The sequence below is a fragment of the Arachis hypogaea genome, chromosome 4 (assembly GCF_003086295.3).
Source record: "Arachis hypogaea cultivar Tifrunner chromosome 4, arahy.Tifrunner.gnm2.J5K5, whole genome shotgun sequence".
Classification (NCBI taxonomy): domain Eukaryota; kingdom Viridiplantae; phylum Streptophyta; class Magnoliopsida; order Fabales; family Fabaceae; genus Arachis; species Arachis hypogaea.
The window spans coordinates 119,753,328-119,825,416 of record NC_092039.1 but is presented as its reverse complement, the minus strand read 5'-3'; the positions used below and the strand labels follow the sequence as shown (position 1 = coordinate 119,825,416).

Genomic DNA, 72,089 nt, shown 5'->3' with positions numbered 1-72,089 from the left:
ACCGATGGAAGAAGAAGCTCGCATGTACCGGTTAAATGGCGTCGCGCATGTGGCTGGATTTATCGACCAAGAGATTGGTTAAACAACCTTTTTATTATTATCTTTTGTTTAATGTTGTTATTATTAATGCTAGATGATATATTATTATTTTAACAGTTATTATGAAAATTTTTCCTATTATCATCAATGTGAGTTTTTTATATTTATTAAATTTCTAATTTTTGTTATTGTTAGAATTATTTTTTTAGTTTGAGGTGTTAGTATTATTGTTAGTGTTATTTTCGATGTTCTTGTTATGGTTATTATTATTATTATTATTATTATTATTATTATTATTATTATTATTATTATTATTATTATTGATATTAGTGGAAGTTGTTAGTATTGTTGTGTGTTGAGATTTCGTTATCCATCTTTTTGCAGCCTACTAGGGTTATTAGCGGTGTGAGGAGACAACAGAATATGTCTTTACACGACCGTATCATACCGTATCTGGAGACCGCGGGCTTGTATCACTTGGCTAGGCTGAACAGTCAGTGGTTCTGCGTTGATGAGCCTCTACTTAGCGCATTCATTGAGAGGTGGCGTCCTGAGACCCACACCTTTCACATGCCCTTTGGGGAGTGTACGGTCACCTTGGAAGACGTGGCCTATCAGCTGGGTTTACTGATTGATGGTGAGCCTATGAGTGGGTGCCTTAGTGAGTTTGAGAATCTGATGGAAAACGGAAGACCAGCATGGATGTGGTTCCGCGAGTTGTTTGGGGAGTTACCTCCGCAGAATAAAGTGAAGCAGATGACAGTATGCTACACATGGTTTCATGAGCGGTTTCGGGTTTTGCCAGCAGATGCTACTGACGATGAAAGTACACTGTTGACTCATCAATCTGATCCACAACTCGAACAGGAGAGGTCTGCAACACAGTAACTGTCCCGGGCATCGTCAACTGCACCCCTAGCATCCAACGTGGCAACTCGGCATAAGACTCTTCCCAGTCTCCATATATTTGTGCAACTGCCTTCTATTTTGCCTTCCAAACCTTCCGGTAACTGGGCTTGAATCCGTAATCAGCTTCAGTTGCTTGTTGCAACACCTTGATCGGTACTGCAGCATCCACACTAACCAAGGGAAATATCCTTGCATAGATAACGTGGTAATCAAGCTGATGGTGATCACTGGAAATAGATGTGGCTAAGCAAGTGTGGGGACCGTTGTACCTCCTAACCTCTCAAGTGCCCTTTCGTGCACGGAGCGAAATCCGAATCAGCCAACTATAACTTTTGCCGAAATCCTTGCACTTTCCATGATACTTCAGATGGTCCGATTTCAACACTCAGTACTCAACACCTCGATGGATGCTATAGTCCTTCACACTCAGAACAGCTTCATCTTTACTCTGGAAGGATTGCCCAATCTGAAATTCTATAGATGAACCCCCAACTGTAGCAACTTCTGCTGGGTGTTCACCCAGAGCCTCCAAGTTTAGAGTGGAGAAGTGTGGAGGGTACTGCTGTGTGCCAGAACTTGAAGGCGCTTGTTGTGCATGTGGATTAGCACCGGTGTCATCATCGCTGTCTCCAAAGATATTTACAGGCTCCTGGTCAGAGTCATCGTCCCGTATTGCATTCTCTACTCGATCAGGATCCCCAAAGCCTTGAACTTCATCAACTATGGCATGACCTGACTCCCCCTCAAATGCCTGCTGTCGGACCCCTTGATTAGGGAAAGGTACAGAACGAACTGCCTCCATTCGTACCAAATTAGCCACGAAGGAAGGTGATGCAACCTGCGAAACAGATGGCCAGATCGCAGGCACCGAATAATACGCACAGCCTACGGCAATCGAGCTATGAACAGGAGCCGATGCCCCAGAACTATCGACAGCAACCTCCAACTTCACATACAGCTCGTGTATTCTGACCTCCGGAAAACTCCTTACGCAATGAAACAGAACCCTAATATCTTCGTCAACCGCTAACACGAATGTATCATACTGAACACCGCTCGAGACTACAGCGATGGGAATCTTGTAGAAAATCTTCTTCACCAACTTGCTCCCAAATACCCCAAACTTCTGCAAGATGCTATTCTTCACATCCGACAAAGTGCTTGATGAACTAACAAATACACTCAACGGTTCTCTGTCAGTGAACTTCACACCATATTTTTTGCTTTTTTTTTTTTATTTTTCCAGAGCAATGCACTAAGACAAGAACACTCTCTTCCTCACTTGACATTGTGATAATGATCTCTTCACCAGCTTGAATCTCACTCACCTATATATAGATTTTCCATCTACATAAACCGTGCTAGGTTACAAGGGTTTATGACCATTGGAGGTCCTTCATAAACCGTTGCTGCCAGCCACGTTTCATGCATATCTTTTTTCATAAATCGTGGCTACTTTCAGCGGTTTCTATCTTTCATTCATAAAGTGTAAACCGTGGCTACCTACCACGGTTTACGTCGAGCTTTTCTTCCAAGTAAAACCTGCCTGTCAGCCACGATTTATGTGTAGCTAAAAACCGTAGTTGGCTCCCACAATTTATATAGATAATGAAACAAGACATTCAAGTATCAATTTTTCTATTGTTGTAATCTGATAAACGTTTCTGTTGTTTATTTTAATTTGGTCATTTGCCCTTATTATTATTTAGTTATGTTTATTTGGCCGAAGCCATTAAGAAAACATGGAGCCAAACGTGGTTTGTATTATATTATTACAATATTATATTATTACTTGGTTATAACATGACACATGCTCTCTTTATATATATAACCAAATGAAAGAATTAGAAACGTGGTTTATGTGCTCTTGTGCATATATATATATATATATATATATATATATATATATATATATATATATATATATATATATATATATATATATATATAATCATTATTATTTTATTCAAATTTTTGTTTCATTGTTAACAATAAATAAATTATCAATTTTTGAGTTTTATTTTACAATCTTAATTAAAGAGCGGAAACGACTCCTTTTATGGGTATCTCAATGTCGCAACTGTAACGTCAAATAAATTTAAAAAGAATAAAAATAACAAATAAACATGTAAATGCAAGGTGCCGGTGGCAAAGTAAATTGTAAAAATTGAAACAAACAGGAAATTAAAAAGAAGATGAAAGAAGAAACATGAACGTAAAAGAGAAGAAAACATAAGAGTAGAGAAATTTTATTAATAAAAACTGAGAAAAAGCAAAGTACAAGTGTTTGAGTTCAGAGGAATTACTTAAGATTCCCAATTTTACTCTGTGATGCCAAGGGGATGAGAGCGTTTTGGATTTCTAAGTGTTTTCCAAAAAGAACTGAATTGATTACAACATGTTCCTAAATCTCTATTTATAGACTAGTCTAATCTCAACGGGCAGTTACTCTTTGTACACCACTTGCAGAAAATTTGAATTTCTTGTAACTGTTCCCGCACTTCTTGCTTAATTTCAAAATTTAAATAAATAACCAACTATCAAATGATCTAACAATTTAAAATAGATATAATATTATATATAGGAACATTACCAAATAACTAATTATTTATTTTTATAATTTTCTTATAAAAATAATATTTTGTCTAACACTAAGTGATAATAATTTTTTGCCTAATAAGATGCCCCCAAGATTTCTCACTTGAAGATATGCAATGATTGAAAGTGAGATAACTTAGTTGCTTATTGACATTTTTCTTATTTTTGATATTGAAAGTCAATTGACATTTTAGACACATCCACTTGACAGATTAAATGCCTACTAGTAATAGACTTAACAGAATTTCTAAGTCTATAAAATTTTTACATTAATAATTGAACGGGGTCTATTCTTTTGTATGAAATTTTTAAGTGTGTCACATGATATCTGTTCTAATTTCGGCACATTAAATGTATATCAATTGACCTTTATTTTGACCTTTCATATTTCAGTTAAGAGTTTTTTTTTTTGACACACACTTTCATCGTTTTAATTGACACAATTTTTCTAACTTCAGAAGTAACAGAATCTTAACTTCGTGAAATCGTTTCTTTCATATGTTAAACTCTAGGTGTCAATTAAATTTGATAAAATTTCTAAATCTTAAAAAAAATCTCCACAATAACATTCCAATAGTCTTGACTCCAAGCGTTAATAGACTCAACAGAATTTCTAAGTCAATTAGACTCTTGTATTTATGAAGTACATATCCAAATGTCAATGAGAGATTATTTTTGTCCAAGATTTTAAACTTGATACTTTGGACACATATTTGTCTCATAATCTCAATGCTTTACACTGTCAGTAGAACTTGCAATTCAAAGAAATCACAAGGACATGTTAGCTTTTACGAACTAAATTGAGAATATTAATTATCTCTTTACTTTTTTCTTTGACACTTCAACTAGATATTTTTGTGTCCTTAAACGTGTGGAATGTTTATCTCATGTATGCTTGGCCTATATACTTTTAAATATTTTCCATTTATTGAAGGAATTCTTCTTCCTGATCCGATTTCAATAATCTTATAGGCATTTTCAGAGTAAACCTTGTCAACTACATAAGGTCCTTCTGAAGTTGGAGACCACTTACCATAAGTTTTTTACTTTTTATAGGCAAGATTGTTTTTCACACTAAATATCCAACTGCAAATGTCTTTGCTTTAACACGGCGGTTGTATGATTTTGACATAATCTCTTTTTGTCGAATCACCTGCTCTAAAGCTCTTAACCTTTCGTCATCTAGTTCATTAAGCTCATCATGCAAAGAATTCCAATAATCTACTACTGGTATCTCATCTTGTCTAGCCACCCTTATACCTTGCAGATTAATATCAATTGGCAACACTGCATCATGACCGTAAACTAACTTATATGGGGTGGTTCTAGTAGATCCTCTTGGAGAATTTCGGTAAGCCCAAAAAATTTGACTAAGAGTTTGGTGCCAATTTCTTGGCTGCCTTCCAATGTGTTTTTTAATTAGTGCAATTAGAATTTTATTTGCTGCCTCCACTTGTCCATTGGCTTGGGCATAATATGGTGTAGAAGAAAGCATTTTTATATCCCTAGATTTAGCATATTCCATGACCTTTTTCCCAATAAACATGGTTCCTTGATCAGTGGTAATAGACTAAGAAATTTCAAACCTATGCACAATATGCTCCTCAATAAAATCTATTATTTCATTGTAAGTCACCTCTCTTAGAGGGATAGCCTCTACCCATTTAGAGAAATAATCAACACCAACCAAAATGAACTTATGACCTTTAGAAGAAGGTGGGTGAATCTGTCCGATAAGATCTAGAGCCCAACCTCTAAATGGCCATGGCTTAATTATAACATGCAGTTCTGACGCTGGAATATGTTGAAGGCTTCCAAGTTTTTTGCATTCTTCACAGGACCTGGCATAGTTTATACAATCTCTTTAAATGGTTGGTGATGAGCGGATAATTTGTACGCTTTTTGGCATTGTTTTTAGTATGTTTTTAGTATGATCTAGTTAGTTTTTAGTATATTTTTATTAGTTTTTAGTTAAAATAAACTTTTCTGAACTTTACTATGAGTTTGTGTATTTTTTTGTGATTTCAGGTATTTTCTGGCTGAAATTGAGGGACCTGAGCAAAAATCTGATTCAGAGACTAAAAAGGACTGCAGATGCTGTTGGATTCTGACCTCCCTGCACTCGAAGTATATTTTCTGGAGCTATATAAGCCCAATTGGCGCGCTCTCAACGGCGTTGGAAAGTAGACATCCTGGGCTTTCCAGCAATATATGATAGTCCATACTTTGCCCAAGATTTGATGGTCCAAACCGGCGTTCAAAGTCACCCTCAGAATTTCCAGCGTTAAACGCCGGAACTGGCACAAGGATGGGAGTTAAACGCCCAAACTGGCACCAAAGCTGGCGTTTAACTCCAAGAAGAGTCTCTACACGAAATTGCTTCAATGCTCAGCCCAAGCACACACAAAGTGGGCTCGAAAGTAGATTTTTATGTCATTTACTCATCTCTGTAAACCCTAGGCTACTAGTTCTCTATATATAGGACCTTTTGCTATTGTATTTTCATCTGGGTAGCTACCTTTGTTCTTATGCTATCTTAGATCATTGGGAGGCTGGCCTCACGGCCATGCCTAGACCTTGTTCTTATGTATTTTCAACGGTGGAGTTTCTACACACCATAGATTAAGGTGTGGAGCTCTGCTGTACCTCGAGTATTAATGCAATTACTATTGTTCTTCTATTCAATTCCGCTTGTTCTTGTTCTAAGATATCACTTGTTCTTCAACTTGATGAATGTGATGATCCGTGACACTCATCATCATTCTCACCTATGAACGTGTGCCTGACAACCACCTCCGTTCTACCTTAGATTGGGTGGATATCTCTTGGATTCTTTAACCGGAATCTTCGTGGTATAAGCTAGAACTGATGGCGGCATTCAAGAGAATCCGGAAGGTCTAAACCTTGTCTGTGGTATTCTGAGTAGGATTCGATGATTGAATGACTGTGACGAGCTTCAAACTCCTGAGGGCGGGGCGTTAGTGACAGACGCAAAAGAATCACTGGATTCTATTCCGGCCTGATTGAGAACCGACAGATGGATAGCCGTGCCGTGACAGGGTGCGTTGAACATTTCCACTGAGAGGATGGGAGGTAGCCACTGACAACGGTGAAACCCTTGCATACAGCTTGCCATGGAAAGGAGTAAGAAGGATTGGATGAAGACAGTAGGAAAGCAGAGAAACAGAAGGGACAAGCATCTTCATACGCTTATCTGAAATTCCCACCAATGAATTACATAAGTATCTCTATCTTTATCTTTATGTTTTATTCATCATTCATAACCATTTGAGTTTGCCTGACTAAGATTTACAAGGTGACCATAGCTTGCTTCATACCAACAATCTCTGTGGGATCGACCCTTACTCACGTAAGGTTTATTACTTGGACGACCCAGTACACTTGCTGGTTAGTTGTGCGAAGTTGTGTTTATGCCATGGTATTGAACACCAAGTTTTTGGATTCATCACCGGGGATTATTTGAATTGTGAAAAGTATTGATCACAATTTTGTGCACCAAGTTTTTGGCGCCGTTGCCGGGGATTGTTCGAGTATGGACAACTGACGGTTCATCTTGTTGCTTAGATTAGGTATTTTTCTTCAGAGTTCTTAAGAATGAATTCTAGTGTTTCAAGGTGATGTTCTTATCATCACCAAGACTGATTGATTTTCATCAATTTAGCTCTTGAATGCAATGTCCTGCTGAAGCTTGGCTAGCCATGTCTAATTTCTTTAGACTGAAGCTTTAGACTAACATTGCATGATTCCTGGAATTCTCATTAAGAATTTTGATACCTTTATTTTCTTTTCTACTTAATGTTCGAAGAAAGCACAAAAAAATTACAAAATCATAAAATCCAAAAATATTTCTTGTTTGAGTCTAGAGTCTCATGTTAAGTTTGGTGTCAATTGCATGTTTCTGCTCCTTTTGCATTCATGCATGTGTCTTCATTAATCTTCAAGTTGTTCTTGATGATTTCATTGCTCTGATTTTTAAATTCTCTTGACTTGAGTGTTTATGTGTCTCATATGCATTCTCATTTTGTTAGTGTCAGCGGTATTCAAACTGCTAAGTTTGGTGTCTTGCATGCATTGTTATTTGATTTTAGTTGCATTTTGATTATTCCTTATTATTAAAAATCCAAAAATATTTTTAATTTGTGTCTTTTCAAGTCAATAATACAGAGAATTGAAGATTCAGAACATACTGCAGAGGAATTACACAGAAAAAGCTGGGCATTCAAAACACCCAGTGAGGAAGACAGACTGGCGTTTAAACGCCAACCAGGGTGCCTGGCTGGGCGTTTAACACCCAAAAGGGTAGTAGTTTGGGCGTTAAACGCCAGAATGTGCACCATTCTGGGCGTTTAACGCCAGGATGGCACAAGAGGGAAGATTTTGTTTTCAAATCAATTTTTTTTTTTAGTTTTCAAAATCTTTTCAAAATCAAATCTTTTTCAAATCATATCTTTTCAATCAAATCTTTTTCAAAATCAATTTCTTTCTATTTTCAAAAATACTTGCTATCAATTAATGATTTGATTCAACATTTCAAGTATGTTGCCTTTTCTGTTGAGAAAGGTTTAATGTTTGAATCATATCTTTTCTTGTTAGCCAAGTTATTAATTTTTAAAATCAAATCTTTGTAAAATGTTTTTCAAATCATATCTTCTCAATCACATCTTTTTAAAACCAATCATATCTTCTTAACCACATCTTTTTCAAAATAGTTTTCAATCAAATCTTTTTGATTTCTAATTTCAAAATCTTTTTCAAAAAATCACTTTACCTCTTTCTCAATCTTGGTTTTCGAAAATTCTTAAAGTTTTTCAAAATGTTTTTTTTAAAATCTCTTACTTAATTTTTGAAAATTCTTCCCCTCTTCTCACATTCTTCTTCTACCTCTTCCTTCTATTTTTCTATTCCTCTGACACCTCAAGGAATCTCTATACTGTGACATAGAGGATTCCATATTTCCTTGTTCTCTTCTCTTTCATATGAGTAGAAGCAAAGACAAAAGCATTCTTGTTAAGGCTGACCCTGAACCTGAAAGGACCTTGAAGCGAAAGCTAAGAGAAGCTAAGGCACAATTCTCTGTAGAGGACCTAATAGAAATCTTCAAAGAAGAAGAACACATGGCAGCCGAAAACAACAACAATGCCAACAATGCAAGGAAGGTGCTGGGTGACTTTACTGCACCTACTCCCGACTTCTATGGGAGAAGCATCTCTATCCCTGCCATTGGAGCAAACAACTTTGAGCTTAAGCCTCAATTGGTTTCTCTAATGCAACAGAATTGCAAGTTCCATGGACTTCCATTGGAAGATCCTCATCAGTTCTTAGCTGAGTTCTTGCAAATCTGTGACACTGTCAAGACTAATGGGGTTGACCCTGAGGTCTACAGACTTATGCTATTCCCTTTTGCTGTAAGAGACAGAGCTAGGACATGGTTGGATTCACAACCTAAAGAAAGCCTGAACTCTTGGGAAAAGCTAGTCAATGCCTTCTTGGCAAAGTTCTTTCCACCTCAAAAATTGAGTAAGCTTAGAGTGGAAGTCCAAACCTTCAGACAGAAGGAAGGAGAATCCCTCTATGAAGCTTGGGAAAGATACAAACAATTAATCAGAAAGTGTCCCTCTGATATGCTTTCTGAATGGAGCATCATAGGTATTTTTTATGATGGTCTGTCTGAACTGTCCAAGATGTCTTTGGATAGCTCTGCTGGAGGATCTCTTCATCTGAAGAAGACGCCTACAGAAGCTCAAGAACTAATTGAAATGGTTGCAAATAACCAATTCATGTACACTTCTGAAAGAAATCCCGTGAACAGTGGGACAAATCAGAAGAAAGGAGCTCTTGAGATTGATACTCTGAATGCCATATTGGCTCAGAACAAAATATTGACTCAGCAAGTCAATATGATTTCTCAAAGTCTGTCTGGAATGCAAAATGCACCAGGTAGTACTAAGGAAGCTTCCTCTGAAGAAGAAGCTTATGATCCTGAGAACCCTTCAATGGAAGAGGTGAATTACATGGGAGAACCCTATGGAAACACCTATAATCCTTCATGGAGAAATCATCCAAATCTCTCATGGAAGGATCAACAGAGACCTCAACAAGGTTTCAACAACAATAATGGTGGAAGAAACAGGTTTAGCAATAGCAAGCCTTTTCCATCATCTTCTTAGCAACAGACAGAGAGTTCTAAGCAGAACAACTCTGACTTAGCAACCATGGTCTCTGATCTAATCAAAACCACTCAAAGTTTCATGACTGAAACAAGGTCCTCCATTAGAAACTTGGAGGGACAAGTGGGTCAGCTGAGCAAGAAAATTACTGAACTCCCTCCTAGTACTCTTCCAAGCAATACAGAAGAAAATCCAAAAGGATAGTGCAAAGCCATCAACATAGCCGAATTTGGAGAGAAGGAAGAGGCAGTGAACGCCACTGAGGAAGACCTCAATGGACGTCTACTGGCCTCCAATGAGTTCCCCAAAGAGGAACCATGGGAATCTGAGGCTCAAAATGAGACCATAGAGATTCCATTGGACTTACTTCTGCCATTCATGAGCTCTGATGAGTATTCTTCCTCTGAAGAGGAGGAGTATGTCACTGAAGAGCAAGTTGCTAAATACCTTGGAGCAATCATGAAGCTAAATGACAAGTTATTTGGAAATGAGACTTGGGAGGATGAACCCCCTTTGCTCACCAAAGAACTGGATGACTTGTCTAGGCAGAAACTGCCTCAAAAGAGACAGGATCCTGGAAAGTTCTCAATACCTTGTACCATAGGCACCATGACCTTCAAGAAGGCCTTGTGTGACCTAGGGTCAAGTGTAAACCTCATGCCTCTCTCTGTAATGGAGAAGCTAGGGATCTTTGTGGTGCAAGCTGCAAAAATCTCACTAGAGATGGCAGACAACTCAAGAAAACAGGCTCATGGACTTGTAGAGGATGTTCTGGTAAAAGTTGAAGACCATTACATCCCTGCTGATTTCATAGTCCTAGAGACTGGGAAGTGCATGGATGAATCCATCATCCTTGGCAGACCCTTCCTAGCCACAGCATAGGCTGTGATTGATGTTGATAGAGGAGAATTGATCATTCAAGTGAATGAAGAATCCTTTGTGTTTAAGGCTCAAGGATATCCCTCTGTCACCATGGAGAAGAAGCATGAAGAGCTTCTCTCAAAACAGAGTCAAACAGAGCCCCCACAGTCAAACTCTAAGTTTGGTGTTGAGAGGCCACAACCAACTTCTGAGTTTGGTGTTGAACCCCCACATTCAAACTCTAAGTTTAGTGTAGGGAGGTTCCAACAGTGCTCTGAGCATCTGTGAGGCTCCATGAGAGCCCTCTGTCAAGCTACTGACATTAAAGAAGCGCTTGTTGGGAGGCAACCCAATGTTATATTTTGTCTATTTTTCCTTTGTTATTTTATGTTTTCTGTAGGTTGATGATCATGAGAAGTCACAAAATCAATTGAAAAAGCAAAAACAAAATGAAAAACAGAAAGAAAAACAGCAGACCCTGGAGGAAGAACCTGCTGGCGTTTAAACGCCAGTAAGGCTAGCAGATGGGCGTTTAATGCCCAGTCTGGCACCATTCTGGGCGTTTAACGCCAGAAAGGGGCACCAGACTGGCGTTAAACGCCAGTAAAGGGCAAGAACTTGGCGTTAAACGCCAGAAATGGGCACCAGCCCGGCGTTTAACGCCAGAATTGGCACAAAGGGCATTTTTGCTCGCCACTTGGTGCAGGGATGACTTTTCCTTGACACCTCAGGATCTGTGGACCCCACAGGATCCCTACCTACCCCACCACTCTCTCTCTTCTTCACCCATTCACCAATCACCTCAACACCTCTTCCCCAAAAACCCTTCACCTATCAAATCCCATCTTTCTCTTCACCACTCACATCCATCCTTCATAAAACCCCACCTACCCCACCATTCAAATTCAAACCACTTTCCCTACCAAACCCACCCATACATGACCGAACCATAACCCTCTCCCCACTCCTATATAAACCTATCTTCACTCCTTCATTTTCACACAACCTAAACACTACTTCTCCCCCCTTTGGCCGAACCACAAAACCATCTCCATCTCCTCATTTCTTCTTCTTCTACTCTCTTCTTTCTTCTTTTGCTCGAGGACGAGCAAACCTTTTAAGTTTGGTGTGGTAAAAGCATTGATTTTTATTTTTCCATAACCATTTATGGCATCCAAGGCCGGAGAAACCTCTAGAAAGAGGAAAGGGAAGACAAAAGCTTCCACCTCCGAGTCATGGAAGATGGAGAGATTCATCTCAAGGGTGCATCAAGACCACTTCTATGAAGTTGTGGCCTTGAAGAAGGTGATCCCCGAGGTCCCTTTCAAACTCAAAAAGAGTGAATATCCGGAGATCCGACATGAGATCCGAAGAAGAGGTTGGGAAGTTCTCACCAACCCCATTCAACAAGTCGGAATCTTAATGGTTCAAGAGTTCTATGCCAATGCATGGATCACCAAGAACCATGATCAAAGTGTGAACCCGGATCCAAAGAATTGGCTTACTATGGTTCGGGGGAAATACTTGGATTTTAGTCCGGAAAATGTAAGGTTGGCATTCAACTTGCCCATGATGCAAGGAGATGAACACCCTTACACTAGAAGGGTCAACTTTGATCAAAGGTTGGACCAAGTCCTCACAGTCATTTGTGAAGAGGGCGCCCAATGGAAGAGAGATTCAAGAGGAAAGTCGGTCAATTGAGAAGGCATGACCTCAAACCCGTGGCTAGGGGATGGTTGGAGTTTATCCAACGCTCAATCATTCCCACTAGCAACCGGTCCGAAGTTACTATAGACCGGGCTATCATGATTCATAGCATCATGATTGGAGAAGAAATAGAAGTTCATGAGGTGATATCCCAAGAACTTTATAAGGTGGCGGACAAGTCCTCTACCTTGGCAAGGTTAGCCTTTCCTCATCTCATTTGTCACCTCTGTTATTCAGTTGGAGTTGACATAGAGGGAGATATCCCCATTGATGAGGACAAGCCCATCACTAAGAAAAGGATGGAGCAAACAAGAGACCCCTCTCATCATCAAATCCCTGAGATGCCTCAAGGGATGCACTTTCCTCCACAAAACTATTGGGAGCAAATCAACACCTCCCTAAGAGAATTGAGTTCCAACATGGGACAACTAAGGGTGGAGCACCAAGAACATTCCATCCTCCTCCATGAAATTAGAGAAGATCAAAGAATCATGAGAGAGGAGCAGCAAAGACAAGGAAGAGACATTGAGGAGCACAAGCACTCCATAGGATCTTCAAGAGGAAGAACAAGCCGCCATCACTAAGGTGGACCCGTTCTTTAATTTCCTTGTTCTTTATTTTTCTGTTTTTCGAATTTTAGTGCTTATGTTTATCTATGTTTGTGTCTTGTGATCATTAGTGTCTTAATGTCTATGCCTTAAAGTTATGAATGTCCTATGAATCCATCACCTCTCTTAAATGAAAAATGTTCTTAATTTAAAAAGAGAAGAATTGCATGAATTTTGAATTTTATAACAGTTTAATTATTTTGATGTGGTGGCAATATTTTTGTTCTCTGAGTGTATGCTTAAACAGTGCATATGTCTTTTGAATTTGTGGTTCATGAATGTTGGCTCTTGAAAGAATGATGAAAAAAGGAGACATGTTACTGAGGATCTGAAAAATCATAAAAATGATTCTTGAAGCAAGAAAAAGCAGTGAATACAAAAAAATATATTCGAAAAAAAAAAGAAAAAAAGAAAAAAATTCGAAAAAAGAAAGAAAAAGAAAGAAATAAAGTTGTGATCCAAGGCAAAAAGAGTGTGCTTAAGAACCCTGGACACCTCTAATTGGGGACTCTAGCAAAGCTGAGTCACAATCTGAAAAGGTTCACCCAATTATGTGTCTGTGGCATGTATGTATCCGGTGGTAATACTGGAAGACAGAGTGCTTTGGGCCACGGCCAAGACTCAATAAGTAGCTGTGTTCAAGAATCATCATACTTAACTAGGAGAATCAATGACACTATCTGGATTCTGAGTTCCTAAAGAAGCCAATCATTCTGAATTTCAAAGGATAGAGTGAGATGCCAAAACTATTCAGAGGCAAAAAGCTAAAAGCCCCGCTCATCTAATTAATACTGATCTTCATAGATGTTTTTGGAATTCATTGCATATTCTCTTCTTTTTATCTTATTTGATTTTCAGTTGCTTGGGGACAAGCAACAATTTAAGTTTGGTGTTGTGATGAGCGGATAATTTGTACGCTTTTTGGCATTGTTTTTAGTATGTTTTTAGTATGATCTAGTTAGTTTTTAGTATATTTTTATTAGTTTTTAGTTAAAATTCACTTTTCTGGACTTTACTATGAGTTTGTGTGTTTTTCTGTGATTTCAGGTATTTTCTGGCTAAAATTGAGGGACCTGAGCAAAAATCTGATTCAGAGACTAAAAAGGACTGCAGATGCTATTGGATTCTGACCTCCCTGCACTCGAAGTAGATTTTCTGGAGCTACAGAAGCCCAATTGGCGCGCTCTCAACGGCGTTGGAAAGTAGACATTCTGGGCTTTCCAGCAATATATGATAGTCCATACTTTGCCCAAGATTTGATGGTCCAAACTGGCGTTCAAAGTCACCCTCAGAATTTCCAGCGTTAAACGCCGGAACTGGCACAAGGATGGGAGTTAAACGCCCAAACTGGCACCAAAGCTGGCGTTTAACTCCAAGAAGAGTCTTTTTATGTCATTTACTCATCTCTGTAAACCCTAGGCTACTAGTTCTCTATATATAGGACCTTTTACTATTGTATTTTTATCTGGGTAGCTACCTTTGTTCTTATGCTATCTTAGATCATTGGGAGGCTGGCCTCACGGCCATGCCTAGACCTTGTTCTTATGTATTTTCAACGGTGGAGTTTCTACACACCATAAATTAAGGTGTGGAGCTCTGCTGTACCTCGAGTATTAATGCAATTACTATTGTTCTTCTATTCAATTCCGCTTGTTCTTGTTCTAAGATATCACTTGTTCTTCAACTTGATGAATGTGATGATCCGTGACACTCATCATCATTCTCACCTATAAACGTGTGCCTGACAACCACCTCCGTTCTACCTTAGATTGGGTGGATATCTCTTGGATTCTTTAACCGGAATCTTCGTGGTATAAGCTAGAACTGATGGCGGCATTCAAGAGAATCTGGAAGGTCTAAACCTTGTCTGTGGTATTCTGAGTAGGATTCGATGATTGAATGACTGTGACGAGCTTCAAACTCCTGAGGGCGGGGCGTTAGTGACAGACGCAAAAGAATCACTGGATTCTATTCCGGCCTGATTGAGAACCGACAGATGGATAGTCGTGCCGTGACAGGGTGCGTTGAACATTTCCACTGAGAGGATGGGAGGTAGCCACTGACAACGGTGAAACCCTTGCATACAGCTTGCCATGGAAAGGAGTAAGAAGGATTGGATGAAGACAGTAGGAAAGCAGAGAGACGGAAGGGACAAGCATCTTCATACGCTTATCTGAAATTCCCACCAATGAATTACATAAGTATCTCTATCTTTATCTTTATGTTTTATTCATCATTCATAACCATTTGAGTTTGCCTGACTAAGATTTACAAGGTGACCATAGCTTGCTTCATACCAACAATCTCTGTGGGATCGACCCTTACTCGCGTAAGGTTTATTACTTGGACGACCCAGTACACTTGCTGGTTAGTTGTGCGAAGTTGTGTTTATGCCATGGTATTGAACACCAAGTTTTTGGATTCATCACCGGGGATTATTTGAATTGTGAAAAGTATTGATCACAATTTCGTGCACCAGTTGGCCAATACAATCTTCTCCTATTTATCACCCACTTCATTTTTTTCCCTGATTGATGGGCACCACAAATTCTCTCATGCACTTCAGCAAGAGCCAAGTACGCTTCTTTTTCTCCCAAACATGTCAAGAGGTTTCCATCAACAGATTTCTTAAACAAGACATTACTTATTAGAACATAACTTTGAGCCCTATATTTAAGTTTTCTATCGACACTAAGACTTGGATTTTTTAAATATTCTACAATTGGTACTCTCCAATCTTCTGGGTCTAGTTTTTCTAATGACAACACTTCTCTTTCTCTCAAAGGCATAAATATGTCATTTTATTCTTACCAATTTTTCTAGTGTTGAGGGCTTGATCTTATATCTTGAAGCAATTTGAGCTAATTCATTTGCTTCTTGATTTAACTCCCTTGGAACATGCCTTACAATGACACTATCAAATTTACTCAACAACTCTGTAGCCATATTGAAATACTTTCTTAAATTTTCACTAACACACCTATATTCAAGTGATACTTGACGGACTACAAGCTGTGAATCTCCAAAAATTTTCACATTTTTAACTCCTCTTTCTAATAATAATTCCAGTTCCATTATTAATGCTTCATACTCTGCCTCATTGTTGGAACACGAATAATTCAATTCAAAGAGGAATTTACTTGGCTCAACACTTGGAGAAATAATTAAAATTCCTATACCAACACCACTCTTATGGCATGAACCGTCAAAATATAATTTCCAAGGTACCAAATCAATGACACTCGGTAAATTCTCATCAATGTCAATTCAAGGGTGATCAACCAGAAAATCGGCTAGAACCTGACCCTTAACCGCTCTTGCAGGAACAAAATGTAAAAAAAATTCCGTTAAGGCCAGCATCCATTTTTCTAGTCTACCATGCAATATTGGAGAAGACAACATATATTTAAGAACATCAAATTTAGAAATTACATAAATATTTCTAGGAATTAGATAGTACTTAAGTTTTAAACAGGAAAAATATAAAGCTAAACAAAGTTTCTCAATTGTAGAATAACGGCTCTCAACATCATTTAGCACACGACTTAGATAATAAATCACTCTCTCGTTGCCATTCTCATCTTCTTGAGCCAGCATTCCACCAATTGTTACTTCAGAAGCTGACACGTAAAGTTTTAAAGGTGCTCCGTGCCTTGGAGGTGTCATAATAGGAGGATTAGTCAAATACTGCTTGATGTTGTCAAAAGCTTCTTGATGCTCTGTTTTTCATTGGAACTCTTCCTCTTTTTTCAACTTGATCAGAGGCACAAAAACCTTGGTTTTTCCTGACAAATTGAAAATGAACCTTCTGAGGTAATTGACCTTCCCTAAAAATGCTTGCAGTTGCTTTTTGTTAGCTGGAGGAGGAGCCTCTAAGATAGCCTTTGCCTTATTTTTGTCAATTTCAATCCTTTTTTTCTGCACCAAGAAACCAAGAAAATTTCCTGCACTCACACCAAAGGCACATTTTAAGGGATTCATTTTTAATTTATACTTTCTCATTCTTTCAAATGCTTTCTTTAAATTTTCTAGATGCTCTTTTTTAGCATTTGATTTGACAACCACATCATCAACATAAATTTTCATAAAATTTTCAATAAAGTCTTGGAAAAATTTATTCATCGCCCTTTGATAAGTTGCACCAGCATTTTTTAACTCAAATGGCATCACAACCCATTCAAAAGTTCCTAAAGCACCTGAACACCTAAATGCTGTTTTTGACACATCTTCTTCAGCTATGTATATTTGATTATAACCTGAATATCCATCCATAAAACTTAACATTTCATGACCAACAGTAGAATCTATCAACATATCAGCTATAGGTATTGGATATTCATCTTTTGGTGTTGCAGAATTTAAATCTCTAAAATCAATGCAAACCCTTAATTTTCCATTCTTTTTCATGACATGGACAATATTAGAAATCTAGTTGATATACCTTGCTATTCTTATAAACTTAGCCTTAAGAAGTCTTTCAATCTCTTCTTTAATCTTCTGCACGACTTCAGGAGCAAATCTCCTTGGTGGCTGCTTGACAGGTTTAACATTGGCTTTCAATGGCAATTGATGTTCTACCAATTCACGACTCAAGACTGGTATCTTTGCATAATCCCATGCAAAACAGTCGCAATATTCCCTCAAAATCTCCACCATTTCTTTTTTGAAATCATCAGGCAGCATCTTGCTCCCATATGTTGGTCTAGAATAATCACCGTTACCAATATCTACTTCCTCCAAAGGATCCTGCACTTCAACCTTTTTTACAGTGTCAGTGTTATTTTTTCAAAACCTAAAAGACCATCATCATATATACAATCATAAGGTACACTGTCAATGCACCCTTCTCTGTCTACCATATAGGCTGACAGCTGAGCCAGTTGGCTCGTCAAGCTCATCTAAGTTTCTTCTGAGGCCGTATCCGCCCCGGCCTTAGGGACCAAAATAAAACCATTCATATCTATTTTGCACATCTCAATACTTTCAGGATTAAATGCATTGGTGTCAACTGTCAGCGGCTTGACTCCAGTATTATACATCTTGAACTCCACATGCATCTCATCGTAGTAACAGGTACTATTGTCAGCAAGAACTTCTTCCACTCCTCCATCTTCATTCCAGAAAATCAATTTTTGATGTAAAGTGGATGGAATAGCACCCATTCCATGAATCCAATCACGTTCCAAAAGCAAGTTAAAACCAGCCTTTGAAGGAACCACAATAAATAGAGTTGGCCTATTGACAGAACCAACCTCAATTGACAGCAGAACCACACCTCTAACAGAAAAAAGTCTTTCTGTTAAAATCTGTCACCCCAGTGCTACTTTTAATCAGATCTTTTTCAGTCTTTCCAAGCCTTCCCATCATTCTTTCAGGCATGAGATTAACAGCAGCTCCTCCATCAACCAAAATCTTATTGACTATCCTTCCGTCAACACGAGTCTTGATATGTAGTGGACGCAAGTGTTCCTTATCATTTTCAGTAGGCTTCTCAAATAATCCTCTACCACACATATTGTCGTTTAGCAATAAGCATTCGCTTCCAGGAAAGACATCATAACAATCATCTTCTAATGACTCTACTTCCTGGACTTGACTATACTCCTCAGGTAGTATTGACACCATAGCTATAGGTTGCTTAACACCAAATATTGCTTCTAAGCTGTCATCAAAACCAGTATCAAAATTATCAGTAATTAAATCTTCATCCTTTTCTTCCTTGTTTTCAACCATCACCCTCTTCCCAGCAAGATTCTTCTTGACATTTTTATTGCACTTAGTGTTCCGAGGGTTACCTGAAACGGTAGGACGATCTTGGATGAGATCGTCTGTGTCGGTCGGAATCGACGTGTCCGGCAGGTGGGTGTCGGCCGGAGCTGGTTTGTCCGACTTGTTGGACTTGGTGACGCTGCTAATCCTTCGTCCCCGGAGGGTGGGGGTACATGCAAGAGACTCCGATGCTTAAGTTAGCAAGGGTATTAAGCAGGTATTGAGTAGAATCAGAGTATGAGTTATACGTGGGTGCTCCAGTGTATTTATAGTGGTGAGATGTGGCCTCCTGTGGATAAGATAAGTTAGTTATCTTATCTTATCTTTTATCTTTAAGTGAGGTCATCTTTAAGGGAACCGCCTTTATCCCTATGGGCTTTGGGCTGCCCTTGGATTTGGGACGTGTTCCTCTATTTGGACCCTTTGTTTGGGCTTTCCTGTGACTTTGGCCAAACTCTTTGAGAAGAGGTCGGTCGCTTTGTCTGTAGAACATTCCGGGTCAAACATTTCGACCCAGGGTATGAACACTTAGGGTGATTAGAAGAATTGCCTGTTTCTACTGACTTGGCCATGGTTGGCAAAGGAGGAAAATCTACTACGTGTCCCTTGTATGGATCCAAAGGAACATACTCAGGCATATTCTCTTTCTGCTCAAAAGTTGTAAAAAGAGAATATTTTGGAATATTTTGACAATTTGCCCAAGGAGAATAATTAAGAACCTGCTACATGTTAGGATTATAACAAGAATAAATTGGCTTTGAGGGAACAGGCACATTGTTTGGAATATATATACTACCTCCGTCTTGTGCATGATTCATGTTCCATAACTGAGACTCATAGTACCTAGGCTTAAAAGGTTTAGGCTTCACCCATTTGTTTTTTCCTCTTGCAAAAGCAGCAGGTTGATTCTGTACATTTCTCACATTTTGGACCCATTTATTGTTTGAGATTTTGGTAGGAGGAACTCTTGTCTTTTGAGAAAATCCATCAGGTCTTCCATCAATCATGACCACAGTCTTCATCTTCTGGTTGACAGGTTGTACTCCAGTGTTGTTGATGCACTTGTTCAAACGAGTTTGACCGCCCAACTTTTATTTTCCCTCGGCTATCTTCCGCTTTAGCTCGTTAGTTTCATTTTCTTTTTCAGCAATCTTCTTTCTCAACTCAGCCTTTTCTTTCTCTTCAACTTTGTACTTTTCAAACTCTTTTGCAGCTTCCTTGTCAAAAACAGCATTGCACTTTGGGCACATGGCGATGGTGCTGTCAGATTCTTTAATTCTCAACAAAAAATCTAACAGATCCTCACCAGGACGAGGATAAACTGGCTTCTTATCTTGCTCAAAGACTCTCAGGTCTTTATTTTAATCTTGAGCACTAACCATTGTGGCATCAACTTCTACCATGTTGACTGACAAATTGAATGGCTCAACATAATTTGAGTCAGCAGCAAATGGTTCAGTGTCCACCTTTATAGTAGTTTTATCCTCAAACTTCAATCTTCCCTCCTCAATTGCCTTTTGTATCAAATCCCTGAAACGGACGCAATTGTTAGTGGTATGCGAAAATACCTGATGAAACTTACAAAATTTCTTATTCTTTATTTCATCAGCTGTAGGCATTTTTTTCCTTCAGGTAAAATAAGCTGCTTATCTTTCAATAAAACCTCAAATATTTGATCTGCCTTAGAAATATCAAAAGAATAAGTCTTATTTTCAACTTTAGAATAAGAAGAAACTTTTTTCTTTTTCTTTAACAGGTTTCAAAGATTTGCATACATAAGGAGGACCCCCACGCAATTCAGCAATATAAGCCTCTTTCTCATCTGAATCACTACTATCGAAAAAACAATCAACATATGCAACTTTTTTAGAGCCTTTTTTAAAATTTTCTTTTTTTTTTAATTTGTTCTATTTGTCTTACTTTTTCAGCTAACTGGGAAAGATCTAAAGTATGTTGATTGACAAGTTTCTTCCTAACTCCAAATTCTAACCCATTAGTAGCCATTTTGACAATTTCAGATTCTGGAATTGGAGTAAAACATTTATTCCTCATGTTTCTAAACTGTGCCAAATAAGTGTCAATGAATTCTCCTTCTGCACGTTTGACAGAGAATAAATCTGTAAGATTAACTTTCAATTCACCTCGGAAAAATTGATCACGGCAGAAGTTCCCGGGATCAGTAGATCTTCAGCTCAGCTCATAAACTCGCCTTAAGGCACCGTGTTGAGTAGGGAATTGAATAGGGGATTTGGGCATTGGAATAGAATCCCCCCGCCGGGAAAGATCAGAGAAGATGAAGAAGGTCGGCTGCCTGATTTGATTAATAAAGCTATCCCGACGATTCCAGAAGATGATCTAGAATTGGGTCTATGCACCAGCACGGCATGTAGGTGAGCAGAATACTTGAAGCTGACGGTTTAGGTAACTACCCCATAAATCCGTGGTAAACCCAATCATTTCTATTATATTTTCGTAGATCCCAGGGAAAAAGTCCTTTTTCACATCTCTTGTTGGAATTCGCGGCCAAGGTGGAACAGAACAGAGGAAGAGAAAACACAGATCATAAAAATTTCTTTCTAACTGCACCCAAGAATGAATAGAATTTGGTCTCAAGTTGGAGAACCATGTAAATGCATTTTTTGTTAAAGAAGAAGGAAAGTATCTCATCTTGATATATTCATTAGAAGCTGCTTTTCCAATTTCAACAGTATATCGAGCAATATGCTCTACTGTAGACTCATTTTTTTCTCCAAAAAATTTTGTAAGAGATTTTGGAATTTTTTAACCCCTTGGGAGCTCTGCTTGTTGGACACATTCAGGAAAAGCAGACACAAAATATGGCATATTTAAGCAACCAACATTAAATCCCAAACGGTTTAAAACTTGTTCAACATTTCTTGCTAGATTATAATGTCCCCTAAGTTGTTTTGCCTAAGTCTTTCTAACATATCATCAGCATTTTGACCATGTCTAGGCATATGGACATCATAATTAGGAATTACTCCACCGTTTTGATTGACATTATCAAATCTTAAACCTGGTTATCATTTTCTTCTAAATTTACCACAGTAGCAATCATATTGACTTGCCTATTTAATTGTTCAATTCTAGTATTTGTATTTCCTAAAAGAGGATTTAAAACTGTCACCATTTGATGAGTTAACATGTTTACTAGATAATGGTGGCTTTCATCCATCTGTTGCCTAATATTTGCTAAAGATCCCACAGTTTGACTAGGTTGATTAACAGGCATTGCTCTCGACATGTCAGGAAATATAGGTCTGGAATTTTCTACCCTAGTGACAGTGGACGTAGTAGAATTAGATGCACTGTTATTTCCTGTATTAATAGCATGTGAAAAATTTTATTGTGATACATGTGAACCTGACACCCCAAAAACAGGTACATTTGACATGCCATATGGATTTTGATAGAGTATTTTGAAAAGTTGAGTAGAGAGGCACAGGCAATCCTTGTGTCACCATGGGGGGACATACCCTGGTGGCAAGCCATATGGTGGCCACCCCCACAGTATTTATATGAGTTGCATTTAACCCTGTATGGGCATGGCCAACGCCATCATGCTTCACTAACATCAAGGTAGGCTCTGCATTTGAAATCACAGGAGAATTCTCGAATTCATTTTCTCTAATTTTATCACTAGAAGTAGAAGAAGATGCTGCAGAAGTATTTGACATGTCAACTGACGCTGATTTTCTTGGCTCTGGACGCACGAACTTATCGCTGCGCAACCACATGCAAACTCAAAAACTTTTGGTTTTCTTTTTGACAACTACAATCTATTGACAAGGTCCCACCAGGCGTGCCAATTTGTTTTACTCAAATTTTTGTTCCATTGTTAACAACAAATAAATCAACATTTTTCGAGTTTTGTTTCACAATCTTAATTTAAGGAGCGGAAACGACTCCTTTTATGGGTATCTCAATATCGCAACTGTAACGTCAGATAAATTTAAAAGGAATAAAAGTAACAAATAAACATATAAATGCAAGGTGCCGGTGGCAAAGTAAATTACAGAAATTGAAACAAATAGGAAATTAAAAAGAAGATGAAAGAAGAAACATGAACGTAAAAGAGAAGAAAACATAAGAGTAGAGAAATTTTATTAATAAAAACTGAGAAAAAGTAAAGTACAAGTGTTTGAGTTAAGAGGAATTACTTAAGATTCCTAATTTTACTCTGTGATGCCAAGGGGCTGAGAGCGTTTTGGATTTCTAAGTGTTTTCCAAGAAGAACTGAACTGATTACAACATGTTCCTAAAGCTCTATTTATAGACTAGCCTAATCTCAACGGACAATTACTCTTTGTACACTACTTGCAGAAAATTTGAATTTCTTGTAACTGTTCCCGCACTTCTAATATATAGGAATATTACCAAATAACTAATTATTTATTTTTATAATTTTCTTATAAAAATAATATTTTGTCTAATACTAAGTCATAATAATTTTTTGCGAAACAATTACACATGCCACTCTTAATTATTAATCAATGACACCTAATAAAGCATTAGCCACCACAAATTATCCATTCATTCCTATCAGCCTTATCACTTTCATTTCTTTACTCTCACCACCGAATTGAACTTGGCAAAAAAGAAGAAAGAAAGGCCGAGAGAGAGAATGTGAGCTTTCATGGAAACCATGAGTTTCCAGCTTCAATTTATTGAGATTCGTAATTCCAATAAAAAATTTAATCCAGTAAAAGTGTTCGTATTTTTCTTTTTTACATGTTGGCGTTATTTTTATCCGGTAGAAGTTGACAGTGATGTAATTCCTCTTTCCCTTGAGTTAGGCCAACTGAAATTTTAGGATGTACATATGATTTCTAACGTTTTTCTCTTTAGCAGCTCGATCAAAAAGTTTTCTGGAGCTTTCGTTGATTTTGATTTCGTATAGAGGTAGGGAGGTAGGGGGTTTCGTTTTTAAAATTACAAGTTTTTAATTTAAAAATACCAAAAAAATTATTGAGTAATTACAAATAATTTACACGTATTTTGTGTGTCTAATTGATGAGAATTTGTTGTAATTGTAAGTGTTGGTCGATTTGGTGTTACAGCCTCCGACGTACTTCACGTCTAGGAACTGTCGTTCGAGTTGTGTATGTGAGAGAATGAATGGAATATCTGCAAAGACATTCCGATGCCTAAGTTAGTAAAAGAATAAGCAAGTTTAGAGTGTACTGGAACTTAGTTTATCTGAGTGTATCAATATATTTATAGTGGTGATACAATAACCATCTTTGATGCAGTTTCACTTCTAATGGCGGATAACCGTTTATTTATCTTAGTGTCCTTGGGATATTTCTTATAGAAGTGGGTGAAAGATTTGAGAACGCAGTTACTTATTTAAATAAGTATTATCTATCAGTTATTGTCGAATCCGACTTCTTTAGAAAGGTCAAGTAAGCGGTAAAAGGCCATCTTTAAAATTTTTTTGACTTACTTGAGCCTAAGTTATAATATTGGCTAAAATATGAACCATTATTAATGTTAAAAAAATATAACACAAATTAAAGTTATGCCGATAAATAGAGTTTCATTACATAATTGGGTTGTATTATTCACAGCCTCGCTAGGCCCACCCTCTTAGCCCATGACATTTGAACGGAGCCGTTTATATCCTACTGCACTATGGATTCGACTTCAACAACTTTTTAACTCTGTCCTCATTGCTCAAAACTCAAAGAATGTTTATGGTAATTCACCGCACACAACACGACAAAAATTTTAATTTCGATCGGACCGTACTTGATATACCAATACACAATAAAATAATGGCACACTTAAAAATTTTCCATATATATAATTATATACGATTAGAGAAAAAATTCACTACCAATTAATATGTGTACAAAAACACATATTTGTCATATAATTTTTCTATTATACTACTATAAATAAATTTAATTATTTTATTATCAAAATTTTGATTATTCTATTATACTAGATTTGATTATTTAAGTAATTAATTATTTAATTAAAAATTGTACGAATTAATCTATATATGTTTTGTTTCAGACAAAATTTAAAATATAAAAACAAATTAGAATAAAAAGTATAAAAAAAAATGTTTCGTGTCTAAAATATGTCATTATATCTATTTAAAAAAATACCTCAATAAATAAATGGCAAAAATATACTACACCCTTTTATGTAATTATGTCTACTGTAAAGATAAACACTATTTCCTCATTCTTATGTTTCTCAATTTGACCAGAAGAGAAGATTGATCTATAATCGTATTCTCTACTATCAAACTTGAATTTTATTTTGAAGACAATTAAAATTTTTTGAGAATAAATAATCATTTGTACTCATGAGAGATAAAAATGCTGACATTTGTACCCATGAAAGTTCGAAACTAATCTTGTACCCATGATAGATGTTGTCCGTGTGACAAAAGTGTCCTAACTTGGATCTGAGTTTGGTTCGTGGGTTTTCGAACCTACGTGGCACTTCTACCTCCCCAAGCCACATCTAAGCCAACCATTCACCATCATCATCTTCATCTTCTTCACCATCATCCCCATCCATCACTGTCTCTTCTCAGCCACCGTAACCTCCACTCGCCTTTGGGAATAGAAAAAACCTTTTGGAACCAATCAACCTCACCCCACAGTTCACTATTCTTCTTGCTAACTTGAATCTCAGCACACCAAATGTCCATGTCTTTCCCGTTCCCACCACCACACTCCCACACCACAACCAACTTCCCACCCAAATCAGCCATGGTAGCACCACACAGAAACTGAGGCAACCCCTTATGCAACCCCTTCAGCTCTTTCCATACCCCACTTTTCACATCGAACCCTTTAATCTTCCCCAAGTAATCATAGCAATAAAGAATATCATCCACCACGCACGCCCTCCCTCGCCACCCGAGGTCTAGCTCTGTTCCCACGCTCTCCCAAGCGCCGCATCGGGGATCCAACGTGATGTCGCCGCGATCTGCCATGGCGTACACCTTGCCGTCCACCACGGTGCTTGCGTGCATCCACTTCTCCCGAACCTCCGCGGGGCTCGCCACGCGCTCCCATTTCTCGGAGGCGGGGTCAAGAACCTCCGCCCAGTTGGCCGACCTAGCCCAATTATCGGCGACACAGCTTCCGATGACGTAAATCTTTTCGTCGACGACTCCCGTAGCGGCGAACTCACGGCCGACGCGCATGGAGGGTCCACGTCGCCATCGGTGGAAGCGGCAGTCGAGGAGCCAGATATGAGAGGAGGGAACGTCGTTAATGGAGCCGCCGATGACGTAGATGGTGGAACCAAGAACGGCGTAGGCAGAGCCGATAGCGGGGGGGAAGGTTGGGTGTCGCGGATGTTTGGTGGCAGACGAGAGGAGACCCAGGAATGGAGAAGGTGGCCGCTGCCGCTCTGGGCTTTGGTGGAGAGGAGGAGCTGGCGCTGTGGTTTCTGGGCTCAGCGGAGGTGAAAAGAGGGGAAGAAGAAGAGAAAGGGGCGCAACTGTGTGAGTTGTCACCGGAGATTGTGGTGAAGGGAGGTGGCTGTGGCAGTGCTGAGGTGATGGTGATGGAGGTTATGGTGGCTGGGAAGAGACAGTGATGGATGGGGATGATGGTGAAGAAGATGAAGATGATAATGATGAATGGTTGGCTCAGATATGGCTTTGGGGGGGTTGGGAGTGCCACGTAGGTTCGGAAACCCACGAACCAAGCTCAGATCCAAGTCAGGATATTTTTGTCACACGGACAGCATCTATCATGGGTACAAGATTAGTTTCGAACTTTCATGGGTACAAATGTCAGCGTTTTCATCTCTTATGGGTACAAATGGTCATTTATTCAATTTTTTTGAAGCAGTTGGATTTTTTGGAACATTCTAACATTAATAGCAATTACCTATACACCTGCGATACATAATCAATCCCAAATCTAGATAAGAAATAAGGGTTGTGTTAGACTTTTGATCGTTAATATAAAAAATGAATCGAATTAAAGATGTTATTTACTCTAAAATTAGGTCGTTGTCCAGAAGTAACGCGCTATAGGACTCGCGTATAGTGTCAAATGAGTAAGGAACGTTGTATCGGTATCCGAGTGTAATATTAAATGAGTAAGGATTTCCGTGTTTTTGTAAATAGACGAGGCTAAATAAGCTAGTTCACAAAGAAAAAGATAAAGGTAAAGACCGAAGTGACAAAAGGTTAAGATTTGAGACATGGAGTATGATAAAGAGAAGATTAACATCATGTGCCTACAAGGAATAGGTCGGCGTAAAAGCTAGAGAGTTGAATACTTTCGGATTCAAACTTTGGAACACAGAAAAGGTAAAGAATAGGAATCGGGTAGGTATTATCGTGGATAAGCAGTGGAAGAAGGGCGTAGTGGATGTCAAGAGAGTGGGTGATCAGATTATCTCTATCAAACTTGTAGTGGAATGAGGTACTTTTCATGTGATTAGCGCCTACGCGCCGCAAGTGGGTTCGGACGAGCAACACAAGATAAGGTTTTAGGAAGATCTAGAAAGTTTGGTCCAAGACATGTCTTTTGGAGATAAGATTTTCTTAGGAGGAGATTATATGGCCATATTAGAAGAGAATTGACTGTGTATGAAAATATTCATAAAGGACATGGTTTTAGGGTGGTCAATACCGATGGTAAAACTATTCTAGATCTTTTCTCAACCTTTGACCTTCTCATCGCATATACGTGTTTTAAGAAGAGAGACAGACATCTTATAACTTATAGGAGTGGCATGACAAGCTCTCAATCGACTTTTTGTTGAGGAGATTCGATCGAAAATTTTGCATTAATTATAAAATTATTTCGAGAGAGAGTTTAACAACACAACATAGGATGCTCGTCATGCATTTTCATGTTGAGCAAAAGTTGAAGAAAAGACATCAAAGAACCCAAGGACAAGGTGGTGACGGATGAAATGTGAGGAATAAAGAAGCTTTCCAAGACGGGTAGGAGAAGAGACAAAGTGCGAAGGGGATGAAAGCGCATAAGAGATGTGGAAGAAAATGACAAAAGTTATTAAAAGAACAACAAAAGAAAGTTTTAGTTAATCTAGAGGGATAAGACTAAGAGACAATGAGTCTTGGTAGTGGAATGCGAATATACAATAAAAGATAAAGACAAAAAGAGAGTGCTTTAAATTGTGGTCTTTGTACCGTAATGCATGTAATTGGAAAAAATATAAGACGGCTAAGAAAGAGACAAAAGTGGCTGTAAGTGAAACAAGAACAAGAGCATATAAGGGTCTTTACCAGCTTTATGCACGAACGAATGAGAAAAAAGTATATATAGAATCGCAAAGAGCCGTGAATCAAAAACGAGAGATTTGGATGAGGTTAAGTGCATAAAGGATAAAGACGGAGATATTTTAGCTCAAGATGAGAAGATCAACGAAAGGTGAAAGAGCTACTTCTACGAGTTATTTAACGAATGACAGAAGACTCTTCTAAGCCTTGGTCAGTTATGCACGAGGGAAGACAATCAAAACTTCGACCATTATCGAAGGATCTGAGACTTCGAGGTAAAAGAGACTCTAAAGCGGATGAAAAATGGCAGGACAGTAGGACTAGATAATATTCCGATTGAAGTTTCGAAGAGTCTTGGAGATAAAGGCATAAGCTAGTTAACCAAGTTTTTTAATGAGATTTTAAGGTCAAAGAAGATGTTAGATAAGTGGAAAAAGAGCACATTGGTACCTATCTACAAGAATAAATGGGATATACATAGTTGCAAAAATTATAGAAGTATCAAACTGATGAGCCATACCATGAAGTTATGGAAAAAAGTGATAGAATGGAGGTTGAAACAAGAGACACAAATAATAGAGAACCAATTTGATTTTATGCTCGACTGATCCACCACTGAAGTTATATACCTGTTAAGAAGGATGATGGAGATGTATTGTAGTAATAAAAGGGATCTACAGATTGTGTTTATTGATTTGGAAAAAGCGTATGATAGGGTGCTAACGAAAGTCTTATGGATGGTTTTGGAAAGAAAGAGAGAGGATCGCATATATTTATGCAATTAAAGACATGTATGTTGGGGCTATAGCTAGTGTGAAGACTGAAGATGGTGTGACAGAAGAATTTTCTATTGGTATAGGAGTAAACCAGGGATCAATCTTAAGCTTATACATTTTCACATTAGTCTTAGAAGTACTCACAAAGCATATTCAATAGCCTGTGCCATGGTGCATGCTTTTTGTCGATGATATTGTTCTTATGGGAGAGTCAAGGGAAGACCTAAATAAGAAGTTGGATTTATGGAGAGGAATTCTAGAAGTGTATAGTCTGCGCATAAGCTGTAGCAAGACAGAATATATGAAATGTAAGTTTGGCCACCGAAGGAAAAATCCTAATACAGTAGAAGAAGATTGGAGAAAATATCCTACGAAAAGTTAAAAGTTTTAAATATCTTGGTGCATCATACATGATAATGGAGAGAATGAACATGATGTAAATCATAGGATCCAAACAGGTTAGCTAAAATGGCAAAGTGCATCTGGTTTTATATGTGATAAAAAAAAGTGCAATTAAAACTTATAGGTAATTTCTATCGCATTGCTATCAGACTAGCTATGCTTTATGGTACAGATTGTTGGGTGGCCAAAAGGGAGCACGAACATAAATTAAGTGTGGTAGAGATGAATATGTTGAGTTAGATGGGTGGTCATATGCGATTGAATAGAATAAGGAACGAACATATAAAAAAGAGAGTTGGAATGGCACCTATTCTAAAAAATATGGTAGAATCGCTTTTGAGGTGGTTTGGACATGTAAGAAGAAGACCGACAGATCACTCCGTCAGAGGGTGGATGAGATAGAAGATAAATAAGGGATGAAATGTAGAGGAAGACGTAGGAAGACCATCAATGAAGTGGTCAAATAAGATTTATTTGTAAATGGTAGACATGATAAAGCTCAATCACGTCATTTGATTTATATATAATTGACCCTACATAGTAGAACAAGGCTTTATTATTGTTGTATAATATTAATAGCAAGAATATTTGATATTAAAAAACAATCAATAAACATTCAATTATAAAAATTTAATTTCTTTTTAAATGATAAAAGCTTACAAAGAATTAAAATTTAGTTTGATAAATAAAAAAATCATATATTTATATTTCTAGCTTTTAAAAATTAAGAATATTTTTAAAAGAATCTGAAAAATAATTTTTTAAAATTAATTTATAGTTATTAAAATTTAAAAGTCTAATATAACATCATATTAAATATAATTATTGAGATTAATACTTATTAAAAATTATTTTTAATTTAATTTATAATTATAAGGTGAAAACTTACGTACATATATAAAGTTATTAGTTGAGAATGGGTGCGTCTAAAGTAAGCACAATAATTTTGTGTACATTGGATGCGCCATTTTCTACCATTAGTTTTACCAGATAAAAATCAAAGAATATTATTAAAAAAAAATATTGATAGACTTTATAAATATAGAATATATTAGTATATACGTAAATGAGTACATTTTAGAGTATATACTCAACTAGGTCCTTGAAAAATTTTGTATCGAATATTTTAGTCCCAAAAAATTTTTATTACATAAAAATTCTTGAACATTATAAAAGTAAGATATATAGATCATTTTATCATATTTTTGAGAATTTATTTATCAAAATAAAAACACAAATTTGAGTAAGTAAAGACTTATATGTCTTATTTTTATAAAATTTAAAAATTTTAATATAATAAAATTTTTGTAAGGACAAAAACATTTAATCACAAAATTTTTTAAAATTCTATCTGAGTTTCTACGCTATATTTTAATATATAATATTTTAAAAATGGCACCGGTAATTTTTTGCTTTAAAATAAATAAATATAAAACATATAAACAATCTAAAAATAGTTTTTATTTGTTAATATTAATTATTATGCAGTATTAATTTTAAGTATAAAATATAAAATAATTAAATTATTTTATATTAATTAAAATAACAGATTATTTATTAAAAATTAAAAATATTATAATAGTTAATTTTGTTAAAAATATATTATTATGTAATACAATATTTTTAATCCAAATATTTGTACCGGTTTTTAACACCACCAATAGTGAGAAATAAGAATCTTTTGGTAATGTATACTTGGTGATTTAAATTTTAATATCATTAATTAAGTTAGTAATATAAAATCCAATATATATAAGATTATTATTATTGTATATTATATACATGAGCTCAATGCTACAGATTTTCATTTCTAACCTGAGTCTACAAGCTAAGTATAAATATTTTCTTAAATAAAATACATATTACGAATATTAGGATAAAAAAATTATTATATAATAATATATTTTTAGCAAAATGAGCTATTACAATGTTTTTAATTTTTTAATGAATAATCTATTATCTTTTAGTAATATAAAATAATTCAATGACTTTATATTTTATAATTAAAAATAATACTCCATAATAATTAATATAAAAAGTATTTTTATATGTATTTATATGTTTTATATTTTTTTAAAATAAAAAATTATACCTATTATTTTTAAAATATTATATATTAAAATATATTTTATTTATATATGCAGTAATATATTCTGTATTTATAAGATCAATCAATACTATTCTTTTGCAGTATTCTTTAATTTTCATTTAGTAAAATCTAATAATTCATAAAAAATGACGTATCTAGTCCATATAAAATATTGTGCTTGTTTTATATGTATCCAATAACAATTATTAAATAATAAAATTTAATATATTTGACAAAATTATTATTTAATAATTTTTAATTATTAATTTTATAACTGCATTTGAGTTTTTATGGTAATCATAAATACTAAAATTTTTAAATATTAAAATAATTTATGCACTTGAGTTTTTATGGCAATCATAAGTACTACAATTTTTAAATATTAAAAAAATTTGATAAATTATTTATTAAGAGTAAAAAATTTACTAAAACAAATTTTATTCTTTACAAAATTCAAAACCTATATTAATTAACACTTCCACAAATCTGATTCTGAAAGAGGGAAAAAATCCGTTTCGTCCACAGCTGTTAAGGAAGTGCGAACAAATGAAATGGAGGGAAGGAAGCCGCCAAATATTTGGGTAACATGGATGTGCAACTATATTTAGATTTTAGAGCACTAAGGTTGTATTTGACTATTTGCTTGTAGATCAACCAAAGAGGGAGTACTACATCTATATATGGAGTACTTTCCATGGAATTTGGATTCAATTATCTTTTATTATTTAAATTTAATCTTTTTCAACTTTTTATTTTAGATAAAACAAAAAAATCATAACTAAAACTTTATTAATAATTAATGTATAGTATTTGTTCCTACCCTGACCCAACGCTATGACCCAGGTCCAAATACGCCAAAAGACCCAATCCAAAGATTGGCCTTCGTTATTCACTCGGACTCAACAGACTTCTTTCTAAAGAAGTCGGGCTCAAGAGATAGCTGGCAGGTAACACTTATTCAAATAAGTAACTGCCCCTGAAATCTCTCAATCCACTTCTAAAAGGCATATCTCAACAATCTCTAGATAAAGGGACGGTTATCCACCTAAAAAGGTGGCACTACTCCAACGGTGGTTATTGGATCACCACTATAAATATCCTGACACTCCTCAGGTATCTCTAAGTTCCAATACATTCTAAACCTGCTTAACCCCATGCTGACTTAGGCATCGGAGTGTCTTTGCAGGTACCACCCCCCATTCATCCACGTACACAAGTCGGAAGGAGGCTCCATCGTGCAATCCAGCTCGGAGACCACCATCCGTGGACGATTGAGCCAACTAGCGCCATCTATTTTATTAATCTCCGGTTACCCCCCGTATTCCAGATTATTGTAGGAGTACATATTTAAAGTTAATATTTTTTTTGTTAATATCATTTAAAATGAGATATTTTAATATTAATAAGCAAAATAATGTATATTAATACTATACTTATTATTATAACTTTATTTTGAGATTTTAGAATTACTACACCTATCACTTTTTTGTTCAACTCAGTATATAAATTTACTTTTTAGTAGGGATAATAAGCGGATTAAAATTCATCGAGTCGACCTGCATAAATTATAATTTAAATTATATTATATATTTAATTGATTAAAAATTTAAAAAATATTTAATCATATATTTTAAATAATATTTATTTTATTTTTATAGCGTTAATTTTATTATTTTTTTTCAAAAATTTTGATTGATAATTATGTATATTATATATTTAAAATTATAAAAATTAATATTTATAAATTTAAAAATAATAAATTTATTAAAATAATTATAAAATTATATATAAGAGAACGAGCTTGTAACGGAAAGGATAAAGACAAGTTAGCTCATTTGTACACCTATCTCTTAGCAATAGCTGCATTTTGAGATTAAAAAAGTTCATATTTTATTGGATGGAATTACTAGGTTGGAACTCATATTAAAAAAATTGTAGAATTTATGGGTGCGACAAACTTATTATGAACAAAACAAAATTGTATTTAAAAATTAAAATTAAAAAATAATATTTAAAAAAATAATATTTTTTAAGTAGTATTATTTTTGTCTCTAATATTTGGAATAAATTTTATTTGTGTTCCTAACGTTTAAATCGTCTTATTTGTATCCCTAACATTTGTAAAAATGATTCAATGTTATCCTACCATCAATTACACATTATGAGCGCTTTAGTTTGAGTTTTGAAAATCTCTTTTTGGAGTTAGAATGGATAGAATCGATGATCCACTCCGAAAAATAACTCATCAAAAGTTAAAACTAATTCCTACAACATTTACATAATTCACTTTTCTAGGAACATAATTGAATCTAAACACAAATACAAATAGTGGGTATAATATTAAAATCGAACGCATCCAAGTGAGACCTAATTGAGAATGAATACATCCAAGTAAGAATAATTGAAAAATATAATCTGATTTATTAGTATATTTGATAGTAGGATAACATTGAATCACTTTTATAAACGTTAGGGATACAAATAGGACGATTTAAACGTTAGGAATATAAATAAGACTTACCCCAAACGTTTGGAACAAAAACGATACGTTACTCTATTTTTTATTTTATTTCAGAAAAAAATTTGTCATACTCATCTTTAGTACGTAATCATGATCACAGTATATATATGTAAATATGTAATTCACTATTAATAAATCTGGGTATAAAAATTATATATTTATCATATAATATTTTTTCTTATACTATTATAAATAAATTTAATTATTATTGTAATTTTTTAATTATTTTATTATAATAAATTTGATTATTTTAATAATTAATTATTTAATTAAAAATTATACGAATTAATTATATATTTTATTTTTGGCAAAACTTAAAACATGAAAAGAGGTTCGGATAAAAATATAAAAAATAAGTGTTTTGCGTCTATAATATGTCACCATATATACAGCGCTATATATATATATATAAATGGCAGAAATATACTACATTATTTTAGATTTTTTATTTAAATAAATAAAATAAATTTAATAATTATTAAAATAAATAATTTAAAAAATATTTACCGATTTAAATACGTTAGTCGTATCTTGTTTACACTGTGAACGAGATACATAAAATGTTCATTTCGTTTAAAGTGTAAACGAGATATATATAAGACAATCGCAGTAGTTATAAAAACATGTGTAACCCTTGGTATTTATTATAAACTTTTTCTATCCCTTTTGTCTCATATTTCTCATGAATACAAGGCATTAATGGTTAGCAATAGTCCATACATAGTTGTGCTTGTTTATCTCAATTGTCGTATGAGAAATTGCGACAACAGGGTGACATTTGAGTATGAGGATCCGATATTGTTTTGCACTGAGCGTGTGGAGACGTCAGATTTGAAGAGTATGATATTGAGCAAGCTCGATGGTACACAAGCGAGAAAAATCGGAAGAGTTGTGTATAGGTTACTGGCACTCATGGGTAACAGAGTCTTTCGGTTTCGACTATTCCGACTTCAAGGGGACGAGCATGTGCGACTGATGTTCGACATCCATGGGAGGATCATGGTGGAGCAGGTAATGGAGCTTTCCGCAGAGGTGGGACACAGTGGTGGTGGGAGTTTGGTACACTAAACTTATGTACAGGACGACCGACCTCTCGTACCATCGCTCATTCATGTCGCCATTCCAGTGAATGAGGTAAAGGAGGGCGAAGAGGAGTTGGACGAGAATTACGTGACGGACAGCGACTCGTCCGATGGTGGAGATGAGGATGAGTGTGTTCCGGAGATACCTGTCCAGACTGTGGCGCGCCATGTCCTGCCCCCACCTCACCTAATTCCGCCGCTATCGGCAGTGCCAAGTCACTATCATAGTTTGGATCTGGTACAACACGTCATGCAGGATGATGATGACCTCACCCCACGGGAGATGAAATGTGTACGTCTCCTGACGCCATCGCTCCACGAGTGCCGAAATAAGGAAATTGTCAAAAGTGAAGTCCCTAAGCGGCACCGTGTCACCAAATCTGGCCTCAGCCAGATAAGGGACGATGGCGTCCGGTGGAGGAAGGGTAATGCTGACTCGCCGGGGCAGTAGAAGGCGAGGCCTCTGTGGAATAAAAAATTAAACTTATACAGAGATAATAAAAAAATTTTATAATGTACTTAAAAACATAGAGCTACTTCTACTTAAAAACATATTTCCATGTTTCTAGTCTACACATGTCTCTAAATTATATATGCCAGTAAGCAAATCCTAATTAAGTCATAACAATCTTACACAAGCAAATACAGTTCTAAATTCATCCTACAGACCAATCCCTAAAACATTTTACTCAATGCTTGTCACTACAGGACTACCCTAACAATGTCCACATACTTAGATTAACCAAACAGTACGCAACTAACCTCGAAGTTGGCCGCTCTGACGTAATGCGACGTCTCGTTCAGTCTGTTGATGTTTCGGTCGTTCCCCGACTAACATGCCATCACCGTATCAGTCTCAAATATGGCAGGAAATAGTTAAAAAATGGAAGAAAGAGCTTGACTAAGTCAAAATAGAGTCCAGACACACGCTGTAAACGACTTATACTTATAGGTGCGATACGGTCTTATCTCGTTTATAGTGTAAACGAGATAGCCGCGTTGCAACCGACATGCCTTATCTCGTTTACATTGTAAACGAGATACATGCAATGTCATATCATTTATACTGTAAACGAGATAAGACTAAAGTATTTAAATTGATAAATATTTTTTAAATTATTTATTTTGATAATTATTAAATTTATTTTATTTATTTAAATAAAAAATCTCACCATTTTAGGTAATTAGCTCTACTATAAAGATAAACACTATTTAATCACTGTCATGTTTCTCAATTTGACCAGAAGAGAGGATTGGTCTAATAATGGTATTATGATATTCTCTATTATCACACTTGATTTTTATTTTAAAGACAATTAAAATTTTTGAAGTAGTTGGATTTTTTGGAACATTGTAATAATAATAGAAAGAATATTTGATATTAAAAAATATAAAAAATTCAATTTAAAATTTGTTATTTAATATAAAAATTTAATTATAAATTTTTAAAATAAAAAAAAGTTAATTATTCTTTTAAAATGATGAAAGCTTACAAAAGAATTAAAGTTTTATATATTTATATTTTTAGATTCTAAATTTAAAAATATTTTTAAAAGCATCTAAAAAATAATTTTTTAAATTAATTTATAGTTATTAAAATTTAAATATCAAATATAATATTGTAATAAATATAATTATTGATACTAATATTTATTAAAAGTTATTTTTAATTTAATCTATAATTATAGATAAAAATCTACCTGCAGTTGTATTTATGTAAAATTACTAATTAAAAATTATTAGTTAATTTGATATCTCAACTTTATAATTGCATGTGAGATTTTATTGTAATTATTGTTGAGTTTGGAAAATTTATATGATGATCAAACATTATTAAAATATAAATTAAGAAATTATTAAAATTATTATTAAATATTTTATTTAATAAATTCCAATAGATTGTTTGATGATTTTTGTTCAAGTTTGTAGGAAGTAAATTAGTTTTCTATTAGGCCAAAAAGCTAATCAAGTCCACTTTAAATAATGAATTAATTTAGCTTTGGGCAAATTAAATAGATCAAGCGGCTGAATTTTGAGATTGAGATAAGTCTAAATCAGAAGCCCATAAACCAAAGTTGATAAATCAAAGAATGGAGGCCAAGGATCTCAAGCATGCTTCGTTGCTCCATGCCTTGGTTATTGGAATCCAAATTTCAACTCAATTAAGTTCATGTCTTGGTAACTGAAAGAGAAAATTCAAATTAATTTAATTGCATTGAATGCTTTACACGTTACTTTATGCCTCGGGGAATGGAAGTGGGAATTCAATTTGTTTTAATTCCATTTATTGCTTCCTTCGAAAGTTTTCTCTCTTCTCTCTCATCTCTCTTATTTTCAGTCATGTCAATCTATCAAAGAAGAAAATAAAAGAAGCTACAAGAAGAAAAAGGCTATAAAGTATAAAGGCTATTGAAAATCTTTACTTCAAAAGGAAAGATTTTGGAAGATGACTTTAAGATTTTGATGCCAAGAAAAGAAACAATCTGCTTGGGTGAAGAAGCAAATCTAAGTTGATAAAAGTTCATTTCGTTCATCAAAGATAGAAGATAGCTTCTGAAGTCTCAAGTAGGAAGAAACAAAAATGGAAGGCAAGAAGCTGTCCTGGGTCAAGAGATCATCAAGGGTCCGAATACTTTCTTGGAGCCAAAGGTAAGATCAAGGGTTCAGATTGAAGCAGCTTGATGAAAAGGGTTGAGTGAGGTATATGCATGTTGGTTTTCGGTTTTTCCTCTTTCTTCTCTTTGACTGAACTGCTGCTGCTCTTGGTCGGAGATGAAGTTGCTTGATTGTACCGGTTTCAACCTTGAAAGCTTCCCCTTCTATATTAAGGGTGAACGGCCAAGGGTTGAGATCAATGAGAGAAAGTGAAAGCACAGAGTTTTCATAGCTACCCGAGGTTCCTGAGTTCTTCTCCTTCAATGGTGTTCATTTTGTTTTCTTTTTCTTAGTATTTGTCTGTATGAGTCTCATGATGAAAAAGACAAACATGGTAAGGTTTGTAAGAAAATGACAGTGAGAGAAAAAAGACAGTGATTAAATTAGAGAAAAAGTCAGAGATGTCTCATAATTTTTTTGTACATCTATCTGCTGTATGTCGTGATCTTGTGGATATTCTCTTGCAAGTTGGGTTAGCACTTTACTGTTGAAAGCTTGGTTTTAGTCCAAGTCAGATTCATATTGGGTTTAGAATCTGGGTTTGTCCCTGATAGGATTGGGTAAATCCTAGGGAAAGAATTGGTGATTGTAATCTTGCAAAAGATAGTGAAATTCCATTATTGTTGTGATGGAGACTGGTTGTAGGCCATATTGCACCTAATGGCTGAACCATGATATATCTGGTGTCAATTATTCTTCTCCACCCCTTTCTCTGTTTTTGTTAATCAGGAGACAAAAATCAAAGTGTCTCTCATCTCGGCACGAGACAAAACAAAAGTGTCTCTCCACTCAACACGAGACAAAAGTAAAAATATCTCCTAAAATTTATTTATAAAATCAGAAATTGAGATCCAGCAAAAGGGGCTAAGATTCAACCCCCCATTCGCTTAGCCACTGATTACCATCAATTATAAATAGAGTTAAATACAATTTTGGTTCCTAAGGTATATGCCAAAATTTTTTTCGTCCTTAATCTTTTTTTCTGCATAAAATCATCATAAGATTTAACTTAGTTTTAAAACCGTCATTTGGATCGAAATAATTTTCTCTTTCTTCCCAAAATTTCAAGTTTCTATTCTTTTTCTTCTTCATCATCACATAACATTTCTTTTTTTTCTTCTTAATCACAGTACTAGGAACAACAACAATAAAATAAAAACAAAACCAATGTAATAAACATAAAAGCATAAGAACAAATTAGAATTGCAACAACAATGAAAACCAAAAAAGAAGAATGAAATTAGAAGAAGAACACAAGAAAGAATAACAATGAAATCAGAAGTGCAACAACAATGAAAACCAAAAAACAGAATTAGAATCATAAATACAACAATAATAAAATCAAAATTAGAATAAGAAGCAGGAGCAAAACAAATTAGAAGCATAATCGGAATCCTAGGATGGATCAGCGACGAGGACGCGAAGCGGCGGCGAGGTTAATAGCAGCGGCAGTGGCGAAGTACCACAGTGATGAGACACCCCTCTTCCTCTCCCTGGCCGTGCGTTTTCTCTCTCTTTCTCTCTTTGCGAGCTCCTCGACGACGACAAGGCGTGGCGGCAAAGCTGGTGTCACTGGCTTGCCTCTCCTTTCTCCCTCTCGTCACTGATTCTCGACGGCGACAACGACTCCAAGCCTCGCTGACGCCATCCCCCTTTTCCCCCTCTTCCTTTCTCTCCCCCCGTCGCGTGAGTCGTGACTCCCTTCTCCCTCTCATCCTGTTTCTCTTTCTATTTTTTCTTTTATTTTTTTAATTTTATATTTTTAGTTAGGGGTAATTTTGTAATAAAATTTAAAATTTAAATAAAAGAATAATTTTAAAATCAAGTTAAATTTTAGGGACGAATTTATGTAAAAAAAGCTAGAGAAAAAATTTTTTGACCTATATCTTAGAGACAAAAATTATACTTAACCTTTATAAATACTATAATTTTTAAATATTTTTCAAAAAATAATTTTGACAAATTACTTATTAAGAGCAAAAGGTTTACCAAAACAAATTTCATTCTTTAAAAAGTTCAACACCTATGTTAGTAATACTTCCACAAATCCCCTAAGTAGAAGTGTGGATTGGATCCACATATTCGTAGTATTTATTTGAATATAATCTGAAAATTACGATAGCGATCCAATCTACAAAGCAATTGGATTGCGGATTTAATTTAGGTATTCGCATACCCAATTTCCATCTTGCGGATCTTCAAAAATAAATAAATAAATAAGTAAATATTTTTTTTATGTTTTATTTCAACTAATAATTATTATATATGTTGTATTATTTTATTTTTATTATTTAAAAAAATATGTTTAATAATATTTTAAAAATAAGCATATTTAAAAAAAAATATTTTATTAACATTTTTTAATAAAAATAATTTTTTTATAGATATTTGTCATATATCCAAAATCTGATGTAATTTAATCTTCAAATGTGGGGATCAAATCCAAAATTAAAAATTATGAATATTTAATTTACCGATCCAATAATTTTATTATTAATCAAATAGAGATTTTAATCCTATTCAATTATACGATCTGATATGCCTTCACCCTAGGGGTGGAAATAGGCCAGCGGCCTGCCAGGGGCCTGTAGCCTGGCCTGATAGGAAATAGGTCCAGGTTCAGGCTATTGGGCCTGTCAGGCCGGCCTGAACCTGCAAATATATATAGAGTTTTATTATAGTATAATAATAAAAATGTTTTTGGATACTAGGTGCAAATTACATGTTATTAAATTCTGTTTTCCTTTAATTTACAAACCTGAGCATGTGGCTGCTGAAAATGTTGAAAAAGTGAAGAATACATTGCAAGAAATATATGATGAATATGCTGAAAAGTGTCATGGTGAGACAATAATAAGTGGAGTTAACACTAATAGTCTAATTGCTTCTTCTAATGTGGTTAGTTCTGAAATTAGTGGAATCGATGAAATGTTGAATATGGTTCCAGAAAAAGAAGCCATTCATCCAACAAAATCATAATTAGAAGTTTATCTTGATGAGAGTGCTTACATTCCTGAAGGCAATTCTAAGTCTTTTAGTGATTTGGAGTGGTGGAAAAACAATAGCTTGAAATTCAAGGTTTTATCCAAAATGGCAGCGGACATATTAGCAATTCCTGTCTCAACTATCGCTTCAGAGTCTTCATTTAGTGTTGGAGGAATAGTTATTGATGAATATCGTTCTCGACTAAATCAAGAGTCCATTGAAGCTCTCATTTGTGGAGGAGATTGGCTTCGAAACAAGTATGATTTGAAAAAAAACCAAAGGTAAAAATCAACTTTCTAATATTTTTCTTTTTAACTAAGTATCTATGTTATAGAAAATATTTTCTCTTTTTAAATGTGAAAACATTGATATTGTTATGATTTGAGTAGTTAGAATAATAAAATTAAATTTTCATGATATATAAATGAGGTATCATATAATTTATACTAAGATTATGACCACAATTTTATTTTGAACATTCTCTTTTGTACTAATAAAAAAATATTTGTTGCATTTATATTATTTAAAAATCTAATGATATGTGTATGTTTGCTTTTTTTTTTCAAGGTGTTGGAACAGAAAGATTAAATCACTTGTAAGCTTGGACGGTTAATCGATTAATTGTCCAACATTTCTTTTACTGGATTTTGATTTAAGTAGTTATTAGCTTTTATTTGATGTTATGTTTAGTTGGTTTGTTACAACTTTTGATATTGATGAACTTTTTTATTTTGATATGTTACATATTTTGGAAGTAGTCAAGTGAGAATATATTTATATATATATTATCTTTTTTTTAATTACTAGTAGTTATTTATTGATATTTTGTCTTTATTTTGTATCAATATTATTCATAAATTTATTATTTTATATTTTATAATTTTAAAAATTAAATTATATCTTAAATTTAATTATTATTACAAAAAAAATAGACCTATTGACAGACTTCAGACTAGGCCAAATTTAACAACAGGGCAAGTTCAGTACTCACTAAAAAACTTATACCAGGCTACAGGTCAGGCTAAGGCCAATATACTCTATTACAGCCTGGCTTGTTAAGAGTAAAGTCTGGCCTGTTTTTACCCCTACTTCACCCTACTCACAACAAATGAATCGGAGGGAAAAGGGTGGAAGCCGCCAAATATTTGGCGGGGAAATTTCATGAAAAACTTTCGTATTCTTACTTATCTATTCCTTAGTTTCCGCCATTTCTTTTTCGCTACAATCAGGGTTTCTAAAGGGAGAGAAATAGGAATAGGGTTAGATGTCCTCGTTTATCAATTCTAGTCAATTTTCTCTGCAAATGGCAGAACCGATGTTAATCGATCTTGACGCCAAACTCCCTCCTTCCAAAGATCCAAAACCTAATCGACCCAGAAACGGTTGGAGTCGCAAGAAGGTTATCTCGATGTTGCAGAATCTGAAGACCGCTGAGGAGAAGCAAGCGTTCGTCGAATCGCTCGAAAAGGAGCTTGAAGGATTGTTCAGTTACTACAGGGAAGTGATGGATCAGAAGGTTAGCATTGAGCTTGGAGAGTGCGGTTCTAGAAACGGTGTTGTTGCTGCGCTTATAGAGGAGAGCGAGCTTCCGCTGTCGAAGCTTGTGGATGAGATTCATGACAAATTGAAGAATGGTGATAATGCTGCAGCGGTGGAGCAAGTGACTCACGCGTCTGTGAAGAGCAGCGTGCTTATGTTGGGACAGAGGATGATGTACGGTGTGGCCAATGCCGATGCTGATATATTAGAGGACCAATCCAAATCCTGTTTTTGGTGTTGGGAGGTGATTGATGATTCTTTAGATACTATTCAGCGTTATTCGTAGAACTGTGTTAATGTAGAATATGATTCTTTATAGTAGTGTGAAATTTTCAAATACCTAGAGATTTCTTACTATGATCCATTATCTTCTTCTAGAATTTTCTTTGAGAAGGTAATGGATGTTTATGGAGACAAGGTGGTCCATATTGAACATGGAATGGACTACAACAAGAATTATCTTCTTGCTCCAAAAGCATCTAAAGGATTTTGATATGAAAGGCAGTATATATCGCAAATTGATAATTCAAGTTTATACGAAATATAGGTTATTTTTTATGGAATATCTGTCTGTTGATTAATTTGCTATTGGGTAATTTGTAGACCAGGGATATGAAATTGATTCCCAAATCTGTTCGAGGACAGTTTGTCGTTCGGCGTACTTGCAGGAAAAGAATACATGAGAGGATAACAGCTGTCTCTGGTATTGTGTTTCCTTGAGTCATTTTATGTAATTCATAGGCTACAAGGGCTACATTGTGCATGTTAATTCAAAAATTACAATTATTGATATTTATGCCAGTGTTTGTTCTGTTTGGCCATTTTCTAGACATTTTTCTTGAGTTCAGTGAAAGGGGTAATTTCCAGTATACTGTGTATATTTGACTTGCACCACATTTCAGAAATGATATCCTCAATGAAGAATCTAGAGAGTGAGCGAAATTACAATAAAGGAATATTGAAGGCATCAACAAAGCTTGGTAAAGCTATTACTGAGGCAGATATCCGTTTGTTAGTGGATGGATTGTTTCAGAAAAACAGCATAGACATGTACGTCATTACATAATATGTTTCCCTGTTATATTGGATATATAAATTTACTTGATCTGATTTATTTGAATGATATTTCTAGGGATAAGAAGAAAGCAAACCTAGAAGAAAAATTGCTTGTTAAGCAGCTGGAAAGAAATAGGAGGGAAAGTGAGAAAGAGAAAGAAAGCATGACCAGTGAAATGAAAAGAGAAATGCAGCCTGGAGTAAGTTTTGTTTGAACCATTTTTTTGTACTTTTGTAGTGTTAATATTGAAATTGCTTATTTCTTGTCGTTGTTTATAGTCAGTATTTAGAAATATCAGCTAGCGCTCATTTGAGTTGAAAATTTATATTGCCAAAGAAAAATAGATAAAAAAAGGAAAGGTGAAAATGCAATAAAGCATCTGCAGGAGGTTTAGTACGATTTGCGTTTAACTTCTTGGCGCTACTACTTTACTAGGATTGTTTGTCACCTTTTAGAATATTTGTTATAACTTGCGGTGGTTAAATATGTTTTTCCCCCTAAGCTTTAGTATGCAGTAAAATGATTTCACCTTCTGATTACTAGAGATTGTTTTCTCTGTGCACTTTTTTGCAGGAATTAGATTCGAAATTGTTGCAAGGTGAAGCACAAAATGATGAGAAAAGTGGTGAAAAGAGGAAACAGCAAAAGCAGGCAGATGAAGCAGTAAAGAGTCAACGTCGCCGAGAGAAAGAAGAAGCTGAACTGAAAAAGAAGCGTTCTATACAAAAGCAAGCCTCACTCATGGAACGTTTTCTTAAAAGAACTAAAACTGATAGTAACCCTGCATTTCAGAATGATGATGTCCCACCCAAAGAAATTGCACCTGATTTGTCTAGTAATAAGAGTGAAAGTGTGACTGACTCAGCTACTCTTTCAATGGATAGTACTTTTGCATCAAGTAGTGAAATTGTGCTTGAGAATATTCGCAAGTAAGTTTTTTCTCTTCTTTTCCTTTGGGTTTAGTCTTTAACCAAGTTGTTTGTAGGTCTCAGGAGAAAAAAATCTGACTTTGCAGGTTACACTTTTCAACATGGCGCAATTTAGGTCAGTTAATTAGGTCAAACAGAAAACAAAGATGGGGTTTACGTCAAAAACCCAGGACTGAGATTTTTAAGGAACTTAAGCTGACGGGTTCTAAATCTGATGCTAATTATGATGAGTTGGGCATGGAAGGACTTGAAGACAGACCGGGAGAATGCAGTTCTGATATTGGATCATCCCCAATGAATGTAGATAGTTCACCTCCTGAGGCTAAGAAGTACTCTCGGGCAAAACAATTATTGCAGTTTGATAAAGCTCATAGACCTGCCTTTTATGGTATCTGGCCCACAAAAAGGTTAGATTATGCTCGAGTAGATTTTGGGGTTAGTGCTATGTGTACTTAAAGCCCTTTACTGGTCATCACTATTAAACCCTCATTTGTTGATTAAATTCTTGAATTTGCTTATTTGTTGAAATATATATTTGTAGTAATGCTGTTGGACCACGCCATCCTTTAAGAAAGGACCCAATCCTGGATTATGATGCCAACAGCGATGAGGAATGGGAAGAGGTGCATTGAATTTTTGTATTTAAGTTGATGAAATATCAAATGGATTCCACCTGCTAACGTGCATAATTTTCCAGGAGGAACCTGGTGAAAGTCTTTCAGATTGTGACAAAGATGAAGATGAATCTCCAGAGGACTGTCCCAAATCTGATGAAGAAAGTGAAGATGGGTTTTTTGTACCTGACGGATATCTCTCAGAAGATGAGGTAGAGGCTGTGCTATTGTTGTACTGAATTTGCATTTGTTATGTTTCGAATTCAGTGATTCCAATTTGGACCTTTGGTATGTTCCTATATGCCTGAGCGTCATTAACTCTGTTTATTCATATGTAGGGTGCACAAGCGGAAGGAATGGAAATTGACATTGAAACTGAGGGGGTTGATAGCACGCCAAGCAGTAAGGATGACAGTGAAAACGAGGAGTTTTATGCATTACTTCGACATCAGAAATATTTAAACAGTTTGACAGAGCATGCTCTTCGAAAAAATCAACCGTTGATTATAACAAATTTGACTCATAACCAGGGTCTGTTATTGGATCGAAGTCTAAGTGGAACTCCTAAACAGGAGCAAACGTTCTTGCAGGCCTTGAGTATGTGTGTAATACCTGGTGGCTCATATATAGAAATATCTATAGAGAAAGTGCAAGATGAGGACCACGAAACCTCTCTCCCTAATGATAAAGGTGGTGCTACTCCTTTGTCTGATATGGCTCCTATACTGGACTCAGACCTACCAATAATTGTAAGCTGCACGGGTTTCATTACTAACTTGTATCTCTTAGGGATTGCTTTTGCAAGACTGCTCTTTATTTTTTTTGTGATAAATTTTTAGCTTGATATTATGCTGCAGTATGCATATTTTATCATCTTACAGGGTAAGGCTATTTTTCTAGGTTACTACTATTCAGAATTGTTCTCAGAGCATAAATAAAGTGTTAGGGTCTTTGCAACAGAAATTCCCATCTGTCTCAAAGTCCCTACTAAAGAATAAAGTGCGTGAAGTATCAGACTATGTTGATAACCGCTGGCAGGTATGTGAGCTTGAAGATTCCATAATCTACTAATTGCTGGCTCAAATGATTCCTTTCCTTTCATACAGTGCTGTATTGAGTCTATTGGTGTGATACATTTTACTTTATGGTCGATCTCATGTTTGTATCTTAAACTTTAATCCAGGTGAAGAAGGAAGTTTTACTTAAGCTTGGTTTGCCTGTTAACCCTGGTATGCAATTTTGATTTTCCCACTCATTTACCCAAATTTTGATTTAGTTTTCCTTCATCTAAATTAAATGTATATATGAAGATGCAGAAAAGAGAAGCATTGCTGCATTTTTCTTCAAAAGATGCTTGCCACCTGTGGATGGAAGTATGAGACCTGGTGAAATTTCACCAATATCATCCCTGAAATCACATTCTGGCAGTAATCAAGAACAACAGCAGAGTTCGTACAACATCTAGTCCAATGATGTCATTACCTAATGGCATTTCTGCTCCTTTCAGATTTATGTTTATATTTTTGTGAAGGTTGGAGGTGTTAGGGGTTGTGTTTAATGATTCATTAAGCTAGTTTCTGATTACTGTTTGTCGATACTGTCTGCTTTTTCTGTTTGTGTGGCATTCACAGAACTGTCAAGTGACTACATTATACTGAAACAGCGCAAGTCTAGTTGCGCCATCTTGGGAGTCTCTTATTATGCTATATGAAATCCAAAGCTGTATTGTATAATAGCACCATGCTATAAGCTGGACTGTAAAACCGAGAAAGAAGTCAACACCTCCAGTACAATCGGCCCTTTCGTTGACTATATTTGTCTTACACTATTTTGTGTTTTGGACTTTGGTAGCTGATGAGATCAAATGAAATTGAGATGTTTCTGATTTGAAAAAGAAAATCTAGATGTCAGCAAAACATTGACTAGTTGCTTCTTGCCTGCTTGATTTTTCTCTTTCTATTTTATTATTTCTTGTTCTCAAGAATTTATAAAGAAATAAAAACATAAATTCAGAGCACAAGAATTATCCTTTTTTTTAATCAAAATTTTAAATGCATGAAAATGGACATCAAATAAGCTTTGGTATTAATACGGTATAAATCTTCTAAATTACATGTTATGAATACGTCACTATGACAGTGAATTTCATTACCCCTCCCCCACACAAAAAAATGTAAACGATTGATAGTAAATACTTTTGATCGTTCTATTTTAGATTGGAATGCATGATCGATCACATTACAATTTCAAATTCTTATGATTCAATAGGCTTAGATGCCTAACTCAGTCACCTCAAATACAAGTAGTAACAGTAAGTAACCTTGTTGCATATCTCTTTAACCAATCCAACAACATAACACATGTAGAACTGCAGAGCCCTAGACTCTGCTTTGGGCATTCTCAGGAACAAGTGGTTGTGACTGGTATTACATGATCTCTTTGATGACTTCAATTCTAAAGAGGTGTATATATTAGTCGAACCCTCAAGTTTCAACCAATTTTTTGACTGTGGTGACCTCACAAAAATAAATCTATAATTAGGATCATTCAAAGAAAGCTTTGTCAAGGAGAGTAAATAGTGAGTACTAGTGAACCCTTCCAACCAGTGTTGTTAAGCACTTCTCGTTTTGCCGATAGCGTATGCCAACAACAATGGGATCGAAACACCATACCCCAGGAAATGGAGCACAGGGTTCATGTCATAAGCTTTTGTCAGAGTTCTGCAATTCTGTAACAGAATAGTGAAAAGTGACAAAATGAGCGAAGGCTAGAACAAATAGGAAAACAAAAAACAATAGCCAAAAAACAGTTAAGCCTTACCATAAAATGCTTCATACAAATCACCAAGCACACCACAAATAGAAGCTTCCGAGTCCGTCGGTTGCATCTTCTACTGTTCAAATCAATATCATCTTTTTTCTTCCCCGAAGACTCTAACATGTGCTCCCGGTAAATCGCTCTTTCAGCCGTCAGTGCACTTGTCACTAAAATTGCAGGCAAAACCACGAATAATAGATGGGGAAGAACCACCACCATGATATCCGGAAATCCAACATACTCATGCTGCCCCTTTCTATCAGAAGTCTCAATAACCCAGCCTCTAAAGGTCATGTATCCTTTCCTTTTAGCTTCGGTAAAAATATACCCCATAAACCAGGGAAACAATATAAGATAGAATAGGTATCCTACCCAACAGAACCACAACGTGTGAACCCTACAGAGCTCTTGGAGAATCCATAAAACACCACTTATGAGCCCTTTACTGGTGAGGAAGTTCTTGTAAGTGTATATCTTCTTTGGAAAAACAAGAAGAGCTTTTGGAAGAAGAAGAATGAAGAACATAGCATAAAGAGCAGACCAGAATAACGGGAAATATAGTGCAGCCCATTGACATCCCATGACCAAAAACTCCTTCCAGCTCCAAGAAAACTTGAAATTGTGACCATTAATGGAAAATGGCCTTAATTCACTTAAAGTTGATCTGCCCATGTTGTCTTTTGCTTCAATTTGAAGCCAATACCTATCAGGAGAAGCATCCTCATAGGCTTTGTAATTCCATGGAGCAACATAGAGGCTCTCCCTGGAAGCCTCGTCAGCATGCTTATTCATTTTCGCTTCTGCCACTAAAACAAGACTTCCAGATTGCAAATCATAGACCCTAGCCATAACAGACACCATTGGAGAATCAGAAAACACCAGAGATCTAATTGTCTCATAAGACGAAAGGGCCACATTTCGACATTCATAGTTGTGATGGGATAATGATGTCGACATGAAACGGGAGTCTAAAGGAAAAGTGGGTAATATAATCACATCTTTGGCTCCTGACTTGAAATTGAGATCAACGAATGAAACATGGCCTCTATCAATGGCTAAAATTCGCATGGCTCTATTCCATCTCCAATCACCCATCTCCCACTCCCAAAACTCCTGAATTGGTGGAACTTCTGATGAACAATTTACATTACTTCGAAAAGAACTCCGATGCATGTTAGTCTGAAACAGCTTCTGGAAAGGTAGAAACTGATTACCCAACAGATGGTGTCGCTTTAAGTTCTTACCAAATTTGATATGGAGATGCCCACACAGGTAAGCTGAGATGGAATGCTTTAGGAAAACATCTTCCATCGTCCTTCCAGAACCAGACGGTGCGGAAAATGAGAGTGGAAAATGCCCAAAGGCGATTTTGGTAACAGGTTTTTCTGACTGAGAATCCCAGCGTGAGAGTTCCAAGTCTAAATCACTTAGTAATTGGTCTGTGGGATGCCCAAAAAGATTGGTTGGACCTCGTAAGCCAGTCAACATTGTGGTGTCCAACCCAACAAAGAGATGTTTCCGCTCTGGCGTCTGTGTCGTAGTATGCAAGCATGCATGAATAAACAAGGGAAAACTATATATATACATATACATATAATTCAACCATGGTTGACTCAGCAGTGTTACTGACAAGGAGAGGATTTCTAAATTGACAGAAGAACATACAATCCACCAAAATGATAGAAGGGAAAAGGAATCATTTCATGATTTTCAATTTAATAGAATGACATATAATTCAATATGAGCAAATGAATGAGCCAGTAAGCTGACCTCAAGGGTAACACTATTGACACTCCCAGTCCTGCCCAACTGCCCATTGATGCTGAGCTTAGAAAAAAAATCGAACGAACCTCCAACATCAGGTACACCGAAATTATCATGATTGCCTCTCAGGTCAAAGAACAAGTTCTTGTCAATCCCACTCCTCTGAATAACACTGTCCATCACAGTCTTGTATTCCATCCACTCATCCTCATTTTGCTTCATTGTTAATAAGTCCTTGCTTTTTCCATCTGGACAGTGGCAAATTCAACATAACACAATAAACAACATTAAAATAAAATCCTAACAACACCCTCGTTGAAACATGAAAAATGCTAATAAATTCAGATGATTATCATGTATGAAATTAACATAATTACATAACATTGTTTACAACATCAGCATAGCATGTCATATAACAACACCACACATAGAAAAAACATCATCTTCGGTCATTGAAACATGAAAAATCGAAACTTTGACACATAGTGACAGTGTTCATAGAGAGAGAAAAACACAGACATACCAGTAAGATCACCAGTGATGAGGACCAAGGAGGGGTTGATGAAGGAAAGTGCGGGTCCCACGAGGTCATGGAAATCGATGGCTCTGTCAGGATGGTGAACACTGAAATGGAGGTCGGAGAATTGAACCACCCAAAGCACAGAATCATGGGCACCTTTTGTTTGAATCACCCTTTCTTCTGTTTTGCTTCCATTGCCAGCAGTTGTTGGAGTGTAGAAGGAGATGAAACAGAGAATCACAAGAAGGAGGAGGTTCATGTTCCTTCTTCGTGGAAGGTGAAATCGTGTTACCCTTCTCTGATTTTGGTTTTGATTCCGGAATTTTTTTTTTTTTTTTTTTTTTTAACGTGGGAAAAATTGACTTTGGGCAAAGCAAGTTGATGAAGTAGTCCAAAACCCTTAATTTGGTTCATGAAAAGCAATGTGATGTAGTGAAAACAGGTTATATTCTAAATTAAGCAAAATATATTTGTATTATTGATTAAATATTTAGATTTTATCATGTTAATTCCAAAATATTGAATATATATATATATATATATATATATATATATAATTTAAACTAATCAAATAAAATTAATTAACATAATTTAGAGTAGTTTTATAATAACTATATAAGGCCATAAATAAAAGACAAATGATTTTTCAATAAATAAAGAAATTAGAGGATGTTTAAAGAGTCATATTAAAATGATCAGTTATTTGTTTAATATTTAGTTATTTACATACTATTAGTTAAGGAATTTAGTTTAAGATAATGTACAATTTTCTTAAAACTGAAATAACTTACTTTTGAACAGAAATATAACCAAAGTATACTCTTTTTTTTTGTCATGGCAAATATATGTGTAAGTTTTTGGTATAGCAATTCACTTCTTAATTGTGTTGTCCCTTTTTTTATTTGTATCCTCTAAAGTTTGAATTTAACTTTAGAGAGTAAAGTGTGATCTCTCACAATTGATTTCATAAGTGGGACCAAAAATAAATATGAAAGAGAAACTATTCAAAAATAGAAGATCACACTTTATTCTCTAAAGTGAAATTTAAACTTTAGATAATCTAAATCCTCCTTTTTGATGTTGTTCATTTCGAGTGTGTTAATTTTTGGGATCGATAAGTCATCATTGTTGGTTCAAAATTATGCAAAAATGCCCAAGTGAAAGCTCAAATTAAGCATACTTTTCTCTAGCTTCGGGATCATATATTTAAAATTTAAATTCTAACCAAGTTGGGTTGGTCTAGTAGTTAGTTCACTAGTCCGCTTAAGTAAGTTTTGGGGGTTCGAATTTCGCCTTATGCATGCAGCAACCCATTGGCGAGCGACAAATCCTTAAATGGAGCTCAGTATCACGATAGATTAGTTCTTGACCTGTCGAATTGGGGATACCGTGAGAAACCAAAAAAGACCTTTGTATTTAGCAAATGACTTATAGACTGCATTTGAATTTTTGTAGCAACATTTAAATAAATATTTAAAAAATGTACAAAAAAAAATTGAAAACAAAATTTGCTCTCCAGATTTTTTTTTAACTTTTCAAAAAAAATTTGGTTATTCACAATAATTTCTTTAAAAAAAAATCACTTAATATAAAATTACCAATTTTTGAAATAAAAATATCTTATTTTTCTAATGATACTTGCAAAAAATTATATCAAAATATGATCTAAACAATATTTTTTGTTAATATATATATTTAATACCTAATTCTATTTTGTCGTATTTTTTAATTTTTTGAAGACTTATTTATCATTAATTAATATTTTTTGAAATTATTTTTGTCAACATTGTGAATTTTTCGAATACTATTTGAGTAGTTTACTTTTAATTGTTATATATAATATTTTTTATTAGAGATCATATTTCAAAAGAAAATGAAAAAAATGCTTCAAACTTAATTTTCAATTATCATATTTATAGTTAGAAAAAAATAATTTTTATGTACTACTATTAGTATAAAAAAATTTATATATCATAAAAATAACAAAATTTTAAATTGACTAATTAAAAAATTATTAAATTTATGAATATAATTAGATGATAATGTAAAATTTTTTGTACGGTCAATATATCGAAATAAAACTCTTACAAAATACTAAAATTGGTAAACGAAAATCTTTTAATAAACGCATTGTAAGTGAATAGTGATCAACCTAATTCGATATTAGGGTAGCCTATGACAAGTGAAGGGGAAAAAAAGTCAAAGAATCAGTCAGGACAAATCGGCACACTTTCGGCTTTTGATAAGTTTTTTGTTTCGTTTTTTTAACTCTAGAAACTAAAACAAAAAAAAAAAAACAAAAAGGTCCGATCCAACTCACTAGTTGAGCTAAGGTTATTGGTTCATAAGATAAACTCATTCCATTTCACAACTCTACGTACTTTCATGAAACTTTCCACTAACGTTTAACACTATATATGCCACTATATATTGTTAGACTTTTCAAAAAACAAAATACATTCACCAAGATGGATACCATATAGTAAAATGAGCTCATGAAATCATATAAGAAGAAAATATAATAAAAAATGGTTAAGGCCCATGATTTGTGTTATATGTGTATCATACTCATAGATTATAGGTGATGGTACTATTAGAAGTAGGTCAAAATTAGCTTTATCTCTGTCTAATTCAAGGGCTTCTTCTGCTAATCTGGTCGGTTTGTCGTGTGTTTATTACTTGCAAAATTTAAATTTTTATTACTTGCAAAATTTAAATCTGGTCGGTTTGTCGAACCCATAACACTTATTTAAGCAGACTAGTGAACTAACCACTAGACCAATTCAATTTGATTATCAATCCAATTTTTTTAGTTTAACAATTTAATAACATGCTTTTGATCTCCATTTTTTAACATTGTTAATTAACTGCCGACAAAAAAAATAAATTCTACTAATTCTCTAGTATACTTCGTTATAAATACATATGTAGTTTAATTCATTTTTAGTATATATTTTATATTTTATATTTTAATATATATTCTATATTAATAGCCGATTTCAATATACAAATTAATATAATTATAATAAAATAAAATATTTTATTATTTTATATTTAAAAAACATATGTTAAGATTATAAATTGAATAAATTTTTATTAAAAATACAAAAAATTTAATTTAATGCATTTATTAAAAGAAAAAAAATTAAAATTTTTTACTATTAGTAATTTTATGGCACATATAGCTAAATCCTAAAATAAAATATGATACTACCACATTATTTAATTTCCTATATTATTATATGAACGGGTACGAATTTTACTTACATTGTTATATTGTGTTTATCTAATTAACAAGTATATGTATAGTTCACTAGTCCTAGTTCAAAAATTTAGGTAGGAAACTTTTGCATTCATAAGATGAACATGTGTATATGTGATGTATTGAATAATATGTTAAAAAGGGTTTAGTTAATTAAAATATTATTTATAGACATTTTTTTTACAGAAATTACAAATGGAAAGAACTTTATATCTAATAATAATGTATATTTTACAATTCACTATATTGAAAGTTTATACATCAAATTCAAAATAAATTTTTGTTTTCTTATTTTTTTTCATCAATGATATTAATGTAGCAACTAATAAAATGTACAGATTTTCTCACGAGATTTTTTCTATGAAAATTAGGATTTTGCAAAGATATTGATTAATTATTAGAAGAATTATAAAAATAAAAAAATTATAACATTTTTTATTATGAAGTTATTAAATATGATAAATTATTTACTATTAGCAAAACCCTAAATTTTTTGTAGTTTTGTTCACACATCCACATGGAAAAAATTAATCCAATTCCCTTCATTGAATATTTGAATTTGTCTCTCCACAAATTTTTTTTTTTTTTTTTTGAGAATGAAATAATATAACCCGGAAAGACAAGGGTGGTTGTCCTCTCATAGGGGTGCAACGTGAAAAATCCACACTACTAGTACTCCTCCTCCTATAATATATATGCATATCTGGAATTTCTATATTTACAATAATTATGCTCTATATTTTTATTTCTTCTCTTTTTGAGCTTCTACTATCTATTCCTTAGTTTTATGTTTCATAGAAAAGCAATCATATGTATAGGTGTACACAGTATTATTCCTAAACTTTGAAGACGAAACCATTTTGAAGCAACGAAGAAAACAAAGTATGCTGTCATGCATGAATAATTATTTGGGTAAAAAACATAAATAAGCCAAGAGAGCTAGAAATTATCCAAATCAGCTAAATCAAAAATCAACACCTGAATCCACCAGGACCAATTATTATATAATTCGAATCAACTAGATTCGAATTATACTTTCATGTAATTCGAATTGAATTAATTCGAATTACTAGGAATGGAATGACTTAAGGAAGTTCGAAACAATTCGTTTCGAATTACAAATGAGAAATTCGAATTTACTTAATTCGAATTAGTAGGAGAAGCGGATCTTAGTGAGGTTCGAATCTACTTGATTCGAATTACGTGAAAATCGATTTGAATAGTAATTCGAATCAAGTTGATTCGATTTACAAGGAGTTCGGCTATAAAAGGAGTTTGAGCCAAGTTCATTCGAATCACTTTCTCATTCTTCGACCCCACCAAATCCCAGAAAAAAAGACCAAGGTTCAGTACGAGTAAGACAAGAGCGGGTTTTTTTGTCGATGGGGGACGATCCGGGAAGGCTTTATCGTTTGGATGGAGTAGCTCATATCGCCGGTGTGATCAACGACGAGGTTAGTGGTTTATGAAAGCGGTTTATGATAACGGTATTTGTTAATGGTTTTTTATAATGGTTTATGTTACTGTAAGTGGTTTAGGACAGTGGTTTAGGATAGTGGTGTAGGCTAGTGGTTTTTGTTAATGGTTTTGTATAATGGTTTATGTTACTTTAAGTGGTTTAGGATAGTGGTTTAGGATAGTGGTGTAGGCTAGTGGTTTTTGTTAATGGTTTTTTATAATGGTTTATGTTACTGTAAGTGGTTTAGGATAGTGGTTTAGGGTAGTGGTGTAGGCTAGTGGTTTTTGTTAATGGTTTTTTATAGCGGTTTATTTAAGTGTTAGAGGTGTAAGGAAGTGGTTTAGGCCAGTAGTTTTCTTTAGTGGTATTTGAAATTGTTTTTTGTAAGCGGTTTGTGTTAATGGTTTTGGATGGTGGTTCTAGTGATGGTTAGCGGTTTGGGGTCGGGGTTTTTTGTAAGCGGTTTGTGTTAGCGGTTTTGGATGGTGGTTTTTGTTGATGATTTTTTTTAGCGGTTTATATTAGTGTAAGCGGTTTAAGCAAGCGGTTTATGTCAGTGAGCGGTTTGTGTATAAAATGTTGGTCGTTTGTTTCATATATCTTTTACTCATCACGATTTATTTTCTGGTTCCATATGAAATATGTTGTACATGTTAGTGGTTTGTGCATCGGTTCTAATTATGTGGTTTATGTACTGGCCAGCCTCGTCGTTGCATATCCAGCGTTAGGCGGCAGCAGGGGATGCGTCTTGATGAGAGATACGTTCCGTACTTGCAGATGGCCGAATTGTACCATCTTGCGAGACTGAACGACAGATGGTTCCGACTAGATGAGCCCCTAGTCAGCGCATTCGTCGAGAGGTGGCGGCCTGAGACGCACACCTTCCACATGCCGTTTGGAGAGTGCACCATCACGCTTCAGGACGTCGCATACCAGCTGAGGTTGCCAGTCGACGGAGATTACGTTAGTGGTTGCCTGACAGACTTCCACCTTTACATTGAGGGTGGTCGACCTGCTTGGCAGTGGTTCCATGAGTTGCTCGGTGTTTTACCTCCCGAGAACCAGGTGCAGAAATTCACAGTCAACTGCACCTGGTTTCAGGAGACATTTGCGGAGTGTCCAGACGGGGCTGATGAGGAGACGGTTAGGCGCTTTGCCCGGGTCTATATCATGATGTTATTGGGCACGCAGCTGTTTGCAGACAAGTCCGGCAATCGTATACACATCAAATGGCTACCTTATGTTGCTCGGCTTGAGGAGATGGGTCGCTACAGTTGGGGGTCGGCGGCACTAGCATGGTTGTACAGGTGCATGTGCCGAGTCGCCAACAGACATGTGGTGAAGTTAGCTGGCCCTTTACAGTTACTACAGTCTTGGATCTTCTGGAGGTTTCCCACTCTTAGACCATCTGGGTATGAGGAGATTAGCTGGCCCCTTGCCTCGAGGTACCGTTATTGTTTTGTACTGTATATTTTTCTGGTATTTATTTTCGATTATGCAACCAATTTATATGTTTCTCGTACGCAGATGGTCTGGTTACAATCCTGGGATTAGCAACAAGGGACCTCGGGTACAGATGGCTCGCATGAAGATCGACTTGTTACAGCCTCGGCAGGTAAGTACGCAGAACAGAAGTGTATCTTAAGTGATTGTTTCATTTTACATTGTCTAACATAAGTGTACAAACGTTTTTATGTTGAATTTTTCAGTTCATATGGATGCCCTATAGCGCACTTGACGTCATCCAGGTTGTCCATCCGGAGGTTTTGGAGCCTCGGCACACTATGTTATGGCGGTGCAGGACGTCCCTGATTTATTTTGCGGTTGTCGAGTGGCATCAGGTTGACAAAGTTTTACCTCAGTTTGGTGGCGTGCAGCCGATACCGTCTCCCGCCCTGAACATCGACTTCTTGATGTCGAAGGACGGGAGAGGAGGTGACCGTTGGTTCCCGGCACAGTACGCTGACTGGCATCTTCACTGGCAGGAGCGTGCGGAGCACGTTCTACAGTTTGACATCGTGCCCGATCCCGGTCCTTCACACGATTTCTTGACATGGTGGTATCAGCACGGAAAGAGGTTTCTGTCGCCGGAGATGTTATTGGGGGATCCGAGAGGTATTCCTATTCCAGATGAGGCCACGCAGAGGGGTGCAGGCCGAGTTCCAGATATGGACCGGGTCGAGGATGTTCCTGATAGACGTCGTATTGAGCGGAGAGCACGAGTTAGGACACGTCGTAGCCAGCGTGAGTGGAACTGGGTTGATCGGGCTATGGATGACGGAGACGACCCAGTTAGGGGTGGGGGGAGAGTACGTGGTCGTGGAGGCAGGAGGAGGGTGGGTGCTGCTAGAGAGGGTGCCCAGATGCCTGGGGGAGATGACGCTGCGGGGGTTGATAGGGCCCATCAGGGCGGGCATGATGGTGGGTCGCATGGATATGGTATGGGAGATCCGCCGAGTCACACTGATGCTGGGGTTGGTGGTGGAGGTCTTGGAGATTATTTCGTAGGTGTTCCCGGTGATGATCATACCCTTCAAGAGAGTACTCCATGGGTGAGTCCTGGCTCGATGTATGGAGATTTACTTGCTAGTGATGGCATTGTGGCCGAGTTTGGCGGACCGCATTTTCTTGATGATATCCGGACCATCATGCAGGAGGATGAGGCTGCAACCGGACGGGTTCAGCCGACAGGGACACAGGCACCCTTGGATGTAGATCTGAACGAGCCTGCCACGGTAGCTCCTGCGCATCCTTTTGCCATGGGTGGGACCCCAGCATCGGCACAGAGTATTGGGTCACATTCAGTTGCCGGCCCGTCATCATCCAGGCCCGTGCATGTTGCGCCTATGACCCCGAGACAGCCAGTTCCGGATGACAGCGACGAGTCGATTGAGGATGAGGAGCCACTCATACGTAGGGGTTACCGGACACGGGTGCCACGCCGTTGCGGCACTGGATCGCACCTATTTAGATGATTTATAGTTTCTGGTGTATGTCATGTTGTTATATTTATATTGTGGACCGTGTTGGTTGGTTATCATTGTTATGGTATGTACTTTGTTATTATGTTATTTGAAGTTATGTTATGTACTTTGATGTTTTGTTATGTCATTTACTTGGATGTCTTTTACTTCTATGTCATGATTTATAGTTTGATTTTATGTTATTCATTATCAGTCATCCCATGATGTACTGGTGTTTCTGTTAGATTTTAATCTCAACCATTTAAAAGATATTCAACAGAAACATTGGGTATGAATAACAACTTTCATTACACATAGGAAACAACTTAGTTCCAGACAAGTGCTAATACATATTAAAAAAAAACAACTACAAGACAAGTGCTAATACAAAAAAAAAAACAGTTAGACGACAAGAGCCAATACATTAACAAATAAAAAGAGACAAACCAAATCTCCTACTGATTTCCAGCAGTCCCGCTGGGGCCTGCGGCTTGTGGACAACTACGCCTGGTGTGACTTGGCTGCCTGCAGAGGCCACATCTCTTTGGCCGGTTCGGATCTGCTTCATCCATGTTGGTGCGAATTCTTGTGGATCTAGGACGACCCTCCCTCGCACGCCTCATACTCGGATCCGGTATAACGGTAGGCCCGGCATAAGGTGGCCAGAAACCCTCCGGAATGGGAGGTGTAAATCCCATCTGATAGACACCGAAAACGGAACTAAGGCGGTAGACCTCGTGGACGTAAGGCTGCCATGTAAGTCGTGAATACGCACAGCATGCCAGTGCGTGCGGACAGGGAAAATGAAGTGCTTGGAAGTATCCACAATCACAAGTCTTAGACCCTAATGAGACTCTGTACGTACCAAGAGAGAATGACCCTGTCGGAGTCGTCTCAGCAACGGTGTACTCCGAGTTATCCCTGTCGTAAACAGTAACCGTGAAGCACCTGGCTGTCTTCAGGTTGGCCTCGACACACTTTACTAGGTATTGACTGAATTGTTGTCCAGTACCCATCTGAGCCTCTGCCTCCCTACCCTTACGGACGAATAGCTCTGCTAGCCTTCCGTATGTGGCCTTCACCAGCGAGCAAACAGGGAGGTTTCTTACCCCCTTCAGGATTGAGTTGACACATTCCGAAATATTTGTCGTCATGTGCCCGAATCTCCGACCCTCATCACAGTACTGTGTCCACAACGAGTACTCGATTCTGTTCGCCCAGTCACACATTGCGGGATTCTCAGAGCGGAGAATGTCAAACCAGTAGTCGAACTCCACTTCGGTCTTCGCATATGCGGCTTTAACAAGAAGCCTCCGGGCATCTTTTCCCTTGAACGTCAACGCAAAATTCGCTGCAACGTGTCGAATGCAGAACGCCCGGTATGCAGCCGGGGGTAGCCATCCCCCATCTGGAGCCTCGAGTGCTGCTTTGATGCCATTATGCCTATCTGAAATAACTAACAGACCCGGCTGAGGTGTCACGTGCTCACGAAGGTGGGAAAGAAAGAAAGACCATGACTCAGCATTCTCACCCTCAACTAGTGCAAATGCCACGGGGAGGATGTTCGAGTTTCCGTCCTGTGCAATGGCGACTAGCAATGTTCCACCATACTTCCCATACAGATGGGTGCCATCAATACTAACCAAAGGCTTGCAATGACGGAATGCCTGGATACAAGGTGGGAAAGTCCAGAACAGCCTATGAAAATAAACCTGAGACTCGTCAACCTGTCCCCCAACTCGAACAGGGCAAGTCCTGAGGACGGCTACAGTGCCAGGCATCGTCAGCTGAACTCCTAAAACCCACCTAGGAAGCTCATTGTACGACTCCTCCCAGTCCCCATATATGACGGCAACGGCCTTTTGCTTCGCCATCCATACCCTCCTGTACGTTGGCCTGAACCCAAAGTGTGCGGCCGTGGCATTTTGAAGCACCTTGATGTTCACAGCTGCATCAGCCCTAACCATCAGCATAATGAAGGTGGATATCACATGGTAGTCCAGACTCCTGTGGTCACTGGAGATGGAGCTGGCCAGACATGTATGCGGTCCGTTGTATCGCTTCACTTCCCAGATACCCTTCCACTGTCGGAGACTCAACCGAATCAGCCATGTGCACCCATTCCCAAACTCAGAACACTTTCCCACATACCTGCGGTAGTCAGACTCAATGACCTTGTACTGGACCCCTCGACGGATACTGTACGTCTTCACACTCAACAGCGCCTCATCTTTATCTGGAAATTGTTGGCCAACCTGGAATTCGTTCATACCGGCAGACCCCTCGGTTTCTCTAGCGCCAAATCCTGAGGGCTGCAGAGCATTTTCGTCCTGCCGCATGGCATCCAGGTCCAGCGAGGAAAAATGGGGTGGATACTGCTGTGTGCCAGAGCTAGATCCACCGGTAGCCCTCCTCGGAACAGTAGTTCCAACATCATCGCCGCTTTCATCAGCGATCATATCCGGCTCTACGTCATCGTCATCTGGATCATCAAACAAACCATCACCAACACCAGCCGGTGTGGGACAATGTACCTCGCTGGGAATATGTTCCCCATACCGAACCTCCTCTCCAACATTGCCGCTCAGATTAACGGCAAACGAAGGGGACGCAACAGGCTGCATCGGTGGCTCATACACAGGAGCAGAGAATGAAGCAACAGCAGGTCTCGAGCTCGAGCCGGCAACCGCGGCTATAGTATTAGCATTCCGGTTCGAACCACTCGAGCTAGATTCCACATCAACCAACTTTGCCAACAGCTCTGGTGTCCTTACCTCGGGAAACTGCCTACGAGAAAGAAACATAACCTGCAAGTCCTCGTCACTACCGATTGTGAAACAATCAAACTTCACCGTGTCATGGAGCACCGCTGTTGGAATGCGGTAGAAAAACTTCTTGACCCTCTTAACTCCTTCAAGACCAAGCTTCTCCAGCACAGAGCTAACAAGAGCATCGTAGGTGGTTGTTGGCGTCACGATAATACATAGGGGATCCTTATCAGTGAACTTCACGCCGAACCGAGTTTTTCTCTTAATCGACCCTCTGTAATGTACCAGAACTAGGAAACTCTCCTCACTAGCCATCTCCCCTCTTTGTTGAGAGCATCATGAGTTCACAGCATATATATATACCTGTGGCTCGCACTATATATATGTAATTCGAAACAATTTGTTTCGAATTAGGTTGTATCTCAAACTAACCTAGTAATTCGAATTAAGTAAATTCGAATTTGCTAAGTTTAATTCGACACAAGTTGTTTCGAATTACCTTGTTTTGTGTCCTTACTAGTAATTCGAATTAACTCATTTCGAATTACCTTCTTGTAATTCGAATTAATTCAATTCGAACTTCGTTGTTTCATTGCATTCCTAGTAATTCGAATTAATTCAATTCGAATTACATGCTAGCATAATTCGAATCTAATTGATTCGAATTATATAATAATTGGTTCTGGTGGATTCAGGTGTGGATTTTTAATTTAGCTTATTTGGGTAATTTCCAGCTCTCCTTGACTTATTTGGGTGTTTTACCCTAATTATTTGCATTGGTTTGCGGCTGTGCAAAATATAACATCTTATTCATTTGCTTGTCTATATGTACCAATTTTTTTTTGTCAATACAAGTCAATTTTTTAAAAATTATTTTATTTATTTTAAATTTAATATTTTAAATCACAATTCCTTAAATTTTAAATGAGTACATTATAAATCTAAATAATAAAACTAACTACTAATATTGACTAAATAAAAATTAATTTTTATATTTTTTAGATAAAGTACAAAATCATGAATTAAAATATGTGTTATAAATTCATAAGTCAATATTTTTTATTTCATAAAATATATGAAAATATAGTAGATAAAAGTTATTAGATAATTTAATTTAGGAATAAGTATTGTTTTAGTCCCTAACGTTGAGGGTCAGAATCGAAATCGTCCCTAGTGTAATTTTTTATTTAAAGTCGTCATTAATGTTACATTTCATTTTAAAATCGTCATTTCTAATAATTTTTTTTATTAATGACAAAACTATCCTTTTTTTTACCATTTCATTTTTCTTGTTGTTGTTCTTCTTCTTCCAGGAAAAGCTTGTTCTTCTTCTTCCAGAAAAAATAAATTCTTCTTCCATTAACAAATTAAAAATACAAGAACAAAAATCAAGATTTAACAAAACCAACAACAATTTAAAAATAAAAAAAATAAAATCAATCAACAGCAATTCAGAAATCAAATCCAGATTCAACAAGTCAAATCCAGATTCAACAAAAAAGATGCAGAAGCAGAAGCACCCAAGCAGAAGCAGAAAGTAAAAGACGAAACAGAAGATGTAGAAGTAGAACAGACCCAGAAGATGCAGAAGCAGAGTAGACCCAGAAGATGCAGAAACAAACTCAGAAGATGCAGAAGCAGAAAAAGCAGAAGACGAAACAGAAACAGAAATCAAAGCAAGAAGTAGAGACGGCGAGGAGCAGCGGCGAGACAGTGAGGAGCAGCAGAGCGGAAGCCGATGCTCTCTCCCTAGCTCGCGACGACAACGGCGACGGTAGCTCCAAACTTCGCCGGCGCCGGGAGCTCCAAGAAAAAGAAGGAAACAGATTTAGAAGAAGAAGCAGAACCAACGGAGCAGCGGCGTGGTCGAATCGGTGGCAACGGCTTAGCGGCATAGTCTCCCGAGGACGACGCGACGACGAGCCCTAGCGGCGTGGTCTCCTTTCCCTCTTATCTTCTCTCCCGTCGCAGCCCCTCTCTCCTTTCTTTCGGCGACGGCAGCTCCAAGTTTCGCCGGCGCCGGTGCCCTCCCCTTCCCCCTTCCCTTCCCCTTTCCCCTTTCCCTCCCCTCCCCATTCGTATACCCTTTTCCTCCCCCTTCCCGCGGACGCATTTTCTTCCCCCCACGCGTTTTTTTTTTATTTTATAACTTTTATTATTAAAATAGTGGTAGTTTAGGAATAACATAAAAAATTCTATTAAAAAGGACGATTTTAATACAAAAAAATGTTAAGGACGATTTTAAATAAAAAATTACATCGGGGACGGTTTTGATTCTGACCCTCAACGTTAGGGACTAAAACAATACTTATCCTTTTAATTTATGTTTAATTATTTTGTTGATTCGTATAGTTTTGCCAATTTTCTAATTAGATCCTTATGTTTTTTTTCTTTCAATTGGATTTTTATACTATTTTTTATTTTATAATTAGGTTCTTTTTAGTGTAAATAATATTAAAGTTAACTGAATATTTTTTTTTACAAATTAAAGGTAACTAGATCTTTAATTTTATGTATTTTTGAATAAATATTCTATTAATTTTAACCGTTTTTGATATAAAAATGATATAATTATAAAATTAAAAATAATATAAAAATCTAATTTTTAAAAAAAATAAAGACCTAAATAACTAAATATTTGATAAAACAATACCAACCAAGCAAAATTTTTAATTTATTCAATTAAATAATTGTCTAACAATTTATTATTATTATTTTTGTTTATATATATATATATATATATATATATATATATGGAGAGAGAGAGAGTATCTTACTTAGCTTACTGTGTTCCCATAACATGCAAGAAAAGTTCCAAAAAGAAAGAGACACTCCCCTTGAATATTGTTTAAACTCTTTTTTTAAAAGAAACTTAATTAAGTTGTTTATCTAAATTGAATTTTCAACATATACACTCTTAATTTTTCTAAAAAAAAATTAGAGTGAATTTGATTTTAACTAAAATTTTAAAATAAAAAAATTTAAGAGTAAATATTACATCAATAATATTGTATAGTCAATATTCAACACAAAAAAAATTCAAAATGTTTGAAGACAATAATATCCAAATTTTAATTTTAAAAAATATTTGACATTTATACTAAACAAAAGTTCATCTTTAATAAATTTTATAATAAATTTGTTATTTAATAATTTGTTACGATATTAGTTGAAATTTGACCATTATAATTTTTATTTTCTAGTATTACTCTTTCAAAATATATACTCCTTTTAAATTTTGGATCCGGTTGTCTTCTTTTGAAATTATTTTGAAACATTATTTACATTGGATAAATAAGATTATAAATGTTTTCATTGAAATTATTTATATAGGTTTTGTTTTGTAGATGATCAAGTGCCCTAACACTTATTAAAATTCAAAAGTAGCTAGAAAGTGTTTATGGAATTTATATATTTATTGTCATTTTTTTTTTGTTAAAAGAAGCTTATTTTTCTGTTGTAAAGATAATTGAGTTTAGATAAAATTATCTTGAATTCTTGATTAAGAGAATTGACTAAGAAAATGAAGGTGATATATATCTTTTAGTTTTTCCAATGTAAAAACTATTTTAAAAAATTATAAGTAATATGCCTTTCCTATTCAAATTTTTTATTTGTAAGACCTAAATTAGTTACTTTTGAAGTATTAATAGGTAAAAATTTAAATGCAGTCAATTTCACTTGAAGAGTGAAGTTGATAAGTAAGAGACATTAAATGATTTAATTAATTTGACTAAATTTTTATCTAATAATTTTTAATTATTAATTTTATATAAAGTTGACTGTATCTTAATTTTTACTTTATTAATAAATATCCTTAAAGTAATTTAACGAAATTTTTTTATAGTATCAAATATAGTTTAATGAAATAATTTATGTATAGTGACATTGTTGGATGAAAACTAAAGTGTAAATTTAAGTCGAAAGAATTAATTATAATTTTGATGAAAAGATCAGAGTAGAAAGCGTGTTTGAACTCCATCAGTTGAGCATTAATTACGAAATGGTCATCATCATTATCATCAATCCTTCTTCTTTTCATTGATTTTGGTGTGTGTATGTGATTTGAAAAGGTCCCCAATAGTGCCCTAGAATAAGAAGAGCCCCATATTCATTACTATAATATTCATTAATTCATGTATCTGCACCTAGCACATCAAAAACATGAAATACAAGTACAAAAATATTAGAAAAATAACAAAAATTTAGGTATTTAGAGTGTGGAGTTGATAATTAAAAATTATTAAATATGTATTTAATTAAATTTATTAAATTATTTAATAATTTTTAATTATTAATATTATATAAAGACAAATTATTTATGAATCTGCACTTTAAAAAATATTATATTATAATAAAGGAAGATATTATCGAGTGACAAAATTGTTTTATTTAAAATTTTTGTACTATTATTAATAAATTAAATTGTTTAAAATTTAATTTTAGTAACTTTTTATATATAAATATCTTTTCAACACATTTATTAATTTCTTAGTAAATGAAATCTCTGTTTTAGCACATTTTTATATAAATTAAATGAGTCTCATTCGATTTGCTAATTTTTTTTACTAAATTGAAGCTATCTAATTCGGATTACCAAGAAAAATGTAAATCGAATTAGTCAGAGTTACTTTATGCATGCATGTAACGTTTTCTGGTAAATCGATTTATGCATGCATGTAACGTCCCTAATAATTCGAATCAAACTATTTCGATTTAATCTTGGTTTTTGTTCTTTTATAATTCGAATGAGGCTGATTTGAATTACTATGCATTCATAAATCGAATTAGATAAATTTGATTTAATGTGAGGCCAACCTATATAAATATGATATGAACGTAATTTTTTTATGAGAGTGAAACACAATGGCTAGTGAGGATAGTTTTTTAGTATTAGTGCATTATAAAGGGTCGATTAAGAAAAAAACACGATATGAAATTAAGTATATTGATAAAGATCCCCTTAGTGTTTTCCTGAAACCTTCAACGAATTTCGCTAAGTTCATAAATTCCATAAACTAAAAACTGGGATTGCAAGGCGTGAAAAAGGTTGAGACGTTATTCCATAATTACCGATGATAGTGGTGATGACATAACATGGAGTAATCCAGTTAGGGGTGGTATAGCGTCTAGTTCAGGAACTCATTAGTATCCCCTGCACTTTTTAAATTTGGACTTGGATATCATGAGACAGCAGGGAGTTCCTGACGAACCTGTTGAATTTGGTGCCAGAAATACACAGGATAATGAAGGACTAGTGGAGTTTCAGGCTTGTCAGCAATTTCAGGATAAAGAGGAGGTTGTGTTAAGTGTGAAGACCTATAGCATCTGACGCGGTTTTAGGGTCATTCGATCTACTATGAGAGTTGCTAAACCGAGTTTGACTCATTCAATTTACATAAAAAGGTGCGTTAGGGAGATATATGTAACGTTTTCAGGTTTGAGTAAATTGTGTAATTTTGAGCTGGATTTGGTTTAATTGTGTATTTTATCCTTAAAAAAAGTTTTCACTGGTAAATGTAGACGGATCAAAAAATATTATTATGGAAGGCTAGTAACATATATAATATTAAAAAATTATACAAAAAATTATACAATGTAAGATGTATTACAAAAGTATATCGATAGAAAATATATTTTAAAATACACAAAATATGTGTACTTTTTACTAACGAAGTGGTCAATTTTTCGTATCATAAAATTCATTGATAATAGAATCTGTGTCAAATTTTTCAGCAATTTTTTAAATATAATTAAAAAAATTAACAAAAAATTTATCTTTTATTTTATTTTTGAGTTATTCTTCACAATATTCATAACTGAAAAAAATCTCTAAATTGTAAGAATTGAAACAGAAAAAATTAATAGCAAATGATTCAAGAAAAAAGGTTAAAAAAGAAAAATAAAATGAAATTAAAGAAAATGATCAAATTAAAGAAACCAAGCATATGTCATTGGCTAGCATAATCATAATGGAGAAGAAAATAATATTTAAAATAAAGCAAAATTTATTTATTTGTTGGGTTTCCTTTTGATTATATTCATACATATTTATTTCTTTGACGAGGACGAATACGTCAATGTTTTCCTTTTCAAAGTTATCGTGATTATGGGTCAAAATTATTTTTGCCTTTAATTTTTCTAACTCTTTTTCCTTTTTTTTTTTTTTTCTGATTGGTGCCTCACTAACAAAGTCGTCTCATCTACTTTGAGGAGGATCAAAAGTACCTCAAATAAGCCCCTCTTAGAGTGGTCCACTATTATATATATATATATATATGTTGCCTTCTATGGTACCTATTATTTTATTGTACCTATGGTGACTACAAAAAAATTTACCAATTAATTGTGGACATTTGGTAAAGAGAAAGTATTACTCTTAATCGTTAACTTGGCTCTAATACCAAAATTTTAATTTAGATTTTTCTTTTAATTTCTTTTTTCGAAATTTCTATTTGTATAGGTGCTTTATAAAAAGTATTGATCATAATTTTTCAATCTTGTTTTAGTTTATAATATTCTTTTTTACATGGATTATTGTATATAAAATCTTTTATCTGTTTGTCTTTTTCTTTAATATAATTTCTCAAATCCTCAATAACTTCTTTTATTTCTTCACTTTCTCCTATTTCTAAATATCTGTTTAATTTTTCAATTTCATTCTCCATTTTTTCTTTTAACAGCTTTAATTCTTTTAAATCATAATATGGTGTTTCAGGCATTTATAAATTTTTTAAGTTTAGCTCCAACTTGTTTATATTTGTTCGTATTTCTATCCTTTTTATTATAAGGTCATTAATTTCGAATTGAAGATTATTTAATTCTCTTTTATATTCCTTTATTTTACTTTTTAATTTTTTCGCCTTTTTTCTTTTTATTTTATTTTCTGGTCTTTCAATCTTTGTATACTTCATTAGTTATCTTAGAATTTCTGCAAATTCTATCATCGATTCATCATTATTTTCTAGAGATTCTATTAATTTTTCTAACTCTTCAACTTCTCTTTTCAATTTGTCATAGATTATTTTTAGAGTTTCAAATGCTCTTTGATTTATTTCAGAAAACTGTAAATAATTCAATCGAGTTTTTCTTTCAAAGAGCTCTTGTTTCTTGTCTTGATAGGTTACATATATTTTCTCTTTATTTATTGTCATAACTTAGTGTTTAGGGTTTCATTTAATTTTTCGACTTTTTTTGTTAATTCTTTTATTTCAGAATTTTCTTCTTTAATCTTTAACTTAGATAAACTTAAAGGGCTATTAATTTTGGATTCTCTTATTTGAAAATTTGATGAAACTAATTTTCCTGATGGTTCTTTTAGTAAAAGAACTGGGTTTTCAATAGCTTTATATTTTGGTATTTCTGTTTTTACAATTTTCTGAAATAATTCATCGACATAAATTCTTTCTCTGTTTTTAAATATTATACTATGATGGCTATTTATTAAAGCATAATTTATTGCATATGTAATTGAAAATGGTTCATCGTCTTGTTCCATTAGATTCTTTCTGTGAAATTTATAAGCCAAACTTATAGATATTCCAAGATTTTCAGTTGATAAAGGTATAGCATATCCAAGATGGGCATTGAATTTAACATTTATGTTTGCCAAGTTTCCATGAACAATTTCAATTATTTGATCTATTGGATCATCAGTAATTCTTTTGTCACAGATTGCTAAGCTTATTGGTGAATTAATTCCTTTCATATATGTAGATTTGATTAAGACTTGTATAGTACTAATATGAATCTATCCAATTTTAGATCTTTTTTGTTGATCCTTAATTTTCTCAATCTGTTTACTTAATTCTTCATCATTTATCAGAGCTATTTCAAGTTCTCCATTAGCAGATTTTATTTTTATAGGGGCTTCAAGTTAAATTTTTCCATAGTATATTATATTTTTTCTATTAAAAACTTCTTTTAAAAGATTTTGTTTATTAAAATTTTCATTTGATTTGAGATTTAATTCTGTTTTTAGAACAGCCTGTTTTTCATTATCTAATAAGGCAGATAGTCTATAATAATCAGATTCTTCCGTTAATTCTAAACTTTCTAAATAATTCATAACTATGAGATTAAGATAAAGGCGTACCTTTCTGGAGAAAAACTTCCTTTATTTAGAATATTTTACATAAGATGTTTTTATCTCCAGAGGGGAGATTGTAGATACTAACTCCAGAGGGGAGTTTAGAATTGGTTTTTCTTAAGGGAATTCTTCTTCAAACTATAGAATCGCCTCGGCCGCTTCCTCCTTGCTCTCCTAGCATATGAGTACTCTTAGCCTTCTGCTTTCTATTGTTTGATGCCTTCTACAATTGCCTAAGTAACCTATTTATAATGGTTGGGTCTGATGGACAATTCCCATCCTTACCCTTCTTATGACGTCATTGCTTACGTCATTGTTTATTATCTTGCACCAGCTACATTGTTGGTGCTCTATGACCTAAGCGCTTACGTCACTATGCAATAATGTTGAGAGATGCTTCAGATGTGCTGTCCTCCTCTTTCATCATGTGACCTTCAGATGCGTTGTCTTCTTCCTTTATCATGTGGGTTGATTCCGTTTTATTATTGCTTTCTTCAGATAACTCTGAGACACATAGCTGGCACTTGTGATCTTCTCTGCCTTTTATCAAATAGCAGAGATTCCTCTTTATCCCTTCGGGGAGCTTTTCTAAGAGTCCAGATAAGTTGTAGAATGCTGATTCAAATTCCACTAAGAGTCTCATCTCTCTTTCTTCAATTTCATTCCTTTTACTGGACACAAGCAAAGTATTTCTGCTTTTATAATTGATTCTTGTGTGAGATTCCCTTGTTATCTTTTGAGTTCTTTCGAAGACCCTTGCTAGTGTGCTGGCTAGTCTTCCTTCATGACTGTAGATTGTTAAATCTTGAACTTGATCAATTGGTTGAAAATTTCTTGGGAAGACGGACATGAAGATCACTTGATGTGCTTGAACCAAGCATTCTTCTTCTTCATTAAAAATAGGTTGACTATTCGTAAATTTTAGGGATATATCCCTTGGATTTACGTTGTCAATCATATTTTTAAATCTTTTTACTGCATCAATAAATCCTGCAGGAAACTCACTAATAATTTTCAAATCATTAAAAATTAAGATTGTATCAATTAATCCATACTGGAAAAACTGATAGGTGTCAGATGGGAAAGCCTCTGGAAATATAACCAGCTTTGTTAGCTGTTCTTTGGCAATAGGATAATATCCCAAGATCGCCCTCTTTTCTGCAGTCCAATTCAAGACTATGTTAAGGGTTTCTCTGAGATTTGATCTACAAACCCTTTTCTTTTCCTTGATTTCAGCCCTTGTAGGAATGTTTCTTATTATCCCTGTTCTCTGGGTTTGAATTGGAGCTTTATCTGCTCTTTTTAGGGTTTGTTCTGGATGAAGAGCTTCATATTCTCTAAAAGATTCCTTTGCCTCTTCCAGTGTTAAAAATCCTCCTTTATGAATTATCCTTGATTCCTGTGTAAATGGTGCTGCTTTTTCCCAGGCATCATATACTCCTTTCATGGGGCCATTATAAATTACATAATATTTTTTATCTTGGGTGGATTTTTTGATAATTTCAGCAATTGTTTTATTTTCTGGAATTTTTTCCTCACCTGATTTGTCCACCACGCTTAGTTGGCTGAACTCTGATGGTTTTGGTTGTTGTGTTGATTTCATTACTTCGATGGCCTTCTTGAGGGATTGGATCTGTGTCCTTATTTGCTGACAATACTTGCATTTTTCGAGTTCTTGTTCGTATTTTTGAATTTCTTGATTTAATGCGTTGTAGACGAACTCCATTCTCTTGTTAATGTATCTGCAATAACATTTTTGTCACCCTTAATATATTCAATTTTTATTGGATATTGTAACAAAAATAATTGCCATCTTACCAATTGTCCATGATTATAATCAACTTTCAAATTATATCGTATGAAACCTGTTAAATAACTTGAATCTGTCCTTAATGTAAATTCTTTGGGTAGTAAATCAATTTTCCATTTCTTAAGAGATTTAATTGCTGCTAGAGTTTCCCTTTCATGAGTAGTATATCTCTGTTCTGTTGGAGTAAAAGTCCCTGAAATATACCTGCAAAGTAATTCCTTTGGGGGATATTTAGAATCTAGTGATTCTTTTTCTTGTTCCAAACTTTTTATAGCTTTCTTAGCTTTTAGACATCCTGACCAGGTTATGTCTGAAGCATCTGTTTCTACTATTAAGTAGTCATTTTCTTCTGGAATATAAAGTTCTGGAAGTTTTTCACATAATTCTTTAATTCTTTGAATTTGTATGCTATCTTTTTCATCCTATTTCCATACTTTTTTAGTACTTATTTTTGGAAATAAGTTTTTAGTGTATTTTGTTATATTCTTTAAAAATCCCTGATCAGAAATATAATTTATACACCCTAAAAATCTTTGTAATTGTTTTCTATCTTCTATTTTATTAGGAAATAAATTTACCTTTTCTAGAACATTTGGTTGAAGTTTTAGCTTTCCTTTAGTAGATAGAATTAATTCAAGGAACTCTATTTCTTGTTTTGCTATTCTTGCTTTCTTTTTACTAAGAACTAATCCCTTTTCCTTGCATCTTTCTAAAACTATTAATAATTTTTGAAGATGATCTTCTTTATCCTGTTTTGTAAAAATTAGTATATCATCAATGTATACTAAAACAAATTCATTTAACTCTTTTAGATTTTCTTCCATAAATCTTTGATAAATACCTGGGGCTTGCTTTAATCCGAATGGTAATACATTTCATTCATAAAGCAACACACTTGTTGATTCCTTTGTTGGGCAAGTAAAAGCAGTTAATTTCTTTGTTTTTTCGTCTAAACGAAGTTGCCAATATCCTGATTTTGCATCAAGAGATGAAAACCAAGTTGCTCCTTTGATTTTTTCTAAAATAGAATCTTTTCTTGGAAGTTTATGAGCATCACCAATAGTTGCTTCATTCATTTTCTTATCATTCTTCGTTTTCCCCTTTTAATTTCATTATTGTTTTCAATGTAAAAAGCTGGAGCCGCATGAGAACTTTTACTTAATCTTATAATTCCTTTTTCCAAAAGGTCTTTACACTCTAATGAGAACTCTTCTCTATCTCTCGCGGAATAAGGAATTTTATTTGGAACATTTATCTCTTTTGTGGGATCTTTTAATTTAATGCTTACTAATTCGTTATTTGTGTTTTTAATATCTAAAGGATTTTCAGCACAAATTTCATCCAAGAGTTCTTCTATCTTTATTTCAAGATTATTTTTTGGAATATTTATCTGAAAGTATAGATTTAAATAACATGTTTCTAATATAGAAAATATTTTAAACTTTAAGATCTTATCTATAGTAGTAGTTGGTATTTTTATACGTTTTGATTTTTGATTTATTAAAGAATCGTGTGAAGCTTTTAAAACTATATATGTTAATTCTTGAATGAATGGATGATATAGCTTTAAAAAGTTATTTCCTATGATAAAATCCATTCCAGAATCTAACATATATATAGATGGAACAATGAACCTATAATTTTGAATAAAAATTTCAACCATCTCTGCTTTTTGGTCAATTTTATGTATTGATTTGTCAGCTATTCTAACTTTTAATGGTTTCTTTAATTTTTTCCAATCAAGTTTTATACTTGAACTAGCAAAGCATTGTGTTGCCCCAGAATCTATGAAAGCATTTATAAACTTTTCTGTTATTTTTATAGTAATAAATGTAGCATTATTACTCAGTCTCTGAGTCTGTTTCCGAGACATATTCAAAAATATAGTCTAAGTTATCATCAGATTCTTCTAATGGTTCCATGAAACAAGACTTAGCAATTTCTATTTGTTTAGTAAGATCCTTTTTATCCTTCTTTTTCGGGCATTCATTTGCGTAGTGTCCTTCTTCTTGACAATACCAATATTTACAATTTTCTTTTTTATTTGGGCAATAGT

At 35.0% G+C, this 72,089-nt stretch overlaps 3 protein-coding genes and 1 non-coding gene across 5 annotated transcripts; 1 reads left to right on the top strand and 3 right to left on the bottom strand.

Annotated features, from left to right (window-relative positions):
• Positions 1 to 9,086: 9,086 nt before the first annotated feature.
• On the bottom strand, positions 9,087 to 9,194 carry LOC112798622 (small nucleolar RNA R71). Its single transcript, XR_003200226.1, has one exon. It is a non-coding gene; the product is annotated as a small nucleolar RNA R71 (small nucleolar RNA).
• A 16,029-nt stretch (positions 9,195 to 25,223) lies between these two features.
• Positions 25,224 to 27,119, bottom strand: LOC112795325 (F-box/kelch-repeat protein SKIP6-like). Its single transcript, XM_025837261.2, has 2 exons — positions 26,963 to 27,119; positions 25,224 to 26,170 (listed from the first exon to the last, which is right to left on the bottom strand). Exons 1-2 carry the CDS (start codon positions 27,117 to 27,119, stop codon positions 25,224 to 25,226), a joined length of 1,104 nt encoding a protein of 367 aa, XP_025693046.1.
• Positions 27,120 to 41,471: 14,352 nt separating this feature from the next.
• Positions 41,472 to 46,480, top strand: LOC112797602 (chromatin assembly factor 1 subunit FAS1). Of its 2 annotated transcripts, none has more exons than XM_025840624.3 (12): positions 41,472 to 42,225; positions 42,585 to 42,684; positions 42,884 to 43,031; positions 43,114 to 43,237; positions 43,612 to 43,967; positions 44,054 to 44,374; positions 44,509 to 44,590; positions 44,665 to 44,793; positions 44,920 to 45,330; positions 45,482 to 45,619; positions 45,765 to 45,810; positions 45,898 to 46,480. In XM_025840624.3, exons 1-12 carry the CDS (start codon positions 41,707 to 41,709, stop codon positions 46,044 to 46,046), a joined length of 2,523 nt encoding a protein of 840 aa, XP_025696409.1. In that variant the 5' UTR covers positions 41,472 to 41,706; the 3' UTR covers positions 46,047 to 46,480. The 2 variants fall into 2 exon arrangements, with proteins under 2 accessions (XP_025696409.1, XP_025696408.1); XM_025840623.3 differs by having other exon boundaries at positions 45,892 to 46,480.
• Positions 46,481 to 46,762: 282 nt separating this feature from the next.
• On the bottom strand, positions 46,763 to 50,096 carry LOC112797603 (putative metallophosphoesterase At3g03305). Its single transcript, XM_025840625.3, has 4 exons — positions 49,686 to 50,096; positions 49,169 to 49,410; positions 47,402 to 48,928; positions 46,763 to 47,309 (listed from the first exon to the last, which is right to left on the bottom strand). The coding sequence occupies exons 1-4, from the start codon at positions 49,939 to 49,941 to the stop codon at positions 47,193 to 47,195; spliced, it is 2,142 nt and encodes a 713-aa protein (XP_025696410.1). The 5' UTR covers positions 49,942 to 50,096; the 3' UTR covers positions 46,763 to 47,192.
• Positions 50,097 to 72,089: the final 21,993 nt, after the last annotated feature.

Bases quoted from the DNA above. Each gene is read 5' to 3' on its own strand.
- LOC112795325 (XM_025837261.2), bottom strand. From the start codon at position 27,119: ATGAAAAGTACCTCATTCCACTACAAGTTTGATAGAGATAATCTGATC. The intron at 26,171-26,962 runs GTATTCAACTCT...CAACTCACACAG, and splicing joins TCCAAAGTTTGAATCCGAAA to TTGCGCCCCTTTCTCTTCTT.
- LOC112797602 (XM_025840623.3), top strand. From the start codon at position 41,707: ATGTCCTCGTTTATCAATTCTAGTCAATTTTCTCTGCAAATGGCAGAA. The intron at 43,238-43,611 runs GTAAGTTTTGTT...ACTTTTTTGCAG, and splicing joins AAAGAGAAATGCAGCCTGGA to GAATTAGATTCGAAATTGTT. The intron at 44,591-44,664 runs GTGCATTGAATT...ATAATTTTCCAG, and splicing joins GCGATGAGGAATGGGAAGAG to GAGGAACCTGGTGAAAGTCT.
- LOC112797603 (XM_025840625.3), bottom strand. From the start codon at position 49,941: ATGAACCTCCTCCTTCTTGTGATTCTCTGTTTCATCTCCTTCTACACT. The intron at 48,929-49,168 runs GTCAGCTTACTG...ACTACGACACAG, and splicing joins TCAATAGTGTTACCCTTGAG to ACGCCAGAGCGGAAACATCT. The intron at 47,310-47,401 runs GTAAGGCTTAAC...ATTCTGTTACAG, and splicing joins TTTGTATGAAGCATTTTATG to AATTGCAGAACTCTGACAAA.